This window comes from Pagrus major, chromosome 24 (assembly GCF_040436345.1).
Source record: "Pagrus major chromosome 24, Pma_NU_1.0".
Classification (NCBI taxonomy): domain Eukaryota; kingdom Metazoa; phylum Chordata; class Actinopteri; order Spariformes; family Sparidae; genus Pagrus; species Pagrus major.
In genome coordinates, this window is record NC_133238.1 from 8,513,577 (window position 1) to 8,585,665 (window position 72,089).

Consider the following 72,089-nt stretch of genomic DNA (forward strand, 5'->3'; position numbering starts at 1 on the left):
GAACCTCTTGGCTTCACTTCAAGGTTTCAACTGTTCTCACAGTTTTGTAAATTGTTATAGTTGGTGTTGTTCACCCACTGACACCCACCTCGAATCATAGTTAACTTTAAGATTTCTGTGTGAAAACAGATCTTACATGTCCGTTGCGCCTTAACTCAATACCCTCTGTCTCTTTTTGCATAAAGTCATTTCAAGCACAACTGAAATATCACCCGGGGCGACACTGGAACATATAGTTCAAGGTGAAAAACAGCCGTTTGACTTTGCGGCATCGAGTTAGAGGACGCTCGACGGCTTCAGCTGCTCCCTCTGAGGAACTTGAATGAATGAAGAGGCTTTGTGTCTGCGTGCTTTAATTCTGAAGAGTGCTGTTGGATAAAATCCAGGGTGAAAAAAATAAGAAAAGGACAGCTAATACAACAATTCTGTTTACATTGTGACATCCTGTGTGCTCCTCGACTGACTCCCTGAAGGTAAAACTTTGATTAAAAGGAAACTAAACTGACTTTTAAAAAGGGAGAGTTCACCCCAAAATCAAAAATACATATTTTTCCTCTAACCTGCAGTTCTTTTCATCCTTCTCATATGGCTTTACTTTGTTCTTTTTGAGCGGACTGTGCCTTTATACTTTCAATCTGCCGAGCTGACCTGTGAGCCTTCACAGTAGTGACTGTTGCTTGATGAAAGTATGACCTTCGGACACGAGACACTTTCCAATTTCACAACTCAACTCTAAGTGTAAAAATACAGACACATATCTTTTTCAATAACTGTGTGTGTTTCTGTTTTTCTTCTTGCCGTGGTGAAGAAATGTTTCATGTCACGCTAAAGTGTTTGGAAAGTTAGTGGTCTTGCTTTCGCCGACAACTGACCCGAGATGGAAACTCTCTTCTTGTCCTTTTTCCAGAACAGCATTCTTTAGCGGCAGCCTCACCTCGACTGATCCCGCTCCAGCCGCCAGAAACACAGAGCCGAGCCGCATTCCCCAGCACAGCACACACATCCAAGCAGTACACATGAACATATTGTAGGCACAGTACCCACAATCCTATGGAGGACTACATCTGCCAAAATTAGAATAACTAAAGAGATTGTTATTGGGTTGAAAAGATTATTGGAAAAATGCTATGGAGGACTAAAACTGCCAAAATAAATAAAAATAATTAAAGAGATTGTTGGATGGTCGAACACATTCTGATATCTCCCCCCTCCACATTTAGGGGTGGGACTGCAGCCAGCAATTTCTGTAACTTTAAAAAATGGAAAAATAAACATATAGCTTAATAATTAAAAATGAAATGCCATTAAATGCACAAAAAATAAATATGAAACATATTTTTAGGCATTTATTAATTAATAAAAAGTGACAGTCTACAAACTTATTTATTTCTGTATTTTCTTTTTCATGTCTTAATGCATTTCTGCCTCATTATCATTCATTCATTCATTCAAAGCCAATCACAGCAGTTACTGGCCCAATCCCAGTGTCCACACTCACAGACTCACAGACTTTGAAGCGTGTTCCCAGTGAGTCTGCCACGGCTTCGGGCTGCCCCACTGTCAAACTGTCAAGGGCATGAGGGCTCCCTCGCAGACATTTTGAGCCATTTCTGGCCACTTGCCATGACTCTTGAAGTCTTAAACATTGGGTTACCATGGGTTACAAGGGGAAGACTGGAAACGTTAAAAAAAAAAAAACAATGATAACGGCGCTCTGGAATGTAACATTTTTAAAACGTAAAATAAAAAGCCTGTCCCATCTCCATTTCTACCATTTAGGCCCTTGCAGCCTCTCTCAAACACTTACCAGGTGACGTCAGCTAAGTATGTGAGGGATCAGGGCTTCAGGCTTTAAGGGGGCCATTGGGATTGGGCAACAGTGCTCCAAACAATAACACACACAGACAAGATCATTGAAATTTGTGAATTGCTTTTAATATTCAGGAGGAACTCTTCGCTGAATTCTCTAAAGCACAATTTAATTGACCTTACAGGAATTCCAAAAACACTTAATCTCTGAAATCTCGGTCAGAGTTTTGCATTTCAGTGGCGCAGTTGCTTTTGGACATGCTTTCTGGAACTTATCAGACCCAAACAAATAGTTTCTGTCTACGATCCTGCAGTCCAGGATACAGGCTGAAATTAAACCCATAGCCCTTTACCGAAGTAAGAGCCATGTTCTACACTTCCAAGTACAAGACTCACTTGCCTGGGGCGAAATGTTAGGGGATTATTTGGGATCTAGCTACCAATGAGCTGCGGGCATTGAAAGCTTTCACAACACATGGACTGTAGAGTTTGAGTAATGATTTCTGATGATTTCCCCTTTTTCCGGGGGCTATATAATGCTTTCCGTTATGCACAATTGCCAGGATTAAGAGCATCGTCCACAGTGAATCAGACGTGATGGAGAGGTGCAGTTTACGAGACAGACGATGAATGCGGAAGATTTCCAATCAAAGACTGCAGTCATGGCAGGGCAGCGTGCCTTGTGTGGGAGGCTAAATCACTGACTTGCATCTCGGAGATTAATTTAAGCTGCTTTCCTTGTGGGCCGCATAAAAAAGTGGGCTGTTTTTTATGGGCAGCGGCCAAAACAGCTGAAGTTTCAAGGTAGAGGAAGAGACAGCAGGGAGACATTAAAAAATTACAGAGGGCGAATTGCTCACTGAGGACATGTCATGGTTACAAAGAGGAGACAGATGAAGAATTATATACTGTAAATTCACATTCAGTGGCCTTTATTTAGACAGTTTATCACATTTCCTGATTGTTTCGTGTTAAATTGCTGTTGATGGTGTTTGCTGTTAATGTAAAGAGAATTCTGTCGTCTACATAGTCAAGTTATACTCATCACACCTTTGCTTCGACTTTCTAGTTAGTTCTAGAATTATGATAACTGACATCGACATGGATCTTACGACTTCCAGCACCAACCCAATGGCCCGAATAAAGGTTAGCGAAGTACATTTCTGCAGAACCACAGACAAGTTCAAGCTTTCACGTTTCTTTAAGTTGCAACTTTACATTTGGTTAGGTTCGATTTTCTATTTCTGTCTTGTCACAATGCTGCGCTCATGCTCTGGTTAGGTGCAGGCACGTAAAACACCTGGTTAAGGTTAGGATAACAGCGTGGTTTGGCTTAAAATACCGGTTTTGGTCACAACAAACACAGCTGGGGATGGCCAGACTTCCTGTAAAGACTATCCAGTTTTGGTCGGCACAAACACAGCTGGAGATGCCCGGATATCCGGCAAAGAATATCCAAAAATGCAGACTCGAGCTGCGGTCACCTATTCGGCAGCCTGATTGCCAATAACCAACTGTACTGATCAACTGCTCTATGCTTAACTAACAGTGTAAGCTGTTACAGTGCGGGTAATTTCTAACCTTCCCAATGCTTAATTACCTACCCTTTTAAGATGTGATCACCTAAGCCTTTTGTTCACTAGTATTAGTATCAAAGGAAATTGTCCCTCTGTCATCCCTAAAAAGTGGATTTCACAGTTCCAATTACAGTAATAACTAACTGCTTAGCAGAGTGAGAAGGAGGTTGCACCAGAACAGGAAACCCATGCTTAAATCAGTCAGCTGTACTGGCTTCAACTGAAGTGGATTGGAGACAGAGAAGTCTAATGTCACTGTATCGTAAGAAGGCTGTCTTTTATTTGTTTATGCTGGATGTAGAGATTCCATTATAGAAAACAAGACTTAGTATTATGAGTACGTTTTTTTTATATTTTAGTAAGACAAGTAAATGACTACGATTTGTGTCATATCCAGTGTCAGTCACACAGTCTTCACGTGTAATGTGACTACTTTTAGGGACTGGTAGGACTTTTTGTTTGTGAATTAAACATCAGATTAATTTGAGATTTAGAGGTTAAAGGGATGGAGATGGAGATGGCAGTGCGGCCTTGGCTAACTTGGCTTCGGACGGCCTGCTTGTGTACTTACGGACGTACACATCCTGAGTTTGCATGCGAGCGAGCATATAAGCCTGGACATGCAGACATGCACACACTCAACAGACTGACACATCTGACTGCAAACTCATACTCGCACACAGCCGGCCCAGGCTCCACCCCCATGGGTTCGGTGATTGGCCTACTTAGAGGCAGGGCAGCCCACTGGCAGATTTGAAAAAACAGGGAAGCAGAGGAGGGAGGGATGGACAGAGGAGGAGGAGGAGGTTGGATATAGAGAGGGGGGCGGTGCACTGGTTTGTCCCTGCTCTCTCTCTCTCTCTCTCTTCCCCTCTCTCTCTCTCTGCTGGGTCAGGATGGAAAGGCTTACACAGGCAGGGGGAGGAAACATGTCATGAGAGGTGATGACACAGCCACGGAGACACATCCACATCCTCACTGACTCCCAAGTTCGCTGCCCGCCGCTGCCTCCGCCGACAACGCCGCTTTCGCCGCGTCCCACAGAGTAAAGAGAGAGAGAGAGAGCCAAGGATAGCCCTCCGTTCTCCCTCCCCACCACTCTCTCTCTCTTCCTCTCTTTTTTCACTTTGTCTGTGGATGATGGGATTTTAATCATGTGGAAGGTAAGAGAGAGAGAAGGAGGAGGAAGAGGAGGGAGTGAGCGAGCAAGGAGCTTGTTTTGTTTTTCTTTATGCTTACTGTATGAGGGGCCCCCGTCTCTGAGGGAGTTTGTTCTTTCTTAGTTTACTTAAGTCTGCGAGTCCTCCCTGGGGGATTCCCGCACGCTTTCACCCTTCCATCTGGGCTCAGGCTGTATTCTCAGTGGAAATGAGGAGTGGAAGCGCTGAGTGCCAGCATTACTGGAATGATAATGATAGAGCAGTGGCTTAGGGGACGCAGCCAATGGGTGCCGTGGAGCCATCTGTATCAAGGGGAAAACTTGCTTGCTGAATTTACATTTTCTAACAGAGAGTGTGTTTTCCACCATGGGGGGTCTGCATGACTATGAATGAGTCGGTTTATTGGCAACTTTAGCCTCGCGGGGAACTTCAATCCTCTCATCCATTCGGCCCCTAAAATGTGCATAAAATTTTAGGAGGTACCGACTGTGACACTTTCAAATACTGACTGGCACAGAAGTGCATGAAACGATACGTGTGTGGCGGCGGAGGTTACATCGCATGTGAGAGTCTGTTTTGTGTGACCCAATTTTCAAAGAGCCACTGTGTGTTTTGGTTGGTTTGCTTGAAGCCCAAGACGCATAAAGACAGGAGACAGTGCCTTGAGGGATGCGTTAAAAAATGTGTGTGTGCTTGAGTGCTGGAAGTGTGTGTGGGCGCAATATAAAGGTCCCAAACATTTTTGCACTTAAGAGGGAGGAAGTTTGACAGTGTTGATTTAACAGCTACGAGGAGAGTGGACACTTTCCCCCCCCCACATAACATTTTGTGCGTTACATTATGTTTATACGTCCACATGAGCGCTTCCCATGCACTTCATCCATTCAGATTTGATCAACTGTGTTTGCATGAGCCTCCCCAGAGGTCAGGTTATTCAATTTCCCAGCGTCTCCTGTGTGCTGAGGCGTGTTTCGGGTTCATATCCGTGCATGTGCGCCGCTGTGCTTCGTGCGTGCCGGAGCGTGTGTGCGACAGCTGGCAGCCACGGGCTTCGGTGCTGCTGCTGATCCTTCTCACCTGCTCTGGGGTCACGGGGGATCGAGGAAATCCAGGTTCAGTGTTTGATCTGCGAGACAATGGGGGAAACTCAAGGGAGGGAGGCTGCAGTACCATGACTGGGATGATGAGTGTAGTTTTGAACAAAGCTAAACACATTAAAATAAAGCGGGTGCGAGGTTTAGTCCTAAAAATCTACATTTTTGTACTAAAACTTTAAATAATTGAACTAAATGTGCAGGTGTGATCTTTGAAAGACGAATGCCAACTTTATTGGCATTCTTTTGAACATTCCCGCTCAGGAAACATTAAGTGCAGAGCTTGTTTCTCTTAGTTTATGACGTGTATCTTGCAGCTCTGACTTTTCTCCCAACACAGATGAGACAGTTTATGGGTGCTGGAGAGATATATTTCATATTTAGTGCTTTGTTCTTGAGGCCTCAAAGACCTAGACAGCTGCCGGCAGCCAAAAATAGCTATTGTTCTGAAAGGTTTAATAACTCTTGAACCACTAATCCTATCCACATGCTTTAAAGACTCGTGTAAAGTGGAGTTTCTTGGGTTTTCAGTTCACTCAGAGGCTCTGGAGTGGACGCGATTACGCCATCACGTTCTGCAGAGTTGATTCGTCAAGGAAACCCACATAGTTTAGCCATTTCATTAACTCCCTGAAGTTTTTTGGGACACATGTACATGGTCAGCTCAATGGACACTTGTCAATGAGGATAATATTAGAATAAATGGCTCTAACTTGCTTAGGAAAGGTCAGACGTCGACAAAATATCGCATGGAAGTCGAAAACATTCAAGTACATCTTTTAAAATAAAAAAAAACTAAACTTGCTAAACTTCTGGGGTTAGGGTTAGAGTTACAATACTAAACAACCCACTACATTTTGAGTGAATTCTTCCATTCTCAGATAAAGAACATGTAAAATTGGGACTTTAAATGAGCCAAACTTGAGGTTCTCCTCACCAAAACAATGTATGGCACTTGCTGACTGCTACAATAAGATAAGATTAACAAATTAAAGTAGAGCCCGACAGGAGAATCAGGCCCCCCCACAAAATGTTCTGGACTTTGAGGGTTAAATAAAAGTTTCTTCTATCCATAAATAGTTGAATTTACACACTTGAATCCACGTTTTGCAGTTTGTCATTTCCTCCATTGGCTTTGACAAACAGTGACATGGAAGGACAAAAAGGCTTTGTCTGGAGTTTGTTTTGTAGTTGTCACGATGCCGACCGATATAGCAACAATAGCGTTGATGCTGTTTCTTTTCCTGTTTCCCTTGACACGTTTCAGCTGCATTGTCAGCCTGGGCGGGCTTGAGAACAGCATCTTAGCTCTGTTTTTTTTTTTCCCCCTCTTTGAACCTGAAGACTGACTGTGGGAACCATGTAGATAAATATAGCGAAGGCAGTAATTGTCAGTGCTTTTCCTGTGTGGGTCTGCATTGTCAGTTTGTTTAAGTGGAGGGAGAGGTGCACCTCTTTGCTCTTAATGTAAACCCGAGGAGTTGCCTGAGCGTTGGGGAGACGGACTCCTGTTGCCACCTACATCGCCCCCCTCCTAAAATACCCTCCTATCTCACCAGCGTGTAGCTTACACGGTAAAATTGGGAGGTGTAACTCATGAGACTCTTATCTCTGCCTAATTGGTTAATTTGATCTTCAAAGCGTCAGCAGCCTCCCACTTCAGACGCTCGAGGGGCGAACTGCTAATTGCTATCTAAACATCCTTCAAGAAAAAGGACAAAGACAGACTGGAATACTTTTTTTTTTCCCTTTCCTCTCGTCATCTCGCCTATTTCCACTCCAGTTCAGTTCATTTTATTCACCCCAGTGCGTTCTTTAATCACCAACCGAATGAGACGAGAGTGCAACGTTGCCATGGAGACTTATGACAATGAGCACAATCGGTTCAGTGAGACTTGGCAGCTTGTGTTGTCCTGTGGAGAGGATAAGTAGTTCCTCAAACTTTTTTTTTTTCCCCTACACTTGTCAGGAGTCTTTACAGTAAACTGCTTTACAAATCAAGTGTGGTATTGCCCAAAACTTAACATTTGAACTATGATTATACTATCATTGTCCACGCTGGACTGCACACATCTTACTTTAATGTTGGAGATAAAAATCAGTGTAACATCAGATTTTTCTCGGCTAAGTGCGTGCTGAGAAGGCTCCGGCGCTGGCTTCCTGTGTCATCTGCAGTACATGTAATTGAGGCGTCTTTTTGAGTGCAGATGTGCTAAACAAGTTCACCATATTTCAGCCCACCTTCACTGCTAATGTGTCGGATACAGCAGCCTGGCCAGTGGCCCTACACTCAGGAGTTAGACGCTGTAGTTGACCCTCCAGCTCCACTTCCTGTGCAGTAGTATGAAGAGCAACAAAGTCTGAGCCAGAGGGTGGCTGGGTGGGTCATTCACAGGATTTTCCCTCCGGAGGCCAGGGTTTGCATCCCGTTTTTGACCAAGAGTAAGGAAATATTTGTTTTTAAGTTATGTAACGTGAGTGAACACGTAAAAATGTGACTGATGTGACGGACCTTTCCTGAGTGATGTCACGTTACAGACTTTTCCTTACGCTTACGAAGACCTTTATTTTTCCTAACCTTAACCAAGTAGTTAATTTTGCCTAACCCTAACAAAGTACTTTATTTTGCCTAACCTTTATCAAGTCCTTTATTTTGCCTAACATAATAATGTAGTTTTTTCCCTAAACCCAACAAAGTACTGTATTTTGCCTAACCCTAACAAAGTAGGTTTTTTTTTTACCTAAACCTATAAGAACCTTACTTTACCTAACCCTAATCAGGTATTTTTTTCCCCCTAACCCTTACCAAGTACTTTATTTCACCTTGCCATCACCAAGTAGTTTATCTCCCTAAACCTAACCAAGTACTTTGTTTTGCCTAACCCTAACCCTAACCAAGCAACTGTTTGCAATACTATGCAAACTTTGAGTCAGCATTGTTTATTTTGAAAGTCTACCTGGAGTCTTCATTTTGCCTTACAAGCTCTTCAAGTATAAAACTGATGCTGGAGCGGGAGCCAGAGTGTCACAGTATGACGCTTAATGCCACTGACCAAGCTGCCCAATTTGAGGAGTCAGGAGTGAGTCATAGTAATCCTGCAGTCTCATAACTCTCCTGCAGAACCCACTTGTTATTCTGCGAGGCACTGCGAAGAACTCTGTTCACAGAAGTTTGAATCTCTGATAAAACATGACCTTTAACAGTTTTTCTATCCGGAGAAAAGTAATCACTAATTCTCTGAGAGTGCTGCCTGATAAACAACATTTCACAGATATCAGACCCGGCTTGGTTTTCATTATTTCCCCCTCCAGATTATGAGTTCGGAGATATGTCGCAGCTGTTTGATATGCATCTAGGGTTTTAGTGAAATTGCCGCAGACCGGCAGGTTTAAAAAAGTCACATCACATCATTTTTGGAATATCAGCCAGTGGAGAGGCCCCCAGAGTTCAATATCATGATGTTTTTTGACATTCCTTCACTTCGGATCACGTCACGTCTCACTTCGCTCTCATCGTTCGTGCTGAAAAAATGCAGCTGGGTGAAAAAAAAGTGTAATTGTAAGCATATTCCAAAGATTCCCATGATTTGGTGTTATGAAAAACAAGGTGCCCTGTGAGGCTGGGTCATTTTAGGCATGCTGGGGTTAAACTCAGGTCACATGTGCAAAGAAACATGTTCCTTGGGGAAACAGAACCCCAAGCTAGCTCCTTCGCTACGTTACAAAAACATCCCGATCATACCAAGTTATTTCTGCCAACCCCGATTCCCAAAGCAGTGTAGAACATAGATGAAACAGAATGGGATGATTTGCTAATCCTTATTGACATATAGTCAACTGAAAACAGCACAAACATGATATATTAATATATTTAGTGACTGTTATTCATCAACGTCATTGATTTTTGAAAATATATACGTACTGTACTGTAAATATAGGTAAACAGGTTCATTGGTAACAGGTGATAGTATCATGATTGGTATGACAGGGGCATCCTCAAAAGACTCAGGTGTTCACAGACAGGCATTGGGCAAGTTTACCACTTATATACATGATTGTATAAAGGATATTACTACATCAGGGTAAAACTGTTATCAGTAAACACAGTTTGTCAGCGATGGTTGCATTTTGTTTTTATTTGTTCGACACAGTGTCAAACCTTTTTTGGAAGCAGGCTTTTAGAAGTCAAACATAAAATCCTTATTTTCTCTAAAACACATGAACAATCTAACAGTGCAGTCCAAATATTTTGTTATTCTTTTCGGTAAAAATAATCATGTTTCGCAAATTTTCGAATATTAAGTATCTGGAAACTTGATGTTGGAAATATTGAAAACATCAGTGGTGAACTCAGGTGGTATATTTATAGTAAAGGGCACTTTTTATGTACTTTATGTGTCGTAGGTTATGTACCATATTGACATTTCTGTCATATGTTCACATTACATGTTTATGACCTGACTGTCATATCTGGAGGTGTAGGGGATGGGGGCTTGGCAGCCTTGTCACTGGCTTGACAAGGCTGCCAAGCCAGTGACCACAGTTCAGATTGTGTTTCAACATCCGTAAGAGTGAAACCTCAGGATGATTTCCAGATGGTTTTTTTGGCGATAAAAACAGGTATTTTAAGCCAAATCATGACCTTTTCCAAACCCTAACCAAGTGTTTTTTGTGCCGAAAGCTAACCAGAACATAAGCACAGGGTTGTCACGAAATGGAACCTCAACAACATAAAATTGCAACATAAAGAAATGGAGTTTTAACATACTGTACCTGGTTTGCAGAAACGTATATTGCCGACAGTTATTCTGGCGATCGGGCTGAAAAAAAGCAGGCTGCACCAGAATGAAATAAATAAACTAGATGCTGGAAATATTGGAAAGCCGTTCACATATTGTGCATTCACTGCCCGACTTAAAGGATCCAAATACCACACGAAAATCACCTGATAAGCGGGATATTTTTGCATAGGCACCTGAGAGTCCTCTAAATCTGCCTGGTCACATTCCTCTTGCAGCTGCAGCGTATAAACCACACAGATGCTGCAGGCCTTAGCATTATCCCCGAGTGCTCTGTTCATACACACATAAACTAGCTTACCTCATCTCTGCCAGCTCTCTGGGGCCGCTTTCACGCAGAAAACATTTCATTATCCAATCAAAGTTGCAATGATAATTTAGCACTTCGGGGAATAACCACCACTTAATCACTTTCATGTCCGCCAAGGGGATCCTGAGCATATATTTTGAGGCAACATTATTGTATGTAGAATAATTGTAATCACGGAAGGAGGCGTTAACTAAATTTGCAGCGTCTTAGAAAGGAAATATAGCGCGCTCGATCATCCCAAACGGCATTCCCAGGGTAATATTTCTCTGCATTTTCCTCCCCTGTCAGTGTAAAGATTAAATGAAGACATGTGAGTATGTGATAGGCGAGTGTTTGAGTGGGATTTTGCTATAAAGAAGAGTAACCTTGGAGCGCAGCATGCTCAGCTTTCAGTTTATCTGGCACTGTGTGTGTTCGCGTGTGTGTGTGTGTGTCTCACTGGTGCAAAGATCACCCACCCTGATGAAATATGTCCTTGACAGCACCAGACTTGTTTTTGTCTCTTATAATCTCCGGCCTCCAAACATCACATCTAATTTCCCATGCAGCACTGTACCCAATCTGGGTCACACGAGCAGACAGACCGTGCCCGCCCACACACACACACCAACACAAAAATCACAAACGTCACCCTGTATCATAATCACTAATAGCCTCGGCATCCCGGACTACGACCGGCCAATCCTGTTAGGTGTGACTGACCGCGTCGGAACATGAAAGGCTGTGATTGGTCACAGCTAGTGTGGTCGGAAGCGGATTAGGGATCAACATGGCAGGGTGTCTGGAGTCAGACAAAGACTGTGCGTGTGTGCGTGTGTGTCTGTGTGTGTGTGTGGCAACATTCAGCGTTGTTAACTTGTTAATAATCCAGCGAATGCAGCCTCGTACTGTACGGGGGAGATGACGGGAAGTTGAGGAGACGAAGATGAGAAGGAGGAACGCGAAGAAGATGAGAGAGATTTTCAAAATCGTACTCTCCTTTGAGTTTGACATCTAAAGCTTCTTTCCTTTTTTTTTCATTAGTCTAAAAGTGGAGTTTGGACTTCTTTTCGCTTCAGCTTTTGGGCATGTTCATCGCCCCAACTTTTTTATTCCTCTGTCCTAATTGGACTCTCAGCACCTCCACCTGCCTGCGAGCCAGTGTGCTCCACATAAAGTGAATTTCTTCCAGCACTCGCGCTGCAAGATTTATCACGTACTTCCCACAAGCTGTGCCCAAGACAAATATTTAGGAGGGAAATGGTGTAGAAAAATATTTTGACTTAGCTCCACATGGCGGGGGGAGCATATCAGCACTCTTTCCTCATGGCTGCAGTGTACGGGAAGGTGATACAATCTTCTTTAAAGGGGCACTATGGAACTTTAAACTCAGAGTTTTAAGGTTTAGAATATTAATGAGGGAACTCGGAAATGTTTATTTTTTCCATAACTGAATAAACAATCAGAGGAAAATAAGGTTTAAAGCCAGAAAGGTGGCGGGGTCCGACAGAAAACAATAAAATGCCTTTCCCAAAACTACAGAATGCACCTTTAAAAAAAGTAAAAACAATCAATTTACAAAGGACATTTTTTCAACCTTGGCACAGATAGTATGTCCCTGAAGAAACGACTTGTGAATCAAGGGTTAATCTCTCTGAAAGCAGATTATTCTGAATACAAATCCCATAAGCGCTCGAAATTCTTCGACAGATCGGAGGTAAACAAGGTGTCGAAAGGTTTAGATGTTGTTAAAAATGGAGAGGGGGGACATTTTATAAAGGAGGGGAAACACAAAAGGGTAGAGGTTGTGTTTCATAATTCACAAAAAAGTCAATAATGTATGTCGTTTTTTATTTTTTCAGAAATATCTGAATAATTGAGCACCGGCTCTTTCTCCGTGTGTCCCTGCTGTGAAAGTAGGTGACGTTTGTGGGCTTGTTAAAACCTGAAGCTGTGAAGAGATTAAAATTTTGAGCCCAAATTTGATCCTTTAAGTCTTGTTGACCTTCAGTTTTTAGATAATGCTGGAACATATTACAGTCCAAACGTTAACCAGGCAGGCATTCTTTGCTCGGAAAACGTGGCATTATAAAAAATAAAGGTTAACGGGCGCATATCATCGTGTTTGCGTCTGCGTTCCAACATTCTGCCGTACGTTTGCTATTTTCCGCCTCCTGAGAGTTAAAAGCGAGTCATTCTCATACAGTGACACACACACAGTGTATGCTGATTGTGCGAGCCAGGTCAATGTGGATGACCTACTTCTCGGTTCTGCTCCGCGGACTGCCACAGCCGCTCACGTCAACTCGCCAAATGGAGCCCTCCACCCACTCAAATTTGTGTTTTCGGAGGAGTGGGTGGGGGCGGGGGTGGGGTCAGATGGCTTTTGGCTGCTTATCGTAATGATTTTTTGGGTGATTTTTGTGTCACATCATTTACTGGGAGCCGTGAAGGAGTAGATTTTTTTTTTAGCGCAGTTTGTCAAGTAATGGCATTGCTGAAATATTCATTTTGCTAAAAAGCCAAAGTGGCGGTGAAATAAAACTCCCCCAAAGCAGATTAAGAGGCTTTTATTGCTAAGAGACTGGGAGAAGAAAGTGTGGCTGGAACCAGAATTATTAACAATTATCAAGAGTACATCAGCATTATGAGGAGCTCCATACATTATGGAGAAACACGAGAACCCCTCACATTCTTTTCCCATCTCATAAACACACTCTGTCTCTGCTTGCCTCTGTTTTTGTCTGCATCGTGCCCTCGTTGAATCAGTTTTTAGAAAATGGACAGAAAGAGCCCCCATGAAAATTTTAACAGCTTAAACTATGAGTGGAAGGGAGAGCCTCAACCTCCTCGGACCTGAAGTCAATGAAAGATTCAGAAGTCGGGCGGGGACTAATGTGAGGAGTTGGCCCAAATATAAACAGGAAGACAGATCAAAAGTTGAAAGAGGTTTAATTTCTCAAGTTCCAATGAGCCAGTGGACATTGTTCAGGATATTAAAAGTGATGTTTCGTTTTATACCGGCTGCACATTTTAAAAGGTTACTTGCTGGTGTTCATGGATCAGGGGTTTTTAGAAGGTTTTGTTTCAGAATAAAAATGCCACATAAAGCTGAGAGTAGCATCAGGGCAGCGACCTTTGTTCCTCTCTAAAAATAGAAACATAGCATTTTGGACTTCTGTTACACAATGTGGTAACAGGAGAGGGCTGGAGCAGTAAATCTGTCAGGAACAGACAGATAGGAAGAAGATGACACAGGGATGTCTGGTTCTTTTGAAAGGGGGAGCATTTCTGACAAAGATCCTCTGATGTACGGAGGCCAAGAAGTGCCATACTTGCAATATTTATTTTTTTTAAATGCCATTATTAAGATCAGCAATTATGTTTTTATTTATAATATAAATAAAAAATATATATCATACATATGATGTAATGTATTAATGTAATGTATTTATTATTTATAAATTTATTTATGTTACTTATTTTTTTTAATTAAGAAAACAAAGCTGTCATAGAGACCTAATTATATCGCCAACCCGTTATCACAAAAAATGTTGTTTCTTCTTCTTACTTTTAAATATTTTTTATTAAAAATATTCTGAAAACAAATGTCGAATGTAAATAAAAAGTTAATAAGGTTTGGTTTGAAGCTCCAAAACCCAACCCACAGAGCAGTGTGTGTGGTTCATGGTCCACTCTTATGTCATTTACGTCATTTTTAATTCTATTTTATATTTTTTTGATAAATTATCTCGTTATCTCAAGAAATCTCGTTGTAAGTGGCTTTGGACGAAACCGTCTGCTAAATTCCCTAAATGTAAATGTAAATGTTAATGTAAATGTAAGAAAACCGTCTGTGTTTGCTTGAAATAATGAGATAAATTAACCTGTTAACACGAGGATATGAGCTTTTTGAGTTCAAGATACTGAAATAATTAACTTGTAAGAAGTATATGTAAGATAACAGTATTAAAATAAATAATTTCAGTAACGTCTGTTCTTGGCTTCCGTACAGAAACGTAACATATCTATTGAATGTTATGTTGTTATCTATGTGCGGTTACATGGATTACAGTCATGTTCAGAGTTTCATATTTTTACAGTCAACTAAAAATCTTTCTCAAGTTTTTTCTTTTAATTACAAGCACATAGAAGTATTGCTTCATGTTGCGCTCTTCATAAAGACACGGCCACATTTAAACGAACGCGGCACTGCGATTTCGCCGGTCAAAAGTCACTACTGTTGAGTGCAATGCAAAGCTAAGATGGAGGATTTGCGAATGTTTTGTTTGCCCCTTCACATGTGTGACAGTGCCTGATTTAGTCTGCGTGAAAGTGGTGAGAAGTGATCAGGAAACAAACTCAAAGTGGATGACAGGCTTAAAAATCAATCTCAGTGTTTCTTGTGTAAGATTTCTTTTAGATGTCCTTTTGGGTAATCAGTTTCAGATCTGACTAATACACTGTGAAAGTCAACTTGACTAGAATAGGCTGTAGATAATATGACTTTTTGGCTGGACTGCAGCAAAGCAGGGCCACATACGGGAGTTTCCTCTTCCACTAGCTCTTTCAAAATGAATAGGTGCAGACAGTCCTCAATTACATCTTCAGAAGCACAGTGACGAGACGTCCAGCCATATACTTTCCACGACTGTTGTTCTTTTAAGTTTCAGGCTGACTATTTGGAAAGCAAAACACCTGTAATAGGCATCTGAAGTATGCACTTGATGTCTCCATGCCTGATGTCATGCTAAGAGACTGAAGGAAATAAGTCATATCGGCTATCTCGGGTAACATTGGTTTGTGCTACTGGAGTGTAAATCAGTAAAAGAGCGGGAAAGAGCTGCTATCGTTAGCACTATAGCTTCCTCACAGGGGGGAAATACTACACAGTAGATATGGTTGTTGTGAATGAACAAACTAATGAATTTATGTAATGATGTGACCTTTGACCTTGAAAATAATACTTTCTTGCTAGTTGGACTGAGTGAGGACTGAAATGACCGAAAGTTGACGGCTCAGAGCAAGCACCGCCCATCGAGAGCAACAGCTTGATCCAAGATGTCGTGGTGGAGACAGGTCTCTGTGGTCACATGTCTCTGTAGGCACAACAGTCTCTGAGTCCCATTTTGTCCATTGTCCTTGTCCTCTGACCAGACATTAGCAAGGAGGAGCCTTAAACCAAGCTAGATTAGCATGGCTCTTATTTAAATTCATGTTGCATAACACCAATTAAAATGTAACTGGATGCATTGGAGGAATGTAAAATGGAGGAAGGAAGGAGAGGAACAAAAACCATACAATTTATTTATACTTTCTCTAACCATGCCATGTATAAAAAACGTACAGTATAGAGGTATAGGAGGACATATTTTGTTTGGTTAAATTTAGAATGGACATGTACTTTTTAGGTAAACATCCTCCAGTTATGTTGATTTCTTTTGGCTGGATGGTTATGAAAAACCAGGCTTCCGAGAGGGAACATTTCTTGGAGCAGATTTTTACCAAGCTTGTGGAGAGAAGGCAAAAATATTTTGTTCCAAGACCGAACCGCAAAATAACCTGCAATTTTGTAATGAAATGAAACGTCTGAGCACCGCAACTGCACTTTTGGTGTCTGTTCTGCGTGTGCATGACAAGAAAATAGATCAAATCGGTCAGAATATGGATATAAAGTACACGGATTATGTTCCTCTGCTCGGTACGAAGCATTCATATCTCTCATGCTGCAGGGTAAAAAGAGGAGGAGGAGTGAGAGTGTGGACGATTCTCTCACTTCTCATTCAGCTTTGTATTGCCCCCCACTGAAGAGCATTGGTACTGACGTTTCAGTGTTGCCAGCAGCCTTTTCACACACGCTGGCAGCTCTGACAGTCATGAAGCGCACAGTGATGGTGGGAAAAATAAACAACTCGGCTTGGATTTTCACCAATCTGCCCTTCCAGCCTGAATGCCCTTTCTCGCCTTCTCGCATTCCTGTTTTCTCTTCCCCTCTGACTGCACATCCCCATCGCTGTGCTCCTCTCCCCCTCGCTAACACTCATCCTCCTTCTGTTTTCTGCTCTGTCGCAGCCATGCATGGTTCAACAGTGTCACCTACGGTGTGCTGAGAGGCACTTCAGCCTGTCTCACCTGCCGGTTTGGGTCTGTGTGACTGTCTGTGTCTACTTTTCAGCACAGATTTAGGTTTGCGAGGGTGAATTTATTCTCTTTATCCTTTAGCACCTCCAGGCTTCCCTCCTGTCGAGCACTTCCCTGTCAGAGCTCCATCAGTGTCGAACTTTCCCAGCTCCGTCTGGAACTTTTCTCTGCTCCTGTAAAATGCTGTTTGTGGACTACATGAAATCCCCCTTGGACTTTTATGACTCAAATCTGCCATTCAGTGTGTAAAACGCTCAGTGTACAGTGTACGGCTATAGACATTGATTCAAAAATGGAGGTTTTAACTGGGAACAGTGGGCTGAGAGCATAAATGGGAATACTTTGGAGCAGGAAGTTAAAATAGGGTGTTGCCATGCGAGAAAGGAAATTAGTTATGTAAGATTATGGCCATATTAAAGCTGTTGTAATTTAACTCAGGTTTTCCACTGAGCAACATTAACTTTAGTACTGGTGTGGGTGCAATCTACCGAGCTGGTTTCATCACAATTAAAGCTGCATTAATTGATTTCTGGCCACAAGGGGGCAGTAAAACAAGCTAAAAACACAACGCTAACCGTTGCCTGTTTACAAACCTGACACAAAGCAACATTAGCATTCATCTGGAGTCTTGTGTCTGGCATACCAACTAATGGAAGTCCAATACACGCCCTCCTCCTGTTTTCGTCTGGACCGTCTATCGAATGAATTAAAAAGCTCTTTAGCTGATTAATCTGAGTGGGAACTGCAAAGTTGGGAGATAATTCTCTGTGTGTTTGCAACCCTTTTAACATTATACAGAGCCCCGTGATCTGTTGTTTGTATAAAATATTGATTAGTGCAGCTTTAAGGACCATTTAATTCCGTTTGTCAGCTTTTAAGCCCTGACTTTTTGTGTCTGTGTGTGTTGTTTGTCCACGCATCTACATTTCTGAGAGCCTGGGTACAAAATGAGTAAGACTTCTGAAAGATTTGTTCCTGGTGATTAATCACGCACAGCCTAAACGCTTCCCCGTTGAGTTAGACAGAGCTCTAGTGGTGCCATGGAGCCGTTTTTCCCCTTTTTGTTTATCTCACGCATGATGAGACACACAAAATGATACGCAGGTGCCACACAAGATATGCCAGAGTTTGAAATGCTTATGCAACCGACACTTGTGAGAACTGAAGGATGTACACTGAATGTTCAGTTTGGAATCCTTTTTCCAGCAGGAGCCAAATGGGTAAAAGGTCTAGAACTGGAGATCTTTTTGGCGTTGTCATTATTCTGCATGTTTAAAACCAGTAACACTCTAAAATAAAAATAATTACCTCCACCAATTAGTTTATTTTTTCACCCTTGTACATTTGTCAGTTGGTTGGTTGGTTTGTTACCGGGCTTATACAAAAACTGCTGCACGGATTTCCACGAAACTTTAATGGAGGATGGGTCTTGGCCCAGAATAGACCCCATTAACATTTGGTGCTGTTATGGATAATCCAACAACAGGGCGTTGTTCGACATTTTTGTTAATTTCTCAAGGAATAATGCACGGATATTGATGAAAAAAATCAGGTGTATTTAAGTGGCTGTTATCTGTGAATGAGTACAATTTGATGCTGATCATAAACTTAAATTATGGTTAAGCAGTAATAGGTGGATTAAAAATCAGAGTTACATAGGGCTATCGAGTTTGTTATTGAATTAGGCTCGACTGAATTAAAGGGGGCTGCTGGGCCTTTTGCACTACTGAGTTTTTCGTCAAAGACATCCATCTATTGTGCTGCAGAGACATCTTCTGAAGTTAGCATGCTAGCCAGCTAGCGCCATCTTTTCCTGTCGACCTCAAGATGCAACAGTCTGATAGTATAGCAAGCTCAGGACTGCAGAGCCTTGTCGCAAGGATAACTGAGCTAACAGCAGCTACAGTTAGCATGAGTATGAATTTGAGAGGTTGCCAGTTGTTACATATTGCGCCTTTAAGTAAACTTCAGTTAATAGTTACTTCACTGTTAACAATGTAATGCTATATAAACCATTTATTAAGCAATTGTAAAAGTTTGTAAACATCAGCTGCAACTTTATAGTGGCCATTCGAAATATGTTTATAGATGAACTACACAGTATTCATTAACTATGTACGAAGTATTAAAAACATCAGTAATAAATCTTTTATAAAGTGTTTTATTGTTTGTAAACTATTGACTGAGGTTTAAATAACTATAAATTTAAAGGTGTACTATGTAGTTTTGAGATTTGAAACTAAATAAACAAACTCTCTTTGTTTTCATGACTGAATAAACTGAATAAACAAACTGACCTTAAAGGACAACACAGTTTCATACTGTTTCACTTTGTTTATATTTGGCAGACCCTGCCACCTTTCCAGCTTTAAACCTTATTTTCCTGTGAGAACAGCTTGTTTATTCAGTTATGAAAAAATAGATATTTCTGATTTTGTATTTTTAACTCATTATTATTGTAAATACTAAAATTCTGAATTCAAATTTCACACAGTGCCCCTTTAGGATTAATAATGATGGTTGTTATAAAGTGTTAGCTAAATGGATTAAATGAGAATACAGACACCAAATTCTTCTTAGTCTTCTTTGTAGAGCTATCGTGTATGATGCTAACAGATAACATATTTCTATGTTCAGCCTCCTACAGTTGGCTACTGTCATATCAAATCAAGCTGATAACTTGGAGTTAAAGTTGCTACATGTTGGACACATGGGTGATTTGTTCGGCAAACTGACCAAAGGTCCAAGAGCACATGTTCTCCGAGTTTTACCAGACCGTCAACAAACCTCAGTCTTCATATCTCTTGAACACAAACACCTGAGGGAGGCTCTCTGGTGCTTCGGAGGAAACCGCCGTGTGAGTGTGTGTTCGAATATGTGTGTGTATCGATGCAGACGGACATGTAGGGGCGCACACAAGCGTAAAAATACGACTGTTTGTGTGTATCTCTGAGGATTTGTTGTGTTTAAAGTCCCTTCAAACACAACAACACTTTCATTGCAGTCGAAGCGTGTGATTGCTGAATCGCTCCCATGCAATTTCTGTCCTCTTCTCCCTCGGCTTTATATCCTTCCATATTTGCCGCATTTGAAATTTCGGCTTTGAATTCCTTCTTTGGAAACTGAGGATCAAAATTGCTTGACTCTCATAAGTTTAGAATTTTCCTATATCATCATAAACCCAGAAATGTCATTTACGCACAATATTCCCCCTCCCCTGCAGTGCAAAGTCATGCTATCTGGCCTCAGACATCACAGCCAACTTAGTTTATCTCTCCCCTTTTCGTTTTTTTTTTCTGCAGAGGATGAAAGGAAACCATATATAGAGATGGACGAATAGGAAGAGATAGTGCGAGCGTGGTGGTCCACTCAGATGCACACAAGCCTTTAAGCTCAGTAAACAGTGACATCTGCTGCACTGTAGGGTTTAGAGTGGATGCTTCTCCTGCCTCGGCCATTCGACTCAGGAAGCATTATGTCTTTTGCCATCGTCATTATCATGATTTGTAGAGGTCTTTGCTAGAATTAGCATTAATTAGATTGCTAATCTTTAGATTTCACTTCAGTAGATTCGCACAAAAAACTTCATTTCAATACATTTTTGGTTGAATAGATTCTACTCCCCCGGTCTTATCTGTTGTTTTTTCTTTGCAGTGATCCATTTTCTTCAAGGGTTTGTTGTTCATCTAATCTTGAAAAGTTTTTTCTTTCTTTCTTTTGTCAGTAGCTGTGAAATCCCCATTTTCTGCCACAAACTAACTGAATTGTTTTATTAACAGCCCCCGGGCTAAGTTCATAAATAAAGAAAGGAACAAAGAAAGCAGAGCAGAGATACGCAGAGCCAAAGTTAACTTTTGGACGGGCTGATAAAACTGATTGAGAAAGAAGTTATCAAGATCCAAGCCACAGTTATTTATCAGCTTACTGATGTCTTTATCACACTAAGTTCGAATATTTCCAGACAGATTTTAATTAAAGAAACAATTAAACAAAACAGAGCCCCCCTTTAATATCTTCTAACCTCGTCACGGCTGCGATAACGAGGAAAACTTGTAAAAATACTGACTACTGGATGTTGTTTTTGGTAAATTAAAGGTGCACTGTGTAGTTTTGTGGAAGAAGTTTTAATCATAATAGAAAGATGTTCACTGACTAATCATTTACGCCTCTCTTTGTTTCCATGACTGAATAAACAAACAAGGACAACACAATTTAATAGTTTTACTTTGTTTATATTTGGCGGACCCTGCCACCTTTCTAGCTTTAAACCTCATTTTACTTTGAAAAACAGCTTGTTTATTCAATTTCTGAGTTTGAATCCCTTCTCCAAGACTACATAGTGCCCCTTTAAAGTCACCTGTGTGAGTGTGTGAGTTTAAATCTGGTGTAATTTAAGTGCAGAGCCTCTCCACAGCTCTGTAACTGACAAGCTCACTGTCACGACTCAAAGACAACAACCAGCAGCCACCGCTTCTCCTCTTTGTTTAACCGGGAGTCACACTGACAGCATGCAGGGTCAGAGACGGAAATCAGACTCAGCTCCTCTGCAGGGAGAGACAGACGCGCACGTACTAATTACCAATTAGCTACAGCTGTGCAGCTGCCTCCGCTGCACCACGCAGCAGCCACACCTGCGCTGAGTGTTCAGACTAGTCAATTAAAAATGGTTTCTCTTCAAGCTTGACATAATTCTTAAGTTTTGTTTTGATTTGATAACATGCTAGTAGGGCTGTCACTTTTTCAAAAAATCAAGTTCGAACGAATTTGAAATGACACGCAATTTATTCGAATGAATTCGAATAAATCTCCCCCGCAAGGGGCAATAGGTCAAGCTGATAGTGAACTTTTAGAGCGCCCTCTGCTGGATCACAAGGCGAACTACTTCAAACGGTCTGTTGTGCTTATAGACTGTACATTTTGACTTCGAACAGGTCATTGCATTCGAATAAGAACTTTTCCCCCCACCTTCGAACGAATATTCGAATTTCGAATAAAAAGTGACAGCCCTACATGCTAGACAGTTCGATACTGTCATGGAAAAAAAAAAAAAAAACTTTAAGCAAGGTCTACACAACACAGTCAGCAACATCGGGGATATTCCATTAAAGACCACTGGTTAACAGTTATTTCACTACTCATATGTAATTAAATCCAATACACAGAGTAATTAGCAACTTTATTCATCCTTGATGGTGCAAAGTGAAGGCAACATGAAAGTGTTAACTTCAGTAGATATCTCTGCAACACAATGAGTAGAAAGAAATCAAAAATGTTATTTTTTTACATTCTGTAGATTTTTGAATGTTTTTAACTAGAATTCTCACATATTGCACCTTGAATGGTCCAACGTGTAAGATATTTGATTGCTGAGACTCATTCCCAATTCAATAAATGCACCTATCAAAATTCCAAGTGAAAGTAAGTAATACATATATTTACATGCATACAGTATATAATATGAATGGGTCAACTAATTATTGACCTGGCTGATAGTGGGATCCAACATTCAGCATTTCCCTGCATCATGCAGTAACTAGTTACTTAAGTTGTCACATAAATGGAGTAAAAAAGTGAAGCAGAGGTATAAAGTAGCAATACTCAAGTATAAAAACTTCAAAATTTTATTTAAAGCAACATTATGTAGAAATTTGGCCGCCCCCCACAGGTTCCGAGTGCAACATCCATGTCGTAAATACAAACTGATTATGTCATATCAATGTTATGTGCTGCAAACTTGTATATTGAAGTAAACATGTATGTAACTCTGTGATCCTACCCTCTCACTGAAGTTACATAGTGCAGAAACAAGTGATAGGAGGGCAGAGTGGCTGAGACAGAGACACCATTCACCCTGGTACAAGACACTATACCATCAAAATCATTTTAAAGCTGTTATTATGATGTAAATAAGTTATATAATGTTGCTTTAAGTCACTAAATGTACTGTGTAGTAGAGCTAACAGGACTGACGGAGATTTCAGAATCTGCTGCGAAACATCAATCTTGTCGATCCAAGCTCAGTCTAAACCAAAGCAGCAGTTAGCAACCGCAGAGCCAGTGACGATAAGAGTGATGAGAGGGCAAAAGTGGGTCAGCAGCATGTTTGTAACATGTGGCTGAATCAAAAGCCACGGGGTAATTGTAGAGGAGCTGCATGTTTGGCTGTCAGCACAGCTCGTCTTCCGTTTCCTCTGGGCTGTCGATACTTTTCTTCTTCTTCCTTGTAATTTCTTTCTGTTTCGCCACGAGCGTCGAAAAGATTTGCTGTCTTCCTCAGATGATGTTCTCATTGCTGCACCCATAAACAAAGGGAACGATGATAGGACTTGGAGGATCTTGAATCATGTTTCTCTAATAGATTTGCTGCTCCTGGTGAAGTTATCATGTTCAATACTCTGCATTGTGTCTTCGGTGGTTGTTTTCTGCCTTGTTTTTGTCTGTTCTTCATTGTTGTGGCCGGTTTTAAAGATCTAAATGTCTGATGATAAAACACACTGAACTTTTTAAAGTTTGTCTCGTCTTTGAAGGCATCAATTTTCGCCTCATTTTCGGTTTTTCGCACTGACTTAGAAAATCCAGCACTTAACACTCTGCCATTCTTTAAGTCCACTCAGTGGTCTGCTCCATTGAGATATAAGCCCTCCCAAGAAAGCAGTAAGAAGTAAGCCGTTTCACACCATTTAATCACAAATCCCTGTGCTTTCTTTCCCCTTTTCTCTCCTTCCCTTTGTGCCTTCCTCCATCTATCTCTCTGTCTCCGGCCTACAGACGGCTGAGCGGCTCTTCTGGATTTCGCTGACACTGCGCCTGGTCCCGCCTGGCCCTCTCTGAGCAGGATGGACACTCTGGAGTCAGAGCTGACCTGCCCAATCTGCCTGGAGCTCTTTGAAGACCCACTACTGCTCCCCTGCGCCCACAGCCTGTGCTTCGGCTGCGCCCATCGCATCCTTATCTCTCACTGCGCCACCAACGAATCTGTTCAAAGCATCGGCGCCTTCCAGTGCCCCACCTGTAGATATGTCATTTCCCTGAGTCCTGAGCGTGGATTAGAAGGACTTAAGAGAAACGTGACCTTGCAGAACATTATTGATAGAGTTCAGCGGGCCTCATCTTCAGCAGGGCTGCCTCTACCGCTGCCGCTGCCCGCGCCCCACAGCGGGCCCAATTCTCCCGGCGAGGAAGGGAGCAACCGTTTGGCGCTGGTCCCAGTCAGCGCCGCCATGTCCAGCCCAGGTACGCCTCCTGAGCCGGTCCAGTGCCAGTTCTGCGAGCAGGACCCGCCGCAGGATGCAGTCAAAACTTGCGTGACGTGCGAGGTGTCGTACTGCGAGGAGTGCCTCCGGGCGACTCACCCGAACAAGAAGCCGTTCACAGGCCACCGGCTCATCGAGCCCATGCCGGACTCCCACCTCAGAGGGCTCCAGTGCCTGGAGCACGACGAGGAGAAGGTGAACATGTACTGTGTCACTGATGACCAGCTCATCTGCTCGCTGTGCAAGCTGGTCGGAAGGCACAGAGACCACCAGGTGGCAGCACTGAGCGACCGCTATGAAAAACTCAAGGTAGGCGCAGACGTTGATTAAAGGGGCACTACGTGGTTTTGGAGAAGAAATTCAAACTTTTAAAAATTACAATATTAATGAGGTAATAATACAAACTCAGAAATATTTATTTTTCAACAACTGAATGAATATAGCGGTTGTCAGAAGAAAAAAAAAAATCTGGCAGGGTCCGCCATATATAAACAAATTAAAACAATATGAATATGTGTTGACCTTTAAGGTCAGTTTGTTTATTCAGTCATAAAATGACTTCAGACATTTTGTTTATTGAAAAAAAATCAGTCAATGAAGATTGTTCTCTTCTGATTAAAATTCCATCCCCAAAACTACGTAGTACACCTTTAATTTCTCTTATCGTTTTATGCTATTTCATTTACATTTGCTTCTGTGAATAATGGTTTTTTTTTTGGGAACATGTCAATTTTTATCCAAAACCTGAGCTCTAATTAACCTGCGGCCCTTAACGACCGATGTGTCAAGGTTACAGATCCCCTCCATTATTTATCGAACACATATAATGAATTTTAAACATTAATTTTATGCCGCTCTGCTGTAGGAAATTTCCCATTATCCTTACCCAGGTATCTAACTCAATTATCAAGTGCGATTGTATCATCTCACGCTGACTTATTATCTCTGTTGAATAATTAAGCAATTAGCATAATCACTACACCATGCAAGTGTGCCAGGAGGGTATTCAGAGGCATGCACACGGAGTGAATACGCGGAGTGTCATTACTGACGAGGCATGGTGTCTTCAATGAGGTTGCAGGTTAACAAGCGCCAATTGCCTGCTGGGTGTAGGTGTGCTTAATTGAGCATGGCTATTAGAGTGTGCTGGTAATGGCCATAGAGGCAGCATTAGTGTGTGCGTAGATGTTTGTGTGTTACGCCGGCGCTCATGCAGAAGCAATTGTTTCTCAGGATGTCCACTGGATGCTGCTCTTCTAATCATCGAGTAATCTGCCCTCGAATGATTTAGCGCTCTTCTTAATGGGCGACTCCACTGTTTGGAATTGTACGTCTGTAAAGTTTGGGGACTTATCAGGTTGAGTCGTATTCCACATGACCTTAATGTATTTTCATAAATGAAAGGATAGGTTCACCCATAAATGAAAAATCTGTTATCTACTCATCCCCATGCTGATGGAAAGTTTGGTTAAGTTTGTAAGTCCACAAACATTTCTGGAGCTTCACAGCAAAATGGTGTTGCAGCACTCACAACAACTGAAGTAGATGGGGACTTGTTTTAAAGTGTAAAAAAACATAAAATGCCTCCATAATGCTCATCTAGCGCAATCCCTTGATGTGCTGTCGAGCTTGTGCACCCACCTCAGACGCTTTTAACTTAGCAGCGAAAGTGGAGATTGGGGATTAAAAAAAAGGTCTAAATAAAGTCTTTCAAAATCAATTTGGGATCTCAGGTCTTCCAGAGATTTAGAGTACAAAGATACAACTTTTCAACACATAACACTGTTATGATGTAATGAGTTTTGCTTGTAGGTAGCACCTATATTACGTCTGACAAACGGTTACAGACCTGGGATTTGTATTTCCAACAGTGATGTTGTACTCAGAAACTGTGGGGGGGGGCGCCAAATCACACAAAATGCCAATTTCTACATAAAAAGACTTGGTTAAAGTTGGGAAAAAATACTGTTTTTGACTTAAAATGCCTGTTTAGGACACCACAAACATGGCTAGAAATTATCCTGAGGTCTCCGTAAAATTATCCAGTCGTGTCACTCTTACAAATGTTGAAACACAGTCTCGAACAGTGGTCACTTGCTCGGCAGCTTTATTTACTATAACTCCACTACTATCCTCTACACCTCCTGACATAAAAGTCAGGTCATAAACATGTAATTTGAACGTGAAATGACAAATAGCCTATGACATGTACAAATGTACATCAGTGGTTTGCAGAGACGTAAACTGATAAGTTAAAGACAATATTAATTAAATAAAGATAAACTTCTTATTACCTCGGTTGCCCTTGTTGACCAGCTGAGATAAAAACTAGCGCAGCCTCATTCATGGATCTGAGTGGACACAGGGTCAACTAATCAATGGTAATACTTTTGGAGCAAGGTCATGCCTTTAAAAGTGGTCTGAAGAACTTAAAAATCAATACAAAGTTTGCAAGGGAGACATTGTAAGTTGGCTGGCAAAGAGTAATATGTACACTCGTGTCCCTTGGTGCCAGTTATGTAACACCTAACATGCAGCAGATGCAGTTTTACTCGGGTCAGACTTCAGCATTTGGGTGCAAACAAAGTCAGAAGTTTGCAGACAGAGCATCGATTAACTCGTCCAATAAAAACACTTTTTGACCGCAAATTAGTCGCACATTACTGATTTCCTCGTAGAAAGTACATCCTACTTTTTCCAAACTTTTTTTCCGTCATTTACCCGGGGAGCATTTCCAGCCTCCTGCACGCTCACTCGCAGAGTGTTTGCTCAGCCTTTCTAGGAGTCTTTAAATGAAAAGTCACGGTGCAACTCCTATGAGAAACAAGCTCTTTTTCTCATTTACCAGAACTTTGAAACACGTGTTCAAGTGTGAAGTAGTTTATATTACGTCCTCGGAGAGGTAGGCATGCCTTTGGTGATATAATGGAAGAAACTGAATCACACTGACTCATTCCAGGTTGCGGTAACCAGAGGGAAAGGGCCTGATTCTCTAATTACTGAAACGTTAGAGCTCTGTAATAAGATTCTCCTCTTAGACTTGGTTTCAAAGAGCATAATATGTCCTTGAGTAATAAAATACTCGTGTCTTAACATCCAAAACCTTCTAAAGAATAAAAAGTCAATGATTATAACCATCTATTTTCAGTGTCTGCACTGAAACACCCCTCACACTGATCATTATTTCCGTGGGATAATCTTAAATCAGCATGAAACCACTAATGCACCGTCCCCTCTATCATTACGGGCCCTCTGCTGGCTGGCATCCTCTATTTTTAAATCCATTCTCCCTCCAATGACGGGCTCGATGCCCTTAGTCATCGCAGCTGCCTTATGTGTCTGTCCGTACCTTCTCATCTTGCGTGTTTCAGCAGATTTAACCAGAGAAGAGGGTAATTAGCAGGAAAGCTACAGGTCAGTGCTTCATCTAATTATCATGCTTCTCCGTCTACCCCCTCCTTCTCCGTCCATTCATCCGGAGAGAGAACGTGGCATATCACAGGTCAGCGCGCCCAGCAGTGATCACACAGGCTAATTATCTGCCATATCACAAAAAAAACGAAGCAAAAGCAGATTTATCCTTGCTGTGACATGCCCGCAAGTTGCCAAACATTGTCATGCAACTTATAACAAGCATAACGTGACATACCTGGAATCTCTGATGTGGTGTACATGTGTAATATGACCCCTGAATACTTCAAGTAGAATTCATGTCAGCTGTAAAGGCTGCATGAGATGGAACATGTGTGAAACGCAGGTGCAAGTAGCGTGTGATTCACCCTTTGTTTAACTGTATAAGGTTGAATTTAAATGAATTGCCTGAGGACTTAATGAACACACTTGTCTCAAGTTGGCCCCTGAATATAGGACATGTCTTTGAATAGAGCATTTGGTGTTGACATTTTTTTGGAGAGTGTCCATATGAACTGCAGAGAAAAGTTACATATTGATTATGATGAAGCATCTATAACATCCATCCAGTAGCTGCCGTTAGGTAGTTAGCTCGTTTAGCCGTGGTAGTCCAGATTGGGAGCTTGGGGCACCAGTGGAGTGTTGCTGTTTACACCACTAGCACAGGAATGTTGGATCCGGGTTTGGTCGGGGCTAGCTGGTTAGCATGCTAATAACATAACAGTAGATAAACTATCTCTGCAGCACAATACATACACAAAGTAACGTCAAAAGTGCCGTTTCCTCACATTCTGCTAACAATTTTAGCCACTTTTTGTATGTTGCCAACTAAAATTCTTGCATACTGCCCCTTCAAAGCTAGCCTGTGAGATAGCCACAGCTAGCCTTAGCTAAAGCTAAAACTAAATTTACTTATTGACTTAAGGATGAACTGACACCTTAAATTTGAATAAGGTAACAGCTAAATCCAATCATGAAGGAGAAACCTAGCTAAACTCTTGCTTAAGCTAACTAGATAAGAAGAGTAGCAGGTCTTAGCTTTTGGTGCGACACATTCTCATATTTAAAGGTGCAGTATGTAAGAATTTTAGTTGAAAACATTCAACAACAAATTAAAATTATCAATAGAATGTTAATAAAAAATGTTTTGACGTTCTAAGATTTCTGCTGAAGTTAGCATGCTAACCAGCTAGCCTGTATCCACTTTGTAGAGGTGAGACAGTCCGATAGTAAACAAAACCAACATTTCCTGGTGCTCTGAGCTCCCAGTCCAGGCAGAGTCAGCTAATATGACCGCTAACTGCGCGGTTAGGTGAGCTTACTTGCTAACGGCAGCTAGTTAACAGCTATTAGCAGTTACTCTGGTGATATGTTGCCCCCTATTTGTTTGGAATATGAATTTGACAGCTGGCCAACTGTCACATATTGCACCTTTAAAATTACTGAACAAGTTGATTGCCAATGACTCCTAAAACGACCATTGACCATTGCTGCGTTTGGTTAGGTTTAGGCACTGCCTTTGCTGCTGTAATAATTACTAAGGCCACTAGAGGTCACTGCCCAGCAATAAACATAAATATGGGTCATATTAAGCTGCTTGCACAGTTGACCTATATAGTTGTTTTTCTGATTTAAATTATGTTTTGATGGCAGTTGAGCTCATATGATTTAGCTACTTAGCTAGTTGAGCTACTTTGCTATCATGACTTCAAATATACCTGACTGTAGATTAATGTATTATACTGATTTCAATATATTAAACAGTAGTTTATTCCCTTAAACAAACAAAATCTTGACCATCGTTCCTTTTCCTTGCTTAAACCAAACCAAACCATAGTGTAGATTAATATATGTATGTATAAGTAGATTAATTATATGTGTAATGTTCATAAATATGCATTTTGACACTGAGTTTGTTGGACTTGTTGAATAAGTGAAGTTTTGTTGAACATGAATAAATCACATGCTGCCATGTACAAGTCCCTGTACCTCATGAGGACAGATGGGAAAGATAAGCATGCATGGCTGCTTCATAACTTTTGAGCATTCACACAAACACATGCAAACCCAGGCATGTGTGTCTCGCCCACACTAGAGACCCCATATCTGCTCTCTGCGTGACACGAATCTGAAGATAAACCCAGACTGCCCCCCATTTCTCACACACAGAAAACAAATGTGCCCTCTCTGCCAAAAGTTAGAGGGGATTTGACCACCTGTTAAGTTCCGAAAACCCTCACGCCAGCCAGCTGGCACACGATATGAGTCTGATACAAACCACGGGTTAAGACCCTGTTAGCCCTGAGCTGACCCACAGACATGGCATTAATACAATTATATACATACATACAATTTTTTTCGTATATTTGCAGAGGGGTTTCATCATCACCGCCGTCTGGTGTTCAGCTTTGACAGAGCCTTCATCAAAGTCACAAATGACCATGAAGCATTACTTTAAAGGTGCTATATGTGAGAATTTTAGTCAAAGAAAAGTTTATAAAACAGCTGAAATTATCAACAGAATGTAAAAAAGTAATGTTATATGTGTAAACATTATGACGTCTGTGGATTGTATTGCAGAAGTTAGCATGCTAACCAGCTAGCCCCAGCCCATCCCGGTCCAAAGCTCCTGTGCTAGCATTTTAAACACCTATGCTACCCTGGTTCCCCGAAATCTCGAAACTCCTAGTCTTCACTACTGCTAATTGAGCTATCTAGCTAACGGCAGCTACAGTTCAGCGGTAAATCTAGTGATATGCTGGCCTCTATTTATTTTGAGTATGAATTCAGAAAACAGGTGGCCTATTCTTACATTACGACCTTTAAGGGGGTGATCACACCCCCATGGTGCCCCCATGTTTGGAAAAAGTGCCCTCTTAGGGTGCCCCTTTCTGGACGCTGGTGCCCCACCGCATACAGCTGGTGCCCTTTTTTATTTTCTTTGCCCCTGGCCCTCAAACATCCTGAGTCCGTCACTGTTTTTAGCACCTAGACCTCATAATCAAAAAAGACAGAAAATCATACTTTCTGAGGTACACACAAGTTAAATCTTGTGACTGTGACTTTATTAAAAAGGAAATATATGTATATATACAATGTCACTTAAGAAAATGCAAAACAGACTTTAACTAAATGTATATCTCCACTTATTTCTCATTGCTGTCTGACTTGTTATGCTTCTTCAGTAACAGCGAGGCTTTAAATATATCTCAGCCTCAGGCTAAATTCTGCTTCAATGTCGAAGGCTGAGTTCTGTACTTGTCAGTTCACTTAACCTTGATACACTTCTGTAAACAGTTTTTTTTCCTTCTTGTTGTTTTAATCTGTACGTGGCAGCATCTCGTGGCACACATACAGTAAAAGCCTCGGTTAACCCACACAGTGCATCGGCAAACAAGTCCTGACAGAAACAGTAATCGCATCTTCGATTATGATCATGGAACAGTTCATTTAAAACCGTTCCCCGTTGTGTCGAGGCTTTTAAGAGGCAAAGTTTTGTCGGAGCTTTAAACTAGTGACAGAAACAGGACGGGAAAGAAGCTGAGGTCCCGAACTAAGCTAATTACCACGGGAAACAACTCAGCCGCCATGCAATATTCATGCTGAACAGCACATCTGATTTTTAATTCATAACGACAGAAAAGTTCAGGAGAAGTTCTGGGAAAGAGGCGGCACAGCGCGGACACAAAAGCCCCCGTCAGGTTACCCAAACGGTTAAAACTCGAAATACTTAAGATGTTACATCCAGTCCTTTTTTCCACTCAGATATGTTTTTCTTTCATTTTCGAAATCTGACAAGCTGAAACTATTTTGGTCATATTTTCCGGACCATTTCATGCATATCACTTTTTGCCCTGATCTGCTGCAATTGGAGATATCCCCCCACTCGGCGTAGGGGGGAAAAAAAATATCAGATGATTGGAATGGTTTCCTTTTTACAGTGGCAGTGGTGGTGCGTCTGATAAGAGCCGTGGAGGTTATTGTGGGAACACCCATCCTTTTTCGGAGATAAAATTACCCCCGTCACAGGAAATTGACTGAGAAGGCAGCTGGAAATAGCTTTTAAAGTCCTTGGCTCTGGGTCTAAGGAGAAAGAACCTTGAGGATAAAAGATAGGTACTGCTGTGTGTGAGTGTGTGCGTGTGTGTGTGCGCAGCTTTAGTTTTAAATCATAGGTTTGTTGTGGTTTAATCAGCTGCCCTTTAGTGTTGAGGCAACATACTTTGTGGTTGTCAAGTGCCAACAGGCGCAATAAAATATGAACAGACACAAAACACAACATTTGATTCACAGCCTCGCAGATAAGCACAATATTTACCTTTATGTCCTCCAGCTGTCTCATTCATCTTTTATATCAGGAATACACTTATTCTCCTCCTTCCTTCCTTTATATAGTCCCGTGCTATTATGTTGACAACTTTCACCCTTAAATTTCAACCTCGACTTTGACAAACTTGTCTTGAAGTGAATTATAAGAAGAGCAATGCCAGCTACAAACCTTGTTTGTCTGACCTCCAGTGGTTTAACTTCTTACTTGTAGAAGTCGGCGTACTTTCTGTGGAGATCTTTTAAAATAAACCTTAATAGTTCAGTCACGTTTTAATATAATTACCTCTAATTACCCCCAATTACTCCTGTAGCTAAGGTCTCTTAAAGGCCACACACACCAAATAGAGGAAGCCCTCAGCCCATCCTGTCTCTGGTGCCAGGCTAGCTGGTTAGCATGCTAACTACAGTTCATATCTCCACAACTGTTATTTCTTCACATTCTGTTGATAATGAGTTAAATTTTTTACAAAATTTCTTACATCTACAACTCATTAATATTGTAAAGAGTTTGAATTTGTTCTGCAAAACTACGGATTCCCCCTTTAAGGATACTTATTTATGTTTATATACAGGTAAACATAGTAAAAATGTACACCGGTTGTGTTCTTATAGTTCAGGAAGAAAAAGTATACATATATACATATTGTGTTCACAACACATGGGGTGGACATTTTTATTACTGTCACATAACCCATGTTTGATGTCATGCTCACAGGAGCACTGTAGATAACATCATATCTACCAGATATCTGTGTTTAGGAGATCATCAATCACTGGCAGTACATTAAACCTCTGCAGTATATGAACAGTGGCTGACAAATATGTGCTTTTGTCAGCAATCACAAGGCATTACAGAAGTTGTATGGATATATTCAGCACTGTCCTGGTACACTGTCTGTTAACAGCATTATTACTCACATTGCATCGTCAAGTATCACAGAGTCTGTCCCAGTGTTCTTAGACAGCCCAGGCGAAGGCGCCCCCTGTTGAACCCGGGTGTGAATAGAGTCCTGTCTCCAAGAAAGCTGCGCTCTCCTCAGTTGGAGTAAATAAAAGCCGTTATTTGAGAATTTGCAGCACATTGTGCAGCACTCGATGTCTTCTCTCTTTCCTCCTGTACTGGATGTTCCTTTTGCTTGCAGCCCTTTTGTCTCCCAATCAGAAACACACACACACACACACACACACACACACACACACACACTCTCCATCCTCTCCCAATTTCCCCCAGTACTACAATGTTCCTTCCTCGCTGTGTTTTCTTTTTTCTCTCTGTTGGGCTCTGCTTTGAGTCGGGGCTGCCTTTTTCTTTTTCTTTCTTTTTTTTTTTCTCCTTACCCGAGTCATCTCTGTTTTCTCTCAGACTGATACACAAACATATTGTTTCCAATTTACGGAGGAGCTCGCTGGAGGAAAACTGGGTGTCGAGCAAACACAACAGGGCCCTCCATCAAACACGGAACATCCAATACGGTGATGACTTAAGAATGGGAGATAAATACAGTGTAGATGTCTGAACACACAGCAGTAAACAAATAAATGATGAATCCTATGATTACAGCTCTCAGCTCCTGCCGCGCTTCCTCGGCCTTCTTCCTCTTTAATTTCTGTCTTGCTGTTCAGCCGTCCACCTTTGTACTCTCTGTACTCGTCTTTGTCAGGCCTCTCTGATCTCTCAGAACGGAGTGAAATTCTGGCAGTTCGGCGAGGACTCCTGAGAAACACAATCCTGCTCAGTGTCACAGTAAATCTCGCAAAAGATGAAAGTTCTTCGTTCGGTTGCCTACCTGCGTGTCTCCATCCACGGCTGAGTCTGTGTGTGATGCCTTTGCATAAATTCGTAGCTTATCGGGGCTACTTCAGGGTGATTCAGCTCGCTCACAGCCGCTGATGAACACATGGAGCACTAATGACAATAGGGTTTAGATAGAGACGGTAGAAAAGACCGCAAAGCGCGGGGCCTCGCAACTTTTCCTTTTAAAGCCGACAGGGAGATGTTTGGTGATGAAGCGTGTGCGAAGTTTGCCTCTGTGTCAGAGTGGATTCTTGTTGGGTGATATAAAGAGAACGGCTTTGTGCTAATTAAGAGCAGACGCTGTCGAAGGAACTGACTCAACTCTGTGATTTCACCAAAAAACAAAGATTAGAGAGATGTCCACAGTATTAGGTTGGAAACTGCTGGACTTAACTGCAGAACTTCACTGTCTGAAGTAGTTAAAACTAGACTGCTAGACCCACTGACTGCTGTTTGTACATTGACTCATCAATATTAAAGGGCAAATCCACCAGTTTTACACAGCAACGTGTGTTTTCTGTGAAAAAAGTAGTATAAAGCCTTTTGTGGCTCCAGAGGAAGCCAGCTTTCCTCCAGTGATGTCACTCAGTGGCACTCTGTAAACACACTTTAATGTGCAAAACTGTTGGAGTTACCCTTTAATAATCTAAAATGTGAAATTTAATAATATACAATTACCACTACTACCTACTACGTTTTGAGTGTAATTTGAAATGAATGACCTTTGGTTTTACTTTTTACATTATGGCACCAATGACTTCTTCCACCACTACTTTCACTGAGAGCTAAAATTAGCTCTCAGGATGGCTGTGTTTGTTGGTCGGTCCAACACTTTGCTCAAGACTGAAATATCCCAACAACTATTGGATGACATTGGGTACTGATATCCATCCAACACTGATGTTTAAGATCTACATAAATGACAACCAGTACCATATATATTATTATATATTATTATATATTATATATATTATTAAGAGTTGTTAACTCCTGAATGTTCTCTTGAGCTCAATTTTCACCTTTGCATACACGGCACTATGATATCTTAAAATCTAAAAACTTATAAGTGACTTAACATGTTAACCTTTCTGCCCATATGAAAACTACAAGTGCAATTTGCCCTTTTACATGTGAAAATGAGACTCCCACCAATCTCCTTCTCTGACAGTCCAGTCTTCTTTACAATGAGCTTGGCTGTAGACTCTTGTTGCCTTGTTTTCTATCTGGACTACATCTTGTCATAAACTACTTTCAGTCTCTTTTTTCCCCCTCATTTCTTTTGGCAGCGTTTTATATCCCTCATGTTTATTTTTGTGACTTTTAATGCCCGTGTGTGTGAACCACATGAAGACCATGAAATGCATTAGCGTCACTTTAAATGATGTTTTATATGCAAAATCCTAATCTGCAAGGTAACTGAGTAATGAATGCTGTAGAGTCATCTCCCTCTGAAACTGCAGAAGTCAAGTACGCTCACTTCAACATTATACTTTAGCATATTTGGCAACTTTCTGCACCTGTTTCACTTTTAAAATGCATCCTTGCAGCTCACTACTGAGCAAATCTGAACCCACTGGCTTACTGTATATCTTAAAACGCATCAAATCAACATGGCTTAACCTAGTTGGTTCAGAGGAGAGATTATCGTGGCACAGACACTGATTTTTTTCTAGGGGGTGAAAATCCAGCTCGGAGGACAGGCAGACGGAGAGAGAGAGAGTGATGGTGCGGATAAACGAGCAGGATGACTGACAGCTCATCAACCTGACGGGCAGGCGGGCAGCTGAGCTCTGACACATTAATACAAGCTGGCAACATGGACACTATAGACGCGGGTTAGCAACCCCTCCATGTCCAATCCTGACCACGAATGCACACACACAAGGAGTGAATGTAGCTTTGCATGGGGAGTGACAGCAGGTGTGATCTCTTTAAATCCCTGAGATGCTGTATTCCGCTCCCTTGTGCACATGTCACACTGTATCTCATGTTCTGAAGAGTGTGTGTGTACATCAGACATAATCACAAGAATATGTTTTTGCATTTTAAGCGCGCATGCATGAATTTTTGCTTTCCGACGTGCACGTGACGCAGCTGCTGACTTATCGTTGTGATCCTTATCCTCCTCATCATCCTTCGCGAGGTTTCGGTTTATTTTTATCTCTCTCCGGATGATGATCGCAGCGTCATATATTCCTCTCCGAGGAGACCTTTATGCTGCTCTTTGCTTTTGTGTGTCATCGGCGTATTAAGGCCATCCATTAAGCCCCCCGTGCCAGTACAGCGCACACACACAAAAAAACACACAAATCCCACCATCTCTATGTGTCTTTACTGTTGTTCATTCAATATTCCCTCTGGGGGTCACTCCCTTTTTAATCCGCCACAGAACAATCAGAATCTGGCTGTGTTCGCACTGCTGTTAAAACATGGTAGATGTAGCGTATCTAGCTAGTTTACCTCCTTCATTTCGAAGCAGGTTTGCAGCGCCTATCTTTGACTTTTGCCGTTTCGGCCTCGCTGCACCCAACACAACTTCACACCATTGTTGGAGGCATTGCAGGAAGTCTCAGCATCCGCCGGGTCTGAGCTTAAATCCATCTGGAACACAGTTCGGAGAGGGGCAGTGGAGACGTGGCATCAGAGCGGCTTAAGCACGCTCGGTTTGGCAATAATATGACGGTCTTGGAAGTAAAGGAGACAGCTTGTGCCTGGGTGGATGAAAAGCAGCAAAAGAGGAAAAAAAAAAAAAGGGGGAGGGAAGATGGGGAAAAAAGCGGGGAGGAGCGTTAGGGGACTGAGCTGACGTGCTGTCACCTGTTTGCCGGTTCGTTAGCCGAGAGCGCTGCTGCGTGCTCTCATAGGGGAAGCTTTTGATGCCTAATTTGCCGCTTGGCCGGGTTTGCGCATGGCTTGGTGCTCAGTGGAGTGGCTGTCCCAGTCACATCCTCGACTAGAGTAGGATCCACTGTCTGAGGCTCGGACGGGGCAGGATGAGGAGGCAGTACAGGGACGAGGGGTATCATCACCCGCGCTCGGAGGTAGGTAGACGCTCTTCAGAAAGAAGAGGAAGGAAACTCCCGGGGATGCTTGTGAAGAAAAGTGGCTTGTCTTTGCTGAATCTGTGCTGAGGAATCAAACGTTTTTTTGCTCATTCTGTCTTGTGTTTTCTAGAATGTAGCTGTTTTACAACTTTATTTTGTGTTGTGATGTAGCGCCTGAGGTTGTCTGGCAACTTCTTCGGCTCGTCTAAGCCGAGAAACCTAAAGGGGGTTAAAAGAAAAAAAAAATCTGTTGTGTTTTTATCCTCCTTTGATACATGGCTCTGCCCTTCACGTCTGTTCCTTTGCATTTACGTCCCATCCATTTCCTTTTCATTCCTCACTCTCTCTGTTTTGTCTTTCATCTGTGTTTTCTGCAGCAAGCCCTGGACTCCAACCTGAGCAATCTGATCAAGAGGAACAACGAGCTGGAGTCGCTTATGGGGAAACTGATCCAGACTTGTCAACATGTGGAGGTCAGTCCCAGCGGTGCTCAGAGGTCAATGCTGACCTACATACTGTCTTACTCGACATGTCGTATTTGTTTAGAATTCACACTGTAAATCTGCTCTGGCAAATGTTTACTGGCACTTGGAATTTATGTAAAGTCTTCTTGTGTTTTATTAGCATTGCAACAAATTGTGCATTTTATTTAATATTTTGACTTATTTACTAAAAATATATGTTTTATTCCCATCTCCTGTGTGATTCAAGGCCTAAAGCTGAGAGCAGCATCCTTTAGCTTAGCATGTAGCTTCGGTTAGCAGCTAGCCTAACCCCATAGGGGCTATGTGAAATAATTATACCATGTGAAAAAAGTATTGTGTGCTATTGTGTACAATTTTTTTTAACTATACGTTGTTTTAGTTGGTTATTGGGCAAAAAAAAAGAGAACATTTTCTGCATTTCTGTTTGGAAAAATTGGAAATGCAACATAATCGGGTTCACAGTGTTGGTCGGACAAATAGGTGCTTCTCTGGGAACTCGTGCTTTCTGATATTTTACTGACTAAATGATTCATAAATGGTGAAATGTGGTGCAGCTCGACTGTATGTCTTAAATTCAGACTGAGCTGTCATAAATTTGAAATGCAGTTATTATGCTTAAAAAGGATTCATTTCAAGTTTTAGTGAAACCAGCAGTGGGGCTTCTCTGTGCTTTGAAAATATGGACATTAGCATCATTCTCATTAGCACACATCTCACAATGTGTTAGCATGTGTGTATAAACTGGCATGAGCAGTGCATGCTTTGCTTTGTTACTGCAATTATTCAACATCTGCTTTTAGCTAATATGTTGTTTTTTAGGATAATAGCAGTGCGTGTGAATGCCTCTGTGTGTTTAGCTCCACTGATGGCAATTCTGTGCTAAGCCTGCCCGTTCATGTTACGCCGGCCCCGCTAAGAAGCTTTAAATAAAGCAACGCCACAGGGTTAAAAGGCAGCGACATCCTACTTTAGAAATAACGGAGAGCAGCCTCTCCGCCTGGCAAGGCCTGTGCAAACCGCAAGGAAAGAGGATTGTGATTTATTAAGGAGGTTTAATTTTTGGTTTTCTGCCAAAGTGCTGTGTGCGCGTTTTGTGAGCCGTCACGCAAACATGTTTTCTGTGGAGAAAATTCCATGATGCAGGAATTTTAAATACGAATCGTTGATCACAAAAGGACCAAAAAAGGAAACATTCCACTTTAAAAATCAGAAATGAATAAATGATGCATATATGAGGGGGCAAAAAATGCATGACCTGCTTTCTTTTTTTCCTCCAGTGCATTATGGTCACACGTACAGTAAGGCTTCACAACACACTCTAAAGCCTAGAAATAGCTTGTGGGGCGTACAGTGGTAGCGTGTTTGTCTTCAGGTGAGAAAACTCAGATTGCACGAGATAAAACTTCCCAAAAAAAATACATATCAAGCTGCGCTCACGAGCCAAAATTATACGTGAAGTCATATAAACTCATTTATATGCTCGTGAGACAGGTGGATGTGACGGCGCTTAAAAAAAGAGGGTCACGCAGGGAAAGCTCTCTGAATATTTCACAGATTCATCTACTCCAAAGCTCTTCTGGAGACGGCTGCTCAGACTCTCTGACACCTCTGAGTCTGCAGAAGTTGTCTGAAAATTGCAAAGTGTTCGTGCACGCTTAGAAAAGTTTTTACAAACTCAAAACGGCACCGATGGCAACCTCACTTCACATCCCCTCCATGAATTCTGCTCTGAGTGGTCCTCTAAATGTGATCGCTAGCTCGCATCCAGTTTCCTCTGAGTCACCGCCTGTGGTTGAATCGCGCCCACAATTTAATGCCTCTGCGCCGCATTATGTCACATTGCAGCATTCTTTTTCAGCTGGCAACATGTCGGCTAATAGGATCAAGCTGCTGCAACTGTTTGAATCTGATGCCACACAATATTTGCGACTGTTGGAAAATAGGGAACCGAGTTATCGTGATTGAATCCAAGTGTATTTGATCACAAATTACCCCAAAGAGGGGTAATTATAGGCACTTAATTGACTTGTTTATAAAATGCAATAAGGAAAATGGTTCCAAGGAAAATTCCCGCAGCGAAATCCACAGAGGAAGAAATACCTCTGATGTCTTCAGGCTCGGTGTCACTGAATTCATCAGGCGTGTAAAGTTTAACGTCAACTCCTTTGCACAAAGTTTACTTTGCGTGCCTTTCCATAAGTTTTTATACCCTCGAGGACTGAGTCATTTTTTGCATGTGTGTGTTTCTGCAGCTTAATGAATCACTTAATGTTGCTGCCAGGGTACAATCTGTCACACTGATCATATGCTCCAGAGGGCACTGCCCAAAGTCATTAGATGCTCCACATCGCTACATGGCACATGGTGTACTCTGGTCCCAAAGTGACGGGGGGGGGTGCACTGTCTGGTTCATCACAAGTCAACCATTCAGTCAACAAAATGTCTTCCTTTGAGTTTTTAAAATGCAGTCTCTTATCAGAATGCTTACATTTGGAGGCAGTGTGATAGAAGTGTGCGTCCATGCAGCTTTGTGGGCGGCTGTTCTGGTCAGATGAGCAACGTTAGAGGACGTCAGCCTTTATTTATGTTGAGATCAGTCATGGAATATCAGGGAGAGCGAATCACAGCTTCAGTGGAAACTGAACAACAGTCTCGGCCAAGACAAAAGCCCGAGCTTTCATTACAGCTCCATTCAAACAGGAACTTTGCCGATTATTCAGCTTGTTATCACTGCAGTGGTGGTAGTATATGCAATTGAACAATGTCTCTACCACTCATCTGCTGGAAATAATCCGCAAAATGACGCAATGCATCAACTGCAAATTTTTGAATGCACGTACACAATGAGTTTAGTGGGATCAAGAGAGAGAGAGAGAGAGATCAACGTCTACTGTTTGGCTGTAACACCATATTGTTGCTACTAGCTGGCCGATATACTTTCTCCTGTCTCGGAATAGGTGACAAGCAAAAACCAAGTGCCGCCCAGCTCGCATTATATCACCTATCAGCTGGAGTATTTAATGGTCTGGTGCAGCACAGTGCATTCTCATTGTTGTAGGTTTTCTACCTTTTGAGCAAGAGGGAGAACCATGGATCACTTTCTCTGTTTTCTCTTATCACAAGGCACCAATTTCAATAGCGTTTGCATCTTCCTACTGCAAAGACAGGCCAGTTTTACACAACGGTCATCTTTCAAGAGATTAAAAAAAGTCCTTTAAGTTAAAGTGTTATTAATAGTTGTTGGAAACTCCTCCAGACCCAGCAGCGCATTAAAAAACACACAGCGAAATAAGCAAAATCAGCTGTAGACCAAAAAATGCTGACTTCAAAAGAATACATGAACTTCAGTTTGTGTTTTTGTGGTCCTATTCAAAGAAACTTCTACCCTGAAAGCCCTTGTTTTAGATCTGTATAAGTTTGCTAATTGGTGTACAGAATTCCACCAAGAGATAACATGTGTACAAGCCTTTCACAGAGTAAGCACTTTCAAATCTCCAGCTTCCCCAGAGCAGTCACAGTGATGTCGAAGAAACCAATTAGCAGTGCTGAAAAGACAGATGCACCGGCCCTGCCGCGGCTACTCTGTACAGCAGAGCCGAGGCTTTCAGCTTAGCATGTCTCACACTCTGTAAGCGCTGAGATGTAATCCAGGTGGCAAATTGTTTCTGTTGGCAACACAATGTCACAAAATCACACAATTGCTGTTTTGGCGGGCATGTTGAGGATATTGAGAAAAGTCCTTTCCAGTTTTGTTTGGCTCCGCGGAGGAAAGGCAAACGACTCCCCATGATGTCATTATTACAACGCCTGTCAACACGTGTGTGTGCGTACGAGGGACTTCATGTGTGTATGAAAAACTGTGCAATCTCTTGTTGGCTTGGCAACACTCACCGCGGACTTCCCTTTCATTGCTCCCTGTGCTATCGCTTTGCTGCAGCAAGAAAACACTTTACAAGGTGCTGAAAAGGGGGCCGCTAGGAAATGACCACAGTGAGAAATTACACATTATGTTAGGACCTGCAGTCTTATAATTGGACTTTTACAACTTTTATAGCCTGCTCAGACTGTGAAGGTTCCACAACGAAGTGAATCAAATGCCTCAGAGAGCGGAGCTGGATGCCATTTTTCATCTAAAGACCCTCACGGCGTGTAATCAACGGCATCAAGTGTACTTTCCAAACACCCTCCGCCTAAATTAAATCATTTTTCTTACGTTTATTGGTGTCAGTGGGTTTTGGGCCAAGCAAATGTTTGAACCCACAGCCACAAAAGTTACGCGACAGGCTTGTGTTGTATGACGATGACTTTTATTGCTTAACTTTCTCATTGTTGGACCATGTAGAAAGTATTAAAGTATTTAAGTGGTTGATTTTAAACTAGAAACCTAGACTAAATAGGGACCCTGCTTGATTTTTCAACATAAAGGTGGACAGCACAAGTCACCAAGCCAGCGCTGGAATATGACTCCCTTCATTTACTTTCATAACACATAGGGGACAGTGTTGAATAAATGTATTGTGACCTTAATGACTTCAATACATTAGTTTTAAAGTGATTTAAACTAATACACTCTCACAAATTTGTAGGCATAGCATTCCACCGTTCGGATTAGCTTAATAGCCTCATTAACAGCAGCTGCAGAAGCTACCTTAATCTAGTTGGGAGCCTACACATTAGGTAGTTTCTACCTTCTGAAGTGTAATATTTGACCTTAAATGTTAACCTACTGTATATTAACCAATATTTTTTAAAAAGTCTTGAGGTCAGTGGGTTTTTCGGTTGAATGCCTGAAATAAGGTTAACAAAAGCTTCAGAGATTTTCAAGTTTTGTTCTACAACATGAAATACTCCACTAACTAGTACTACCCCATGTCTGTATTATAAAGCACTTGCATGTCTCAAAAAAGGCAGTTGCTAACAAGTGGCTAAATACAGAAGTTGTTGGGGACATTAACCGTCGTTATGCTGAACATGGAGACTCATCTACTCACTGCTCCATCTCTACAGGTGGACTGTAGTTCCAAACGATTCTTATTATGACTTTACAACTTGTACATTGATCAATTTATATAAGTTTGTGTAGTATAGTGCAGCGTAGTTTGTTTATAGCCTGACGTTAGCTTTTTACCTCTGGTGGTTTTATTTTCGTTTCAAAAAACAGTGGTGTTCTCTGTGAAGATTATCTTGCCGAGCAAAACGTGTACGTATCATAAACTTGTGTTCACCACAGAGCCTATTTAAGGCAATAATCCAAAATCCAGTTCAAAAATCCCATAGGCTTTTTGCTGAGGGAACCGGGGCGATGCTAACATCTGGGTTAGCCGACATATATGTCATCCCTGCAGCACTCTATGGGAAATGTATAAAGTGCCAAGTGCCTGATTCTCATCTTGTCAAACAGCTCAAAATGGCTGCCATGGCACTGAGGGCTATTTCTTGGCTGCATCCAAAATCAGCCATTCATCAGGGTGTTAGGGTTATATTGAGATTTTCATCACTTATCACTCATAGTCTTGTGTTAAAGCTGACAACTACAGATTCTCACAATGATCATTTTTACATTTTTAAATGTAAATGCATCAAATTTTTAAGGGCACAGAAGTCAGATACTCAGAAAATGGTGGAGGCTAGATACAGTGCACTATACAGTAAATAGGGGTGATTTCGGACACAGCCATTCATGCTGCTGAGTGTCATGCCTCTCTTACAGCCAAAGGGCTTCCTGCTAATTTTTCTTGTCACTCACCACTCAAGCCAGCAGGAGGCAAGATGGCTGAATATGCCTCATCTTCCTCAAGTGTTGCTTCCAGACAGGAGGGCCGGCTGATGGATGAAAATGACGTCCTGGCCCTCGGTCGGCACGATGTGGAGATACTATCCACCCACTATACCCCACTCATGACATCCATCACTCTCTTTGTTTATCTATTACTCTCTTTTGAATTGGTTCTCAGGTGAACGCGTCCCGTCAGGAGGGCAAGCTCCTTGAGGAGTGCGATCTCCTGATTGACATCATTCAGCAGAGGAGGCAGATCATTGGCAGCAAGATCAAGGAGGGGAAGGTGAGTTGAACGCTCAGGGGGGCGAAGAATTTGATAGCGGATAGCATTTATTTTCCTGAGTTGGTTTTTATGCCTTGTCTTTCACTTGTCATTTTGTTCTTCTAACACAAACAGCACAATGTACTTTAAGGAACAGCTCACCCAAAAATGAAAATTCAGTCATTATCTTCTCAATGCTGCCGATGAAAAGTCGGGTGAAGTTTTGTTGTCCGCACAACATTTCTGTAACTTCACAACAAAACAGCATTGCAGCATTCTCCTAAAGACCTGAAGTAGATGGGGACTTGTTTTAAAACCTTAATAAACAACTGAAACAAAAGCATGTAGTGGCTTCATAGAGCTTGAGCAGGGTAATCCATGTCGCCTGAAGCCTTGAGATCCCAAACTGAATTGAAATGACGTTATGTACATCCTTTTTAAAGCTGAAATCTTTGCCAGCGGCTAAGCTAAAAGCGTTAGCACACACCCTGTCTGAAGTGGGTCAAGCTAATTTTTTTCTGTTGTTATTTCTGTTTTAATGTCCCGATCTACATCAGTTGTTTGGGAGACTGCTGCTACGCTGTTTTGCTGTGAAGCTCCAGAAATGTTCTGTAGACTACAGAACTTCCCTCGATTTTCCGCTTGCACTGACTGAATTTCCATTTTGGGGTGAACTGTTCCATTATCTTGATGCTTAATTATTGCTTGAACCATGTTTTTGTAGCTACTAATTTAAATCATCCCTTAATCATTAAAAATTATATTTTCTTCCATAAGTAAACCATTCCAACGTGTATAATTATCATCATGAGCAAATACTGTCTGCAGATTTAATATTCCACAGTCATATTCATAAAAATAAAAACAAATTAACTCCCTTCTCCTTGTGCCAATGTGGTACATTTCAGTATCCAGGACCTGCACTGAAATCTCTCCAAGCTACCATCCGACCCCATTTTGTGTCAAATGCAATACTTTGTCTCTGCCACTTGACCTGATCCTTACATGGTGAACAGAAGGCAAACTGTTCAGCTGCCTAGAACACAAACCCTTCAACCCATTCTGAACAGACGGGGAAATCAGTCGGACTGGCCAAGACTAGATCCCAGAGCATATGGGAGGGCACATTTACTTGTGCTCTAAACCCGGATGATTTTTCTTTCAGCTGTATTTAATGAGACTTGGAACCTACTATAGGGATTTTCTTTCCACCATGGAATGTAGCAGAGAAGATACAGAGATACTTATTTTAAGGCCAACAGCTTCCTTCAATTATTGCTTTGTGTGGAATGTGAGCTCATGATCAGTAACACCTCAAAATGCTCTTTTTTGAGACCAAGTTTCTGGTCTTAATCTGCCTTATGTTGTTATTGTCTAACATGTTCATAATATTGCCAACTTTATAAATGGATTTGGCCTGAGATTACAGTGTTTTGGGTGCTTTAGAAGCCAAACCACTGATGAAATATCCTTTGACCTCAATTCAGCCACTGACCTCAATCTGTCTCCTAAAATCTCTGCCTGCACTGTAGGGAGAAGGAATGAAGCTGAGCGACGAGGAGAAATGAAATCCCAGATTTGCGTGCAATAGAATCATTGACACGCCTAGAAAATGTAGTAAAAGCAGGGACATGGAAGAAGCTTATCTCATGTAGCTTAGACACTTCCGTTGGGCCATTTGTCTGTTCCTTGGTTACTGTCTTTTTCAATCGAAATCTTCATCTTTTGTATGAAGCTTACTTGTGTAATCGCATCCATGTTTATTTGGTCTAAAACAGAGAGAAAAGGTTATCCTTGAAGTGTCTGGTTCACTTAGCTTCACTGCTAGAAGAGAAGCAGAGGCTCTAAGCAAAGAGAAGCTTCTTTCTTTCTTCATAGAACGAAAAACAAAGGTCAAAACAGCAAATCAGCTCCCAGTCCCTTGAACTGGAGGCAAAGTAGGTGATTTTTGAGAAAGATAGTTGATATTTCAGTCGTCAAATAGGTTGGTATTGGGACCGAGTCACCCAAAGCATTGGCATTCAACATCCTGGGAATGAGACTCAACAGTAAACTATCTTTCTCAAGAATCGCCTACTCAATTTTGAAGCTAAGCAGGATGGACATGTTGATGCCTTTGCTAAGTTGTACCATGTTTGATCTTAATACCAATTAAGAAAACATGAAAAAGAAGTAGATGACTATGTGCATCAGTCAACTCTGGATTTGACCTTTCGTGTATGAGCTTTGAAATGTGACCCCAGATTTTGGGGGTCATTTCATGTCGTCATCTCTCATTATGTTCTCATCCCTGATGATCTTCAACATCTTAACCTGGATGGGGACCTTTTCACACATCCGTGGTTCGATGATTTGATCTAGCCCAACAGCACTGATCTCAAGCCTTTCCTTGCGTTTGCCATTCTCTCTAGGCGCAAAGGCTTCGGAAGCTCGCGCAACAGATCACCAACTGCAAGCAGTGCATCGAGAGGTCCTCAGCACTCATCACGCAGGCCGATCAGACGCTGAAAGAAACCGATCACGCTCGCTTCCTGCAGACTGCCAAGAGCATCAATGAGAGGTCGGACAGCCCACACACAGGCCACATATGATGGAATTACTCACACTTTAGCAAACTAAAGTCTAGCCTCTGGATGAAGGGCAAAGGGGGCACACACAGATTTAAGAAACAATTTTGAGAACTCTATGCACTTGACTTACCCGAAAGAAAAGACAAGTAGAGTGGGAATTAATCTTTTATTTAGCCTCATATTGTTCCGCTCACTGCTTAAGCTTTCTGACTAATTGATTTGGCGATTGAGAAAGAAGTCCGGTGTCCAATATGGGCTTCCTCATGAGATACAAAGCTGAGTGATATAAAAAGAAATCATTATCCTCTAGTCCTTCGAACTAAAGCAGTGTTTCAATCAGAACCTAATCCGCACAGCCTCACTAATTAGAGGGCTGATTTTATTCAGATTCAGTGTTTTTAATGGAGCAACTGTTGATTTTGATTATACTATCCTGTTATTTATCAGCTAAAATAATGTTAGAATTTCCTTTTTCTCTTGGAGAATCTTATCCATTTTCAATAGACAGTATGTGTCTCTAAGTCTTTCCGTCATTTCAAAGATTATAATAAACTTGTACAATTTTGATTGCTAATTATCTAGGGTTTCCATGGCAACTGCGTCAACCCAAGTGCTGATCCCTGAGATAAACCTAACGGACACCTTCGACACGTTTGCCCTGGACTTCGGTAGAGAGAAGAAGTTGCTGGAGAGTCTGGACTACCTTACCGGTAAGCCTTGATCAAAGTCTTTTTTTTTTCAAAGGGACATGTGTTGATCAAACTAAAAAACACCATGAACACCTTGTTTTAAATTCTTTGATGTCGAGATCAGTTGATGATTTTCTTTGAGGTTGAAGTGACAAACCAAACGTCCCCTTTTGTTGCATCTACAGTCTAGCCCTTAATCCCTTATTCCCTCGCTGACCATGAAAGCAAACATTGCCTCTATTTATAATTCTATTCCAGCTTTGAAATCTGATTGTTATTTTTTTCTATTCTTTTGAAGTATCTGTGTCTTCGAGCGCTGCGTTGGAAGAAACAGGCCCCAGCCTATTAACTCCAAAATTAATTTTCAACATTAATTTCTGATGTCCCATTTACGAGGAGCCATCAAAATGTCTCTGCATGAATTACGAGCACGCTGGGGAACGAAAACAAGGCATCATGTGTAGAGGATTTGAATGGCCTGTGAAAATGGTTGGCGCGTATTTATTCCCCGCAATGCATGAGGGCTTCGCTGGAGGGCCTTTTCACTAAGTGAATCAGTCTGAATCACTCCGCTATGTGCAGCCACTCGTGACAGAAGGCTCGCTAAAGGGAGAGAGTGACAGACACCAAAAGAGATAGGAAGTGGCTTTACAATCAATTTAAGCTGTGCCTTTGTATCTTTGTTTCTTACCTCAGTCCATTCTCTCTCTACTACTTCATGTTTTGAATACAAAAATGGTTTGTCTTATTTATTTCCCTGTAGAATTAGAACAACTATAATGTAATAAAGCACATGTGGATCAAAACATGCATGGAAGAAATCCAATTTAGCTATTTTGGTTATGTAACGACCCACATTTGTCATTGCTAAAAGGGCTGGGATCTTTACTCCTCCCCGCTGTGTTAATGTGTTTATCTGAATATTTTATTATTTCTCCACCACACTGCTTTTAATGCTCAACCTACCACTCTACTGGAAAGAACATCTTCAATCCTGTGTGTAATGAAGCCTTTACACTCTTAAATTAAACCAAATGAACACGTACGTGGTTAATTGGAGCTACTGTTTGTTATAATGGTTGGCAGACTTTGAGTGTCTTATCATTTTGGAGTATTACTAATGTAATTTGCAACTATATTGAATTGGAATGTAGCATTAGAGTTCAAGATCTTGTTGAATGATACTTCTTTTTCCACCGTCTGCAGCTCCAAATGCTCCGTGCATAAGGGAAGAGTTGTGCACGGCTTCCTACGACACCATCGCAGTCCACTGGACGTCTGATGATGAATTCACAGTGGTGTCCTATGAGCTCCAGTACGCCATCTTCACTGGACAGTCTAACATTGCCAGTAAGTAAAGGAATGCTCGAGTCAGACCAGGACTACGTTTAGAAATCATGTATCTTGAAACCAAATGTCCAAATGTTTAAAATCCTTTTTAGTCATCGTCAGGTTTGTAATTGCAGCTGGGGAGACTGAATTATTTCATGTTATTATGCTATTATTATGTTATTATTAGCAACCTGCAGGGAGTCAGATTTTTCCAACGGTCTAATACATTCTCCAAACAAAAAGGGGCCAGCATGTCATCAGAGTAACCACTAACTGTAGCTGTCAGCTAGTTAGCTCAGTTAGCCATGCATCTAGCGGTCCAGACTTGGAGCTCAGAACACCAGGGGAGTGTTGGTGTTCAAACCGCCAGCACCAGGGCTAGCTGGTTAGCATAATAACTTCAGTAGATACCTCACAAACACAATACATAGATGTTATGATATCAAAATTGCTCTTTTTTTCACATTCTGTTGATAGTTTTGAGATAGTTAAATGTTGTCAACTAAACTTAATACATACTGCACCTTTAAAACCAAAGCTAGGGTTTGGGTTACCAAAGCTAACTGTGTGCAGGACACCTTTGTGTCAAGAGGGTTGACTAGTTTAGTTTTTCTAACTTTTAAATTCTGCAATTGTGACAATCTTACAAGGTGCATTTAAAAATGGTATCCCCTTATGCAATACAAGCAAAAAAAAAAAAAAATGACATGAAAATAGCTTCTAGCACTTATAATGATGGATATGTACTGACAGAGTAACAACCCCTCCAAGATGAAAAGTTGCGAACATGAACATGACATCCAATCCTTAATTATTTTTTTATTATTGAAAGTGATGATGAATTCTGGCAACTGGAGAAGTTTATGTAACTGCATTTAGACCATGCACAATATTAAACACTTGAAAATGCAAATAATTAAAGTTAAAAAAAGTTATTTGGATAAAGAAGTGTTGTGGAAGCAATCCTGCAATATATTTTACCATTTACATATTATTTAGTACAATCTTGGTACTCCACTGTGGCCACTAGCTCCCCTAAGGCAGCTTGGAGCCGAGGTGCGTCTCTAAAAGGCTGAGATAGCAGTGGAAGTGGAACCTCCTGAAGTGAAGCCTCCAGCCTTTATGTTACTATCTGCCTCACATCAAATGACAGAAACTTGTGAGGGATGGAAGGAGAAACGGATTTGACGATAGCGCGGCGGAGAATTCACACCAGGTGCAGAGCACTCGGAAGAAGACTTCAGTGGATATGCTGAGTTTGTATTTCTATACATACGAGGCGTTTAGCGCTGAAGGAGGGAGACGTCGCATTAGGAGTGATGACAGCTGTAAAATGAATCAGCGTCACAGCCACACGTGTAGTGACACAGTGTCTTGTAGAACAACAGACATACAGTATCGGAGACACACACACACCTACTCCCATCCACACAAGGCCCAGAAAATCATGAGCACAGTCGAGTGAGCAACAGCTACAAGGAAGAAAATGGGGTCAGGGCATTTGAAGACGAGCTCTCCTGTTCCCTTTCAATCAAACTGTATTTTCTCTGCCTTTTATTTCTTCTTTTTTAAGCCTTTTTTTCAGATTCAAATAGATTTACCTCACAGCCAAAATCCTCTGCCTACTCCCTTCTTTCTTTCTCTTTGTCCTTACTTGCTTGCCTTCTTTTCTTTCCCTTCAGCTCTACAGCTTCCTTATTTCCTCCCTTATTCCTTCCAGAGGTTGCACATTACCAACAGCCATTAAACTAACGTGTGATGTATTTTCCTCTTGCTTTCACTTCCCTGTCTCCTTCTGTTCGTCAAGACGCTTTGAGCTTTCTCACCTCCTGTTTTCACATCCGATAACATCAGCGGCATTGCTGTTTGCATCTAAGTCACGTGCCAGAAAATTCCCCCCGGAGCAATTCAGATGAATCACTGTTGAAGAAGAGGAATTTTTCTAATGTTAATGCAACAAAAACAACATCCTTAACCATTGTGCATAATTGTTCGCTACAGCCATTTGAATTGGATTTCCTGTGGGAAATATGTGTTAATATGTTAGTGACAGACGACAGGCTAGTTCTGTTGCATGGTGCACCAAGCTCCATCAAATGAAATTGCAGTGTGTTTGATTTTAATGAACGTGGGCAATTAACTTTAAGTCTGAAAGTGTTTACCAGTGGGAATAGTATTCCAGCAGTAGTAGTAGTACTGTAATGGTTAAGTAATGCTACCTATAGTGTGATACTCAATAACATAATGTCCTTACTGTCGTAATCCCACTTTTGGTTGGTGTTTTGGTTGGTTAGAACAGAAATAACTGCATATTCAGTGGATTTTAGTGTCATCTTTGGTTGTCTGAAGCTTTAATTTTTAAAAATTTCAACATATAAGTATATGTGTTTGCATTTTAAAGTTTCAGGCTGATAAAGGTTATATTTTTGTATTTTACTCCTGCCCAAAGAAACATTACCATAAAAAAACAGACACCGGCTTTACATGGAGGAAAATTAAGTAGACCTATCTATGAACAAAATCCATTAATTTTAGTTCCTTGTAAGTTGGTTTGTTTAAATGAAAAACTTTATTTTGATTATTTATCACAATTCAATATATTTCTGTTTTGCAAGGTGTTAATAACACCTACATTTACTGTTAATATTTATGTAATAGATTTAGTAATATAACTATTTAAAGACAGATCATTATTATTGCTACTCTGCTAAGCTAAGCAGCTATGTTAACTTTTTTTGTTTTCCTTCATCATGATAGGATTTAGCTAATGAGAAATGTATTGAAATACCAGAATGTCAGTTCATTAGTTGATTTTCTTTCTTTTTCTAATTTTTTTTGTTTTTAACTATAGCACAGGTATAGAAAAGTCAACAGGTTTTAGCTTCAGGCTAGCTGTAGCTTTCTCACAAGCCAGCTTTCACTTGATATGGTGCATTCATTTTAGATGCAGCTAGCTAGCTATCTGTGGCAAATTGCAGTAAGTTCACAGTTTGGCTTGGTATTTAGCTCTTTTTGTTGGCATAACATTATATTTAAAACATTGTTTTCTCAGAAATTAAACATGTCTTTGGCATAGCTCATTTTCAGACTGCACAGCAAACATCAGGCAGAGTGAGGTTACTGTCTTTTGGCCTTGACGGTCCAGAAATCCAGTAGGCATACTCACACACATTCCACTAAATGCAGAATATCATATTTGAACATGAGTTCAGTACTAGAATGTTAGACAACATTGGTTTTGGACCATGGCAGGTTTTGGATCGTGGCAGTTCTTCAAGAGAACGTGGTGAACATGTTGATAACATGTCTTTATGTGACATTGTAACATTCAAAGGAGAACTCGTTATGGAAGACCCATGGGTGGCCAACAAAGAGCAGCAGCATAGTTGTACTTCCTGCGTAAAAATTCCTCAGGCGAGCAAATCCTTGACATGGAAGGAAGACGCACACACTCACACACAAATGTACTCTGGCCTCAGGAGGTGATGGTGCAGTACTGAAGTGCCATTGAATAAAACACACAGCAAAGACACTCATACAAACCAGAGAGAGCACAGTGCAGCTATGAAGCCAGCGAGGTGTGAATGGTTTCCTCTTGCGCCTTTTCACACCCTCTCACCTGTTCCCACTCCCACAGGCTCTCCCACAACAAATCATTTAATATCCTTCCACACAGCTGTACATCACTCCTCTCTAAGGAACTTTTATTGTCACATCTCAGACAATGTACGTTAAATAAAGCACATCACATTTGCTTTAATTGCTAAAGGAACCTTAAAAAACTGAAAACTTGATTATAGTTTCAGACTCACTCTCACCTGTGCCTCTTTTTCTTTATCTCGCCCTCCTTTCCCCTCCCCTCCCAGGTCTGTGTAACTCATTGGAGAGCTGGATGATTGTTCCCAACATCAAGCAGAACCACTACACGGTGCATGGTCTGCAGAGTGGCACCAAGTATATCTTTGTTGTCAAGGCCATTAACCAAGCGGGAAGCAGAAGCAGTGAACCGGGGACTCTGAAGACCAACAGTAAGCACGAGACGATGAAAACAAACACTCGATATAAGACTGACCTTTACTGAAAATTCACGTGTAAACACCCACACAGAAGTAGCTTATTGGATTTTCACTCCCCCCCCGTTGGCAAATATGAAATTCAATTAACTGAAAATAAATTAGCTGTTCTTTGAAGACTGCCTACTGTTACAGGTCTCAATACGTTTCGAAATCAATTTGTTTTAATTTACTTATTCTCCTCCTCCAGGCCAGCCGTTCAAGTTGGATCCCAAATCTGCCCACAAGAAGCTGAAGGTGTCCCACGATAACCTGACGGTGGAGCGGGACGAAACCACGTCCAAGAAGGGCCATGGCCAGGATCGCTTCACCAGCCAGAGCAGCTACGGCGTGGTGGGAAACGTCTTCATTGACAGTGGTCGTCACTACTGGGAGGCTTTAATTGGAGGGAGCACATGGTGAGTTTTGTGCTCTGTAGCATTCCCAGGTCTCATACAGTGGCACAAGGTAAACGTTAGAATCTGTATGAAAAGCACCGGGCTTTTAAGTAACTCCTATGTAAACCACTCCGCATCAACTTGAGATGCTCAGAGCAGCAGCTCCAACTAATGTAGCTACTTAGTCCCAAGAGGGATGGAGATAGGGGTAAAGTATTGGGTCATACACAGACCTTTACCCCATATGTCCCATGTAGAACTAAAGTTCAGTCATTTTTTCATCAACCTAATCAAAAGATCTTGTCCTCGACCTAACCAAACAAGCTTTTTCTAAACCTACCCAAGCTAGCATTTCCTAAATCTAAGCAAACAAGCGTTTCCCTAAACCTGACCAAGCTGTTTTTCCTTAACCTAACATGACGATCCTTTCTTAAATCTAACCAAACAGTTCTTCTGAAACACAACCAAAAGATCTTTTCCTCAACCTAACCAAACAATCTTTTACTAAACCTAACCAAGTAATTCTTTTCATGAACTTTGGTTTTTCAAACTACAAACATTTCACAACATTAACCGCCTGGGCGGAATACTCACTACTACTAGACATTAAACGGTGCCTTGTGTTTCAATAAAAATTCTATGTTTTTAACATCGTTTTAAAATGTAATAACAGAATCATCCATTCCTTCTCAGGTACGCAGTGGGCATCGCCTACAAATCAGCCCCTAAGCACGAGTGGATCGGCAAGAACTCTGCCTCATGGGTGCTCTGCCGCTGCAACAACTCCTGGGTGGTTCGCCACAACAGCAAAGAGCTGGCCATCGAGCCCTCGCCCCACCTGCGACGAGTCGGGGTCCTGCTAGACTACGATGCTGGCTACCTGACCTTCTACGATGCGGTGGGCTCCCAGCACCTGCACACATTTCACGTCTCCTTTTGTCAGCCCGTGTGTCCCGTGTTCAACGTGTGGAATAAGTGTCTGACGATCCTCACCGGTCTACCCATCCCCGACCATCTAGAGGGACTGGAACCCCAGGACTAAAAACTACAGACAGACAAGAATAAATCAGCATAAACTGGTCTTAATTTTCCTAAAGCTGCACTGGGCAAAATTTTCGAAAATGATGATCCTTGGATAAAGAACAGAAGAGTCCCATGCTTTTTAATTCAGATCTGCTCTATTTACCTAAATTAATTCTGGTCATGTGCAGTTTCACACCCAGAGGCAATGGCAAAACAATAAGTGAAATATAATACTCGGAAACAGCAGCAGGCGAGCAAATTTTCCCAAAAAGCTGGACTCACCAGGGTCTGACTGCTACCATTCGTGCACAATTACCCAATGCAGCTTTAATATGCAAAGAAAAAGGAAGAGATGCCCAGGGTGTTACATTATCAGGCTTCTAAAAGTGATTTCCAGTTGTTTACCATCATTCCTTAAAGCAAATACAACGCTGGACGTCTGACTCTTAAAAGCTCAGTAAACCTAATCTAGATGGATGACAGTAAGCTGGAGACGATCCAGAAATTCCTACTCTGAGGCACTTTGGGGCCACGATGGGTGTATTTGTACCATTGCATCTAGGGAACAAGCCACAAATCAATTTCTAATTTTCACCTTATCAGATATAGCACTTTGAAAATCCCTGAAAGTACACACACATACACTTACAGTGCAAATACACACATACTAACTTAAATCAATCATGGTTGCTGGGAAGAGTAGAATAATAGATGTATATTTTGTAAATTCATCTCATTCTCCCTCCTTATCTTTCCCTCCTTCATTAAAAAGGAACCAAAGTAGCCATTGCTGTCTGTTCAGATGTCTTTACATAAAATTTACATAAGTTAATAAATGCTGAATTATTTTTAAAGAGCAACAGAGAGGAAATAGCGTTATGCTAATATTAAATGCAGGATTCCCTTAAAGGTAGACCTTGTTTTTGCACATTGTTCATACTTTATTCATAGTTTTGTAGCCTAAAAATTTAATTCATTTTGGTGCAATTAACATTCATATTGGGAAAGTGTTGTGTTTCGTTTGAGTTTTTTTGTGTTTAATTTCCTTTTTTTTTGGCAGACGGACAAGTCCTGCCATTATAATTTCATGTGATAATATGTGAGTTGTGTTACAGTTGTGGCTCCAGGTTATTGTTGGAGCTGAAAGGTAAAATGCTCATTTTGGGTGTGTTTTTTTTTCTCTCACTTTTCTATAAAAAACTTGGCTCTTAAGTGTGATCTGCTTGTGCTGGGTTGCTCAAGAGCAATCCATTTGCTTTTGACAATGAGCGTCTTCCCATTTTTCAAAACATAAAATTTTACATGCAATTTACACTCCGAGGTCTTATTTCATCAAATCTACATGAAACATACTGTTTGAAAATGGTTGAATTTCTCTCTCACCTTCACTTTATTGACACGCAGCCATGCACATGGGGCTCTCCCCAGACTTGTTGCACATTGATGATGTCATAGAGTGCACATAACTCATTACTTCACTCATTGGCTGAATCTTGATTGGAATTTTCCCCAGTTCTTTGCTATTTAAAAAAAAAGGGACAAAACGGCTTGAATGAGATTCAGAAATCTGATGAAATAGTGACGATAATGGCGCTCCTGTTGAGCAATACTTCTCGATGTTGCTGTGTTTCAATACCTGGTACACGTTAAAGTATGACAACAATAACGATCTGTTCTTTAATACTGTGTTTCCTTGGCAATTAATTATACTGTGTGTTTTCATTGTATCTGATACGAATATGTACTGCTTAATTTAATGTTTCCATTTGAACTCTATGACCATGGTGTTATACGTTCTGTCTCTGTGGACATTTTTAATGGGAAAACAGGATATGAGTGCTTGCATCACTGTCGTCTGAGATGTGTCTATGAGAAGGTCAAAAATAAACGGTGTTCCTTTTCACATTAAAGTGTGCTTTTTTTTGTCCAGTGAAGCAGCACAGCAGTGTGAGAATGTCAAGAGCCGATCTAATAAAGCAGGATGAGGTGAAATGCCAGGAGCCGTTTCTGTATTTCCTTCTGGGGGACTTACAGAGATCATATTTTGGAGGAAATGTAAGCAGTCCTAAATTCAATAGGTTTAGACTATGGCATTTTGGCCTGTGTAAAGTTACTGGTGCCCTTTTGGAAGACACTGTAGTCATTGCTGTGAGCATGAATATGTTTTCTCTCAGTTGCTTGCCAAGTAAATCCATGTCAGACACGATGTCATCTGACATTTAAGGCTACTGCTACAAGGCTACTTATATGTGAAAGGGGTATCTGATAGTAATTTATTTGGTTATAAAGACAATACATATCTCGAGTATTTCAAATTTTGGTTGCCATTTTCATCTAAGCCCCAGGGTGGGAAGCTCGAATGCTGGGACAGTATTATGCCGCTGTGTTCCAGGTTGCAAGTCATATATACGAAGAGAATCTGACAAATTGTGGTTATTACACCACTTCACGATCGATCAGAAACTGAAAAGACGATGGATAGTGAAAATCTGGAGGAACACCATATTTCAAGGTTAAACACCATATTTGATAACCCATTAGCTAACGTTAGCATTAACCACTTCCTAGCTAAAAATAAACTTTTAATTACCTCCAGGTGGACTTAAATAAATGTGTCCAAAATGTGTGTTGATATTTTAGAGTTAATTTATGCCTTTTCCTATCATATTGTGTAACAATATAGAAGGGTCATATTAGTAAGGAAGTGGTTGGATGCTTGGCTGCTGTCTTACGGAAGCTAATTGGACATCAAATATGTTGTTTTACTGTGAATATAACCAGATGTCCCTCTGGATTTTTACTATCCATGCCTTTTCAGGTGTTGATCAATGAGAAAGAGGTGATTAATAACTATTAGTCAGATTACCTACGTTTATATGACTTGCAAGCTTACAACATTTGAGCTCTTGACCCTGAACTTGATGTCAGAGTAAAAATGGCAGCCATGTGAATATTGTCTATTGAGGAAATCAACAGTATGTCTAGAATCCATCCAAATTTTAGCCCAAATTCACCATGTTTGTTCCCAGACATACTCTAAAAGTCTCTATGTATCGCTGCTGACCTAAGTACCCAAGGTTTTTGGCAGGAGATGACCTCAAACTCCTCACCACAGGTTGTCTACATCTACAATTGTGAGTGCTTTGAGAGGCCCAAGGAGGTGAAATTATCCAGAAATTCACAAAATAGTCAGCCTTTTTCAGCCATCTAATCTCTCTATATTAGCTTGGTCACAAAACCACTTTCCCCATGTGTTTCATATTTGAACCAGCCTTGGCTAGACTTATTTGGATTTATGTAGAAAAGTTGGGTCTCATCATCTTGACAACGCTGTGTAATGTCATTATCCTTTGCTAAATGACATTATTCAAAACTCCAATACCATGGGAACAGATGCTGCACGAGGTATCAGAGAGCTGAACAGCATCTGTACCTTTTCTTCCACAAGATGAATCATTCAGACAGATGTTAATGTCAAAGTCTGAGTTCACTCGAGTTTATGAATTTCCTGTGGAAGAGGAAGTCATTGAGTTTATCATGTGAACTTCCCGCGGACATGGGGGGGCTCTTCCTGATTTTCCAGGGGCAATTGTTCTTAGACGCCAGGTTTCAATGGGGGTTTTGTCGCTATAAGCTAGCACTAGCTGGAACACTGAGTGTGTTGTTCACACGGTTCAGGGGCATGAGTGGGCAAAATGAGTTTACCCAGCGCTCCACTGAGCAAACAATAAAGAGAACACAAAGGCAATTTACAGGTTGCCGTCCACAAATAATGGAGGTGTGCGCTTGTTTGTCTGTAATTCAACCTGTAATACAGAGGATATGTCGAAGATAGCATGGCTAGACTTCTCTCTGTTGTTGTCAGAAGCATTTACACCAGTCACTAGTGCTGCTTTTTACAGCTGCTGCTGTATGAGATAGACAATATGCATTTACTATTGGTATATGTATGGTTATTCACAAAACTTCTGCTTAGATGGTGTTTAATAGTTTATATGAATCCAAACTGAGAAAGATTAAAGGGAGAGTTCACCCCAAAACTAAAAATACCCATTTGCTAACTAGCTATTTAGTGCTATTTATCCATCTCGATTGTTTTGTTATGAGTTGCCCAGTTTTGGAGACGTCTGCCTTCACTCGAATATAATGGAACCAGGTGGCACTCGGCTTACGGTGCTCACAGGACCAAACAAGATACATTTCAAAAGCTCAACTGCAATGTCCCTTTCCAGACATAATGTGATATTTTGTTACGGTATGGCAAAAAAGGTGAGGACCCGAATGCAGACAACACACGGGAGGCAGACAGGATTCAGGAACTAAGAGAGAGCTTTATTAAACAAAAGCTGAATGATACAAAAAAAAAAAACAAGAAATCAAGAAAAAACAAAAACGAGTCACAATGGACAAAAAGACAAAGTAGCAACTAAAGAGCTAAAAAAAAAAGTGCAAACAAAAGCAAAGTACAAATCAATGAAAACTCAAGGAACAAAAATCAGAAACATACAAATGGGGAGACACTGGTGGGAAACACAGGGTGGCATCATGGGGGAAGACAGAACCAACTGACAAAGACATGAGGGAGAACAAAGACTATACAGACACACTAACGAGGGGATGAGGTGCAGGTGGAGTGAGGCAGGAAAAGGACAGGTGGGGGAAGGAACGGAAAAACACTGGAAGGAGGGAAAATCGAACTACACCGTATCATCAGCTAGTTTAGTTAGCTTAGCGAGCTAGCATCTCTTGCATGAATGCTTTCTTCTACGCAGCGATACTGAAAGAAAATAGACCTTAATAACGCCAGTCGACCTTTCCTAATCGTATCAAATCAAAATAGTTAGCTAGATTGAGGTTGAATGCTAACATTAACAGCTGTTATCTAATGGAAGCTAATTGGTTATTAACCCTGAGATTTTACCTTGAAATATCGCAGATGTCCTCACAGATTAAACTGTTCATTGTTCTTACAGTTGCTTATTAATCAAGAAAGAGTAAAATAATAGCAATTTGTCAGATTATCAACTTTTATATGTGTCATATATCCTCTGTTATGTCAGAGGAAAATGGCCGCCGTGTGAATATGGTCTAGTTCCTAAATGAAGCTGCTCACGACGCCTGTCTTATCTTGAGTAATCAGGTCATGATTTCTGTACAGACACATCTGTTGAGTTATTAAAACATATGTTTTTTACCACTTCGAGCACCACAAGCCAGGTACCATCTACTGCCATTAAATTTGAGAGACGTCAAACTGTCCCTTTAAACAAAACATGTCAAAGCTCAGCTAAGAATATGGGCTACTGACTGATTATAATTAGTCGGATGTGTCATGACAACCAGCTTCACAGTGTTACATCCATGACTCAATTATACTCATAAATCATAAGTCACAATATGAGGCCATCTGTGCTTCTTTTAAAAGGAGTAAGCTGAGCATAAATTGTGTCACTTCTTGATATGTGGACGTCCACAGAGAGCAATTATCTTCTAAAGACTTGCCTTTGAGGGAACACAGTATATCACACTCCACGGCTCTGTTCTGAAGTGATGTGTCTACTTGTTCACCTTCATGACATGAAGGAATTCATCCAACTGCAACAGAGGTAAGTCTTGAGACGTCCTGAAGTCGTTGTCAAACACATTTACATAATGGGAAATACAATTTCTTTTTACCCTAAATTCTGACCTTTTCCTCCAAGTTAACACAATTTGAGCCTAGTTCAGCAGTAAAATGTGCTTACTGACCAGCTTGTGTTTTCATTCACGACTTCGTGTGACATTTCGAACAATCGATACTGTAACTTCATGCGTCTCCGGATTTTGCTGTTTGGCTGGAATTCACCGCAAAGGTTGAAGACCAGCTATTACATTAACCTATATCAAGGGAGGGATTTGCTGAGCTTGTGTATTGTTGTTTTTTCTGCATAACCTTCATTCACAGACATACGACTGTAGTCACACTTGAGAACTGGTGTGAAGAGCCCCAAGGGCACCTTGGATACATACTTTAGCGACAGCTACCCATTCAGTTTTTCCCCACGGGTCTTGGATTTCGAACCACTGACCTTCCTTCACAAGACCACTTTGCTTTCCTTTAGGCAAACACTGGCCCACTTTAGTACATAAAGTCAAGCCAGAGATGCTCCAGTGTGTTGCTACCACTGCATCCGCTCTTGTATGGGCAGTCTTGAGGCTTTGCGTTCCCTAGAGTATTTTCACAACCAAGCCACAGCACAGAGATAGAGACAAGACTCCAAAAGACACAGCCTGCATGCTCCTGGGGGAGCAGTGCATGTATTCTGCAGTGTATGTGTGTGTGTTAAGCAAACTCGGGCATGTATCAGAAGCCACTTGCTGACAATTTGGCATTTCAAGCAAATAGGCAATGGCAGCATTTTGAGTTATGACCACAGGGGGCAATAAACAGTGACTCCCTGAGGAGGGGATCTGAAAAATGGGACAGATGTTGGTCCAGAACAACAGACAAAATGAAGCTAGGTCAGACTTTTGTGATAACTTGTCTGTTTTGTATGAAAATGCTGCACATGTCTTTTCAAAACATCCATTTTGTGCATGTGGAATTCTGATCGGCCATCCAGAGGGGAGAGAACAAATAGGGAATACACTTATAGGAAATACACAAACAGGAAATACACATAAGAATGTTTTCCTTTACCATTTCTTGCCAATTCCTCATGTGGTTGACATTATGCAAAAGCGTTCCTCTCCATGCTGTCTTGTCCCACAGTGAAATCAATCCTCAGAATGTCCAGCAGATGTCACTGTTAGGATTCAGGAAAAAAGGCAAACAAGCACCCCACAGAAATGTCATCGGATTATGGACGGTAATTGGCAACACAATGACTATTGACCTTCCTGCTTTATAGACCTAACGTGGGTGTGTATGTGTGTTTGTCAATGGTTGTGTCAAAGATTTCCAGTTTCCAAGGAGACAAATCAGTTAATTGCATTCCATGACAATCTATAAGCAATCCATGTGTGCTGGATATTTCGATATCGCTGAGCCCCTGATCTAGCTTGTCCATTTATCACATATCTGCATATTTCAACTTACTTACTTACTTTTTCTGATTCATCCAATTCTATTAAATCCTCACTTTGGTAGGTTCGGTTATTCACAAGCCATTGCTCTAATAGAGATCACACTTGTGTCTATTTTAGGGGACGGGCAGAGAAAATGTGCCAGAATAAGTCATGGCTTGGCTTCAGTCACAATGTGTTTGTTGTGTTGTGTTTTGAAAAGATCAATATGTAATCAAGAGCTTGTTGGTCTTTTTTTTTTTTTTAATCTTAAAGGATTCTAGACTGGACATGGTGTCTGTGTGTCCTCTTAAGATATAAAATATATATGTTTTCTTGCCTAGTAAGTGAAATTAAAGAGGTCCTTCACATTGAGTGGATTGAAACGTGACGTGAAAAACGAGACCTCCCTTGTCTCTCTCATGCCCTGTGGATGATCTGTTTAAGTTGTTTAACGTTGCTAGACTGAGGATTTCTTTGTGATGGACTTATGTAGGATTTATGTGACTTTAACTACATCCTTCAGTGCCTCATCGGTGCCTCTCTTTGCCCTGTGAACAGAGAGCAACAGTAGCTAACATTAGTTTCCAGCTTGCAGCACACTGAGCCCCTTTAAGGTCAAGGAAGGACGAACAAGAACATGACATCCAATCAGTATCATTTATTGTTATCTAAAAAGGAGCGAGTGGAACACCACAATTTCCTGATTCATGAAGTTGCAGCATTTTCTCAATGATCCTTCAACTATCAACCAGAAACAGTCCACTGCAATGTGCCAGCGAGCACGCTGCCCTACCGGGGTGTCCTGAAGCCATGCCACCTAACAGAGATGCCATTTTGTGGTTGGTGTTTATCCTAAGGTGATCATTTCACTGTCATAGTATTATTAAACATTACACGCTCAATAGCCACTATTTGAGAAATCTCCCACACACTCTGACAAAATAATTGCTAGTGTGAAGGTAAAATTACCATTATTATGGGAAAGTTATTAGCTATTGTGGCTAACAGGTTTCAGGTCAATCATTAGCAGAGAGGAAGAGAGAGCAGCTGCAGGCCTCTCTGTAGGCTCTGATAGTCTCTCTGAGAGTAAATGAAAGGCGACACGGTCATTTGTTGTTGCTGTTGAGGACCGTCGACTATCTCCTTTGATATGCTGTCGCCAAACTGTTCCACCTTCTGGTCGAGCTTCGTGATGACCACCACATATGTGGAGTTCGCTGCCAGCGAGAATACAGGAACTTGGCTGACATACTTAAAGGCCAGGTTGCTGGCAGCCGCTTTAGGGCTCACTCTAGATCTAGAATGGCCCTCTTTACTTGGATTAAGTACCTCAGGGATGGCTGATACAAGGTTTGGCTGCTAGCTGGGCCACACCAATGAGGAGGTGGAGTAGCAACAAGGGGCCCAAAGGCTGTCTGGTCAGTCAGCCCTACTGCTGACCTCAGGAAAATCCCCCACGAAGGCTCTGAGCTCGTTGCCTGGCTTTATTCTCAAGATGTTGGGGTTGGAAAGCTAAAGAGGGTAGTCCACTACCTGCAATTAGCCCTCACACAGTCTGTGTTAATTGCAGGCAAGCTATTTGGGGATCTGGAAATTGCAGCAGATATTCCATTGTTGCCTGTTCATCCTTGCTTGATGTAATTCTTAAAATAACAAATTCATCTTTCTATTGGAGCTGTGAAGTTCAGCACTTAATAGCAGCACTAGCTTCTTGAATAACACTGTTGCTGGCATCACCATTCCTGAAAACTGATGTAAAATTATCTGAAAACACCTATCCCAGTCGAGCCCAAAGTGAATTCAAAGCTGTTTTTCAACCATTTGGAGTACAGGCATGGTTTTGGGCTGTTATGAAAGGTTACAGTCTGTTTTTTTCCTAGTAAGAAGCTCTGAAATGCTTCTTGAACACACTGAAATATTTATTATTATTTCTCGCCTGAAACTGTTGATGCAAGAAAGCCTGCAGAAGACCTATGGCTGTCCCGAATGGCTGGAAAACACAATGGGTCCACATCATATAGCCTTACCTGGTCAAAGTTCAAATGGAACATTATCACTGAAAAGAAACACTTAAAACATGTTTTTCCAAGGAAATATCCAGGCGCCTGGCAAAAGATGCCAGTTTGTGAGCTCAAAATACCCTTGCTTGAGAGGAACAGAGGCATAAACTCATTAAAGTTCTTAATTTCCTTATTCCTGTATATAACTTTGTGCATATAGAATAATCAAGATGGAAAACCAGCTTTTACAAAGAGCGAAGTGCATGAAACTATCTAAACTTGCATAATTTCCACGCTCATAAAAGAGAGAGAGGAGTGGGTCTCCTGTCTAGGCGATCACTCGTTGGATGTTGTAGGCTCTAGGACGGGCATGTAATCTCCTAACTGGTCAAATGAGGTGTCAATCAAACGGCATCCATCTTAGGTATCTCTAGTATTTCCCTTTACGGCATTTTGCTGTGAAATACAAGAGCTTTTTGACAGAGAAAAGCATGAAATAACATCCATGATCTAACACGGAGCATAAACCTTTACACCCACGCTAATTCCCAAGCTCACCATCCCCTGAAAGGAGAGCAGACAGATACCGGGTCATTAATGACAATCATTTTCTTATCAGGACTCCCCTTGCCTCTCGCTTCCTCCTAAATTTTGCTCAGCCATACCCCTTCTTGCCAAAACCTATTTTGAAGCTTTTGATGGCATTATTGGAATGAGACCCATCATTTCTACTTTACTGCACTTGATCTTAATCAGAGCCTTGTTACGTATGCGCCAGCCTTGCATTCTAATCTGTTGCACCAGACAAGGCACCAGAGGCTTTTGTGATGAACAATTTAGTCTATTGATCAGACAAAGCCTGGGGCACAATTAAGGCCAAAGGAAAGAATGATCGTTTTACTAATGATAGGGCTTTAGGAAAGTTCAGCCGGGAAGTAGAAAGTTGAACTCTCAGTCGACAAGCTCTAAAATGCATCATCAGGAAAAAACCTCTGTAAGCCTGATTTTGAGCAAAAGGGATTCTGTGTGTTGACTGAATTTCTGACTGATATCCTTTAAGTATGCCTTTTCCATGTCTCAATACTGCATACTGTCAGTTGTTTCTACCTATGTCATTTCCCTTCATCTTTTGCCATCTCCCTCTTTCTTTTGTCTGTATTTTCTCAGCACTTCTACCTTTCTTAGGTTACTCTTCTTATAACTCACCGACACGCTGCATTTCTCTCCCACCTTCTCAATCACTCCCTCAATCCCTCTTTGATAGTGTAGCAATTTGACAGCCAGTCAAGAATCCAATTAGTTTGCACCTCTCAATCATAAAATCTTCAGTCAGGTTGAAACAAACTTGGACAGACATGCTTTTACCGCCTCGCTGCCTAATTAAGAGACGATAATTTATTGCACTCCAAATGGGCAAGCGCTTTTGTGCACTCAAGTAATTGGAAAAAAAATAGAGAAGGGAGACAAGAGAGGGGAGCAACCAAGCGACGAGAAACGATAAAGGCATGAATTAAAAGGTAGCAGACACGGGCAGGGTGTTAGCTAGCTGTTTGAGCCATTTCTGCTCATTTCTCCCTTGACTAAGTCCAAAGTAAGAGTCGGACATTATTCTGAAGGAGTCCTAGCGGGGCAGTGTGCAACACAGGTCGTCTAAGGACTCGGGTGTCTTTCATATCTGCTTTTAAAATTCAGGGGAGCGTTGCTTGTATCAGCAACACATTGCCTTTCATTTTTATAAGGAAAGTACTAGAGAGGGTCTCTGACCCGGCAAGGTGGAAGAACAAACAAGCCTGTGCTTCTTTGTGGGTATGTGTTTGTGTGTTCTTGTACTTTTGTACTTGTGAGAAACAAATTGAGTTTTAGACCTTTGGAGTGACAACATTTGTGCGACGTGAGTAGACTTGGTTTGGTCCTCAGTGAGGGATTTAAGATTACAGTTAACCAGCATGAAGAATAGGTGAAGGTTGATTGGTTTACCTTTAAGACATAGGATTAGAGAATCTCTACCCTTTGACAGTATGGTGCATCACCTACAAATAGTGCAAATTCTTCCTTAAAAATAAGAAACATTTATTAAATGTACAGATGGTATTATCATGTGATCTGCTCTTGCATATATTATCTATGTTTTTCATGACTCCTTAGACACATTTCTTGAAATTACCCTCCATTTCTCAACACTCTAAACAAAATTCCATAAATTCCAATCCTCACAAAGGTCTCCACTCCAAACTATGTGATCTTGCATCAAAACTAAATTTCTACCTTTAGACGTTAAACAAAAAGCCATCAAATACACATACATGACAAAATGGCCATACAACACTGGTGAGATTAATTCGAAACACTGCTCCTGCCATGAATAATGGGGCTTGTGGTTTTCACCCAGAACAATGGATACATTTCAATAATTAAATTTTTTTCAGTGTACTATACAAATTTTAAACTGAAATTGAGTAAAACATAAATGTTCTGTAGAACTATGCAACTTACATTCTATAAAGAACATAGAAAAAAAAAAACGTTTGTACATAAAGAAAGAAATTATATCTATTCTGCCTCAGAATCACGCTCTCATCGACATCACATTCAAACATTAGCTCCAGTTAGGCAGAGGGGAAACCCTGTTGTATGGCTTATCCACCCCTGGTAAGCCTCAACTGTAACATCTAAACAAGCCTTCTCTATCACCTGAAGGAGGTGAACACTGATGTAGGTCTTGGTCATAGACACATCCACTACTATGCTGAAAAAACAACAAAAACCCCCCCCCCCCTACTATATGGGGTTTAGGAAGGGCGAATATGCAGGTAGGTAGAACATTTGAAATTGCCTTTGACCCTTATACCAATCTATCCTGAGGTTGATATTGGTGTGTGGGTTAGGTTTTGGTTAGGATTATAGTGCATAAGCAACCGAGAAAAACTGTATAACTGTAAGCGCTTTGCATCCATTAGTAATAGAAAAATACAGACTTAGGGGTATATTTCAACTTTAGTCTGAAGAGCTAAACTTACTACAGTTCACTGATTTGGTCAAGCCTGTGTTGTTGTCAGTACCCCTCAAAATAAACTTAACCTGCCCCAACAAATTCAAAAACCACCTATAGCTGCCAGAGGTCTTGAGAGGTGCTTGTTGGATGGTCGAATACCTCTGAACAACCTCTGCCTCCACACCTTTCCAAGGTCAGATTCAGGGATTGGGGGATTGTTGGACTCTTGGAATGTCAGATTTTCCAAAAGCCGACTATCTGACAGTCACACCTCACACCAATGGGTTTGTACCTGTCTCGCATTTCATTCTATGCACTACGATTCCTATAACTTTTCATGTCGACAAGCAAGTGCCACACTGTGACTGCCTTTAAGGAGAGGCTGTCTGAAAATATGTGCCGTTATCCCCATATTCAAGCATTATCTGCTGTCTCTATCAGTCTACCATCACCAGTATTGCAGTTTAGATCAGGTATGTCACTCTTGTTTTCCAATGTGATGGGACAACTCATCGTACAAAGTAGTTTTGGGGTTCAAATTCGGACCTAATACCAAACCAAAGTGTCGTTATGAGACCCAACAATCAGCTATCTTCCTCCAGTATCACCTTCTTCCTTTCAACAAAGAAAAGACAAGTACAGTACATAAAGCAGCATCGCATCCTTTAATCTGGGACACACCTTGTCTGTTGACAAGTCTACCAGTCCATCACAATGTGGACAAAAAGAAGATCCTGCTTATTAATGCCAGGTGGCAATGCAAATTATCAGATGATATTAGACACATTCACTTTGAAATTCTATCTTTCAAGTTTGCAACACATGTTTTCTAACCTGTGTTGAACCTTATATGTAACATCAATTGAGTACCCCTTTCAAATTTTTGAAGAAGGGATGCATGTGATCAACTGAAAGATCTCATTAGGACTGAAATCCAGTGAGTCCTAACTCATATGTGTGTGTGTGTATGTGTGATAGAAGGTGAGGATGAGAGGAAGACAGGATGTGAGACAAGAGAGAAAACGTGAATCTGGTGAGTGTGTGTGTGAGCGACGAGAGGCGCAAAAGACGGTATATGTGTGAGATTAGGTGTAGTTGTGTGTGAAGGAAAGACGAGGAGGGAGAGATGGTGAGAGGAAGATGCGCATTTGTATATGGACGTGCAAATGTGTGCGCGTGTGTCGGCGTGTGCACGCTCGTGGCAGCGTTTGTTCTTGCCTGAGTGCGTTTGCACAGAGGAGAACGGATATGACAGGCCTGTCTGTTGTCTCCCCAGAATAATTGCTTATGGATTACCTGAGGCGGGTCCCACTGGAGATACTTAGAAATGACACTCCCAGGTGACTCCTTGAATCATGTTCATATCCGGTCTGAGCGAGAGTTTGATTTTGCTTTGCCTGATGTGCGTGTATCCTTGTGTGCGTCCCTGTATGTGTGTGTGTGAATGTTTTCAGATCCAAGGAGATACATTGTCTCCTTCATCTTACTGACTGACACACAAGTAAATCCTAAGACGTCATAGCTGTGTGTTACACACACATACACAGAGTAAATGCTTTCTTCAAATCCATCATCTGTGGCCTCTTTTACACAAAGTTCCAGGTAAATAACAGGGATGACCTTTCATGTGCCAATAGTGATTTTCACTATTCACACAAGAAGATACGTCCATGAACATTTCCATCTTGTCGCTTTCGAAACATGCCATGAAAATTCCCAAATAGATGGGATAAGGAGCAGTTCCAATAGATGGCGGTAAAGCAACACTTCCAGATGCAAAGTGCCATAAAACTCAACAGAGGAAGAAACAGATGGGGAAAGGCCATAGGTATGTGTATGAAGCGTTCTTGTCATGCATTTAATATCCAATAAGTTCGTGAGACAAGTAATGCTTTTTGTGATCTTCTTCAGAAATATGCATCTGATACGTTAAAAGAAACTTGGATGCTGAACTGGACAGAAGTAGAGACAAATTTGAGGAAGATAAAGGAGAGACATGTGTGAGCTGCAGTTCAAAAATGACATCAGCAGGGTCTTTGGGATTGGTTTTCTTGCTCCACGTGAAAGCGCTTTTGCAAGACAATAGATGCCTGCTTCCATTCACACATCACCTCATGCGGGGAATGTTCCTGATCAGGGGGTAGATGTGTAAAAGAGGCTTGTGACACAGCTTAATTTCATGTGATAACAGTTTACCAGCTGGTGAAATTGCATCGTTCCGCACGTGGCCCAACATTGTGTAGTCTTGGCAGGCCAAGTTGGCATAGTGCCGGTTGTGAGATACGGCCGTAATGTGAACCGAGAACAGCAGGGATGATTTTGGACCGAGTCTAGGACAAGAGATATGGCTGAAGAGTCCAACAACATACAACTAAGCCGAAAGTACACCAGAAGTGTCATATGGCCTATTGCTATTGGCCCAAGTTTTTTTATTCTAGATGTGAGCCACACAGAGTTTGATTATCCAGTACTCAGCTGCACATCTTACTGCAGCTATTGGCTCAGGCTCAGCCCAGAGAATGTGACCCGTCCGACAGTACCCAGTCCGCGTCCCACCAGTATGTAGCCTGAGAGTACACGGCTCGCTGGGATGGTGCGGAAATTGTGTTGAAACACAGTATATCTGGATTGTTCATTAAAACAAGAACTACTTCAGCACCACTCCAGTGGCAGATATTTTCTTTCTCAGAGAGCCTTTCCAACAGAGTCTACACGTACCAGAATGCATTGTGTATTAGCTTCTTGACTCTGAATCCTCACGGTCTGGGGCATCATGAGGGGGAACCTTGAATGATTTAAGAGGTCAAAAGCTGCACAGAGAGTGGAAGAGAGGGAAGATGGTTGATATTATAGATATTTGCTGTTTCATTCTGTTGTTGAGCGACCCCCACATGTCTTGCTCAGAGCTATTCAAGCCATACAAGTTTGAGGAAGTGTGTTTACCTGGCTGCTGAGTAAAGTCTTGTCACGTCTATGTTTCTGCTTGCCTGACAAATGTACACAATAGAGCTATTACATGGACCATTAAAATTCACAAGAGGCAAACAATGGCACAAACAATGCGTTGGGACAGTTGGTGGAAGAGTGAATAGCCCCCAAATTAACGCTGCTTACTAGATAATGTTAGTACTAGCAGGTGTGTTACTAAGCTGCTAGTCATGGACACAGCAGATAAGACATGGGAATATGCAATGTTGCCATACAAAGACACTTGCTATGAACAGGTATTGTAACACCAAATTAACCAATAGTAGGTTATCTCTGTTGTCATGGCCGATAGTGCTGCTGTCCTAAAGTCACGCTCAGTCTTTGTTTTAGCTAGTAGTGCTAATTCTTTTGCTAGTGTCTGGCAGATGATATTGAGAAAAAAACTGATTGAAAAACTTTGGGGTCAAAACTCTGAGGCCTGCTCAGCTGGACACCACAGAGAAATGCACACTAGCCAACTCTTCTGAGGATACCTTGTTACCTTTTGGCTAAGTTTTCCTCCTACTATTGATCACACAGTTAATTCTTTATGATGCAATCACATTAAGCCGGCAGAAATCTGTAACTCACACTTATAAAAAGATAAAATGTATCCAAGATATGGATATCAGCATATCACACCAAAGGCTCAAATATTTTACACTGAAAGTTTGTTATAATATAAAACAGACACCCCCTAGCCTGTGTGTTTAGATGGTACGATTAAGTACTACTCAAACAGACTTAACTGCAATGTGGAATTATACCATCAGATGGTAGATCAGTAGGCATAAATAAAATGGCGCTGGCTTGACTAAGACACTGTTCCATCATGTGTCCCTTCATTGATCCACAGATACTGTAAAAACATACAAACTACAAAATACAAACTATCTGGTTTACTCTCACACAAAGGGAAATGATGAAAAACTGCGTTGTTGTGTTTTGGAGCAATTATAACTTTTGTGTAGTGGTTTGGTTCTGTCATTAATTGATTGAGAGAGAGTCACAAATGCACTTTTGGGTGCTAGTTAGTCAATTTGTCAATGTCCTGATGGGAAACCTTGGGTCCTGGCATTCATGTGAATGCCACTTGACACCAACAACCCAAACACTGTTGCAGACCAAGTACCCCAGCCAGACACTGTGCCTTGCAACACCACAAAAAACATTTAGGAGTGGCGCAAAGAACGTGAGAAAGAGCTCAAGGCATCGACCTGGCCACGTTCAATTGGATGGTATCTGGGCAATTTGGATGCCAGGTTAGCACCTTAAGCTCTCTGTAACTTTCCTCTGGCCATCCCTGAGCAGTTTATGCAGTGTTGCAGGGAGCCTTGTCCTATTCGATGGGGCACTGCCATCAGGGAGTCCTGTTGCCATGATGTGTACTTGGTTTGCAACAGTGTTTGGGTGGGTGGTGTGTGTCAAGTGGCATCCATATGACTGCCAGGTCTACAGCGGTGTTGGCTGAGGTATGCTTTCTACAAAGTGCCATTCTAGTCAAAAATATATTTCTTCTCTCTTCTTATTTTGGGAGGCAAGATTGAGAGAGAATAACAGGGGAACATTCTGATGTTGAGCAGAAATAAAATGTTGCTGGCTTGATTAAGATGTTCATCCACTTTCTGTCTCTTCATTGATCCAGAGTGCCTGTTGCTACTTCAGATACCCCAAGGCCTGTTACTTTTCTTTGCTATCGAGGCTGTCATTTATGGTCGGGGGGGGGGAATGTCCAAAATATAAAAATAATGGTGGCTGCAATTTTCTCAGTCGGCGATAAGCTTGTTTACTGATTCATAGTAAATTAGGATTTCAAACAGTGACAGTCACTGCTATCAACAATTGCTCACTGGGAGGGTTTTCAATATCTCCACGACTCTGTGAGTAGAAAGTGTAGAGGTCATTTGACTTATTTAAATGAAACATTTTCGCAATAACTACTATATATATAAAATCCATCTTGGTATAAAAGCAGAGAACTGAGGTCTTTTTGCTGGAACATTTATTGATTTGATAGTGAAATATGTCCTCTTGCAAGTACTTTCCTTATAATTGACTGGACTTAAATAAATGCCCCTCTACTGCAAGGTGAGATAGAGGAGTGAATGACAATGTGTAATTCTTGGCGAGGTTGTCCTTTCGTTCACACATTGTATTAAACACCATCCCTCATTTATTTGAATGTGCTTTGTAGAAAAATTTAGTACTTTCTTGGTCCATTGAAAATCTGAGAGGAAATTCTGCAACAAATGGAGGGTGATAAATGTTCTGCAACAAATGTTTTTATTGTCACATAAAAGCCGAGGTAGTTTGGCTGAAATCCCTTCATTAGGGCAGAAAGAAAATTGTTCTACAATACCTTTCCAACAGAGAGACATTACCCAAGAACTGTCTTTGTGGACTTCAAGCAATCAGGTAAAGGTCACAGTAAAACTCAAGAACTATTTCCCACCTATCAATCATTTTTATTAACTGTACAGTGGCTTTGCTGATCTTATTCGCAGATAAATTATTCAGGAAATATGACCCTTGAACAACCAAAATCCAGCCTGTCCTTATCAGAAAACCAGCCATATATGTTGACTGTGAAAAAAGCTCATTTTCACCCAGTCCAGCCTCATGCCAAAGTGTGTAAAATAGACGGAGGGTGATGGATTCGCTGGCATGTAGCATGTAGGAAGTCGTAGTACCAGCAGAACATGGGCGATGCAATTCAAAAAGCCAGAACGTCTGCATTGAGAGGAGGTCGGGGAAGGTCCAGGGGTTTATTCATAGGAATTTCCACCCAACGACCAGGGTCCGAGTCCCGTGTGACGCTAACAGCCAACGGTGACTGTCGTGGAAGTAGTTTTTTTAAGCGAAACATGATCTTTTCCAAAAACTAAGCAAGTAATGCTGATTGTTTTACTGAAGTAGGTATTTTAAGCAAAAACATAATCCATTTCTAAACCTAACCAAGTAGCTTTGGTGCCTTTATCACATGCATTACACAACTTAAATTTAATGCGTAATGTATGTATGAACTTATCAGAACCCAAACCACAATCTTTTCCTAAACCTAACCGAGTAGTTTCAGTGCCTTAACCTAGCCAGAATGTTACCCCACAGTAAAGGTCCAGTACTTGTTGCTGGTATGCTACAATTGCCATGTTGTTTTGAGAACTGTGAAATATGTTTGTGTATGTATGTTTTGGTAATCATTGGCAACTGACCTATTCAGTCGTTTAAGTATAAGGACGTGTTGTAAAAACTGGAGGATGACTCACTCTTTATCAAAACAAAAAGACAGAATAGCTACCATCTCCAATGCAGGCTGTGTTATCTGCTCATATTTTATGCTGCCTGTTGTCAATGATAAAACCAGTAGTCAGTCAGAGATGAAATGAACAAAGCGGGCAGTGCTCATACTGACAAATACCTTTAGACCTGAGGAGGCTGTTTGTGAGTGGGGTATTTGATAGAGTTTCAGTCGCACTGGGATCCTGTGAGCAGTGAAAGGTATAGGTAACATTCAATTACATACCTCTCTACACACTGTATGTATTGAACTGTGGTGGGCCTGAAGTAGATGAGGGGTGACAGGGATAAGCTCAAAACTCAGCGGTCCTTGTATTTCTTACTAGGACAGAACCACAGGGTGGTTGTGTGGTTGATGCACTGTTCTGTGCCAACAGTAAAGGCTTTGGTATCATTAATGATGTATGAATGTTGCCTAAAGCTTCTACATTTTCTGCTTCCTTAGAAATCAAATAAGACATTTAGGTTTGTAAATACAAGGACTGTTCTCTTATG

At 41.3% G+C, this 72,089-nt stretch overlaps 1 protein-coding gene across 1 annotated transcript; it reads left to right on the plus strand.

Moving 5' to 3' along the window:
• The first annotated feature begins 4,372 nt into the window (after positions 1-4,372).
• Positions 4,373-55,201, plus strand: LOC141020367 (E3 ubiquitin-protein ligase Midline-1-like). The gene is made up of 10 exons (XM_073495415.1): positions 4,373-4,549; positions 23,638-24,431; positions 37,079-37,174; positions 43,141-43,248; positions 45,639-45,787; positions 46,380-46,507; positions 47,693-47,836; positions 51,685-51,846; positions 52,082-52,289; positions 52,962-55,201. The coding sequence occupies exons 2-10, from the start codon at positions 23,706-23,708 to the stop codon at positions 53,308-53,310; spliced, it is 2,070 nt and encodes a 689-aa protein (XP_073351516.1). The 5' UTR covers positions 4,373-4,549; positions 23,638-23,705; the 3' UTR covers positions 53,311-55,201.
• Positions 55,202-72,089: the final 16,888 nt, after the last annotated feature.

Bases quoted from the DNA above. Each gene is read 5' to 3' on its own strand.
- LOC141020367 (XM_073495415.1), top strand. From the start codon at position 23,706: ATGGACACTCTGGAGTCAGAGCTGACCTGCCCAATCTGCCTGGAGCTC. The intron at 37,175-43,140 runs GTCAGTCCCAGC...ATTGGTTCTCAG, and splicing joins AGACTTGTCAACATGTGGAG to GTGAACGCGTCCCGTCAGGA. The intron at 43,249-45,638 runs GTGAGTTGAACG...CATTCTCTCTAG, and splicing joins GCAAGATCAAGGAGGGGAAG to GCGCAAAGGCTTCGGAAGCT.